At 41.6% G+C, this 72,089-nt stretch overlaps 3 protein-coding genes across 3 annotated transcripts; all 3 read right to left on the reverse strand.

The window, feature by feature from the left end:
* Nucleotides 1-26,503: 26,503 nt before the first annotated feature.
* LOC115661980 (disease resistance protein RPV1-like) lies at nucleotides 26,504-28,455 on the reverse strand. The gene is made up of 2 exons (XM_030584160.2): nucleotides 28,231-28,455; nucleotides 26,504-28,148 (listed from the first exon to the last, which is right to left on the reverse strand). Exons 1-2 carry the CDS (start codon nucleotides 28,432-28,434, stop codon nucleotides 26,535-26,537), a joined length of 1,818 nt encoding a protein of 605 aa, XP_030440020.1. The 5' UTR covers nucleotides 28,435-28,455; the 3' UTR covers nucleotides 26,504-26,534.
* A 1,687-nt stretch (nucleotides 28,456-30,142) lies between these two features.
* On the reverse strand, nucleotides 30,143-32,492 carry LOC115661981 (disease resistance protein L6-like). Its single transcript, XM_030584162.1, has 2 exons — nucleotides 32,035-32,492; nucleotides 30,143-31,322 (listed from the first exon to the last, which is right to left on the reverse strand). The coding sequence occupies exons 1-2, from the start codon at nucleotides 32,490-32,492 to the stop codon at nucleotides 30,143-30,145; spliced, it is 1,638 nt and encodes a 545-aa protein (XP_030440022.1).
* Nucleotides 32,493-39,019: 6,527 nt separating this feature from the next.
* LOC115661982 (disease resistance protein RPV1-like) lies at nucleotides 39,020-42,358 on the reverse strand. Its single transcript, XM_030584163.2, has 5 exons — nucleotides 42,345-42,358; nucleotides 41,779-42,297; nucleotides 40,450-41,578; nucleotides 39,998-40,300; nucleotides 39,020-39,904 (listed from the first exon to the last, which is right to left on the reverse strand). Exons 1-5 carry the CDS (start codon nucleotides 42,356-42,358, stop codon nucleotides 39,020-39,022), a joined length of 2,850 nt encoding a protein of 949 aa, XP_030440023.2.
* Nucleotides 42,359-72,089: the final 29,731 nt, after the last annotated feature.

A 72,089-nucleotide genomic window follows, 5' to 3' on the forward strand; every position in this document is an offset into this window, starting at 1 on the left:
AGAAGAGTACAATTCAAGAGAGGTTTGGCTTCCTCATTATATATTTAATCAATCGTCACATGTCATGTATTTTATGAATTATCTTTTTCCTAGATAATTAGTTTGGTTGGACTCTGAATTTTCACCCCGAGATGCACCTATGACCTAAGTAGGCGGTCGGATTGCGATTTTAATGCAAAACGAAAAGGACAACGACAGACAGCGTGGAATTTGCTAGGAACTATCGCAAGATTTATGACGCCACTTTGGCGGAAGCTTCTCTTGAAATGCTTTTCTTCGTTCTTTATTTTATTGGGGTCTTCCTCCTACGTCAATGTTGCCTTGCACGAGAAGGCTCAAGAAACGCGTCATCGACGTGTGTGTGTCCTGTGTAAGCCATTCATAGGTGTATATAAGCCGTTCACGACCACCCTCGTCTTCTCAACGCTCCAGACCAGTATTCACACATTTCTCTAGTGCTTACGTGCGCGGGCTCCTGTATAACATCCAGCTTCCATTGATTTGATCAGAGCATATCTGAGAAAACATGAAGGTTTGTGTGCTCTGCTTGTGCGCTTATGTTTTGGGTGTCCAGATCTCGTTTCTCTTCTCTTTTTATATCTTTGAGTTTGCTGGTTTGGCGTGTTGACTGTGTCTGTGCGTTGATCCGCAGAAGAAAATCGTGTTGAAGGTTCAGATGAGCTGCCAGAAATGCAGAACCAAGGCACTTCAGATCATCTCCGGATCAGACGGTAATGGCCCTCTACCTCGAATGGACTAGGTTTATACTTAGGTCGATCGACCTCGTTCGCCATCGTTTTCATCGTGCCTGATGTTCAATAATCACTTCTGCTCAACCTCGGTTCCTCCAAAACAAATAAATAATCACTTTCTGCTTAGATTTAGCGTGTCCCTTACACAACGAACGCCCATGACAAGCCATGTTGTCGACATTTGCAGGTGTAAACTCAGTGGCCTTTGAAGGAGAAGACAAGGTGGTCGTGGTTGGGGAAGGAGTTGACGCAGTGCCTCTGGTCAACCGTTTAAGAAAGAAGGTCGGCCCGACTGAAGTTATTAGCCTCGGAGAAGCGAAGTAACACCCATGTAAAGAAAATACTCACATGAAGAAACTGACATGACTCAGATTTTTCTTTTCTGTGCTTTTCCTTTTTCAGAGAGAGAGAGAGAGAGAGAGAGAGAGAGAGAGATTGTCGAGTTCCATTAGGAGGCTGTCGAAATTTTTTTGTATTACTTTTCTTGGCTCTTTTACAATTATGATTCCATATGAATAACGATATCAAAGATTTTAATTTATTTAGTGAGATGTTACATAGGCAGTCATTTTTTTAATGAATCTATTTGTCTAATTCTTTGTTTTTGTCACCGAGTAGATCGAGGGTCTACACATGATCCTAGGAGCAAGTCAATCAAAGTAGATACTTCGTTGTTTATCTTCTTTTTTCCTCCTGTAAATCTATTTGCGACTAAACATTTTACCAAGTCATTCGATGAGAGAGGGGAAGAGACATGGTCATGTAGAAAGGTCATCAAGTCTAAGAATTCTAGCCGAGAAGGCGGACTAGAATTCTAATTACCAACGGACTCTACGGGGAAAGTCGTTTGCTAGGGTCTTGGTCCTCTTTTAATAATCTAAAATAAGGTCTTTGTTCCTTTTGTGAACCGAGAATCCAGCTAATTTGTAGTTGGGTCAAAGCAGAACGAAGATCTCTGCTAACAACTAAAGGTCGTAATGTTTACGCCGTGGTTTCATACTTTAATTAGGGGAGTCGAGATTTTTTACAATCGGATTGACCTTGAATATCTACGACCTTTTCCGTGAAGATTCCCATTAAAGTCATTCTCGATTAGCAAAAGTTGCACAAGGATGACCAAATATCGTTCCAAGTCCCCAACCCCGTGAAATGTTGTTTCTACATACCAGTTTGAAATAGACATCTTGGCAAAGGAATCAGGTTTTGTCATTCTAAGTTAAAACCGAATTTCATTTGACCTTCTAAGTGAATATAAGTGTTAAAATTAAGTTGTTGCAAAAAAGTAGTACCACAAATGAATATACTAATCATATGACAATTTACCATGCCTTACACAGAACTTACATAGATTATCATCTTAAACATTTTCAATTTTCTTCTAATAACTATGATAACACAATGCTATAAGTAAAATATGTAAGTTCGGTCGCTTTGAGAATATTAGTCATTAATACAAATTCTTTGTTTGTTATAATGAATCCAATAACTGTTTGCTTATGTATTTTTATATGAATGCATTATTTTAATCCCGCGTTGATCATTCACTCAATTTTTGTCACGTCCCGAACCCCAACGGGCTCGCGACACCCCTTCGATTGGTCGTATTGAACGCGACATCCAAGGACGCGTCGCCGACCCAAACGAAACACCCACATGTATATGCAAGCATAAGTGAAATATAACAACCCAAACAAAAGACAATGACGAAGGGATAGTAATTGCACAAAACAATAATTTCATAACAATAGAAAGCAGTCACTTACAACATTCGGCCAAACAATCAGACATTAGGCTCCTAGGGTTAAAATCCACCATCATCATCAAAAAGGGACAGGTGGTAGGGTAGACTATCTAGTTACACAAAAAGGGCTCTACCAAAAAGCTTCTATGCCTAGCACCCCAACACTCATACGGTGCCCAATCCGAATCAGACCTTGAAGACTCGGACTCCGCGTCCGAGTTGATCTCGATCGGCTGTTCCTCATTACCCGGCTCCTCTTCGGGCTCGGACTCCATAGGCTCTGGCACAGGCTCAGACTCCTCGAATTCCTCTTCGAGTTCGGGATCCGCAGATTCCGGTACGGGGTCGGGTGTCAAAGGCTCTGGCTCAGGGCTAGAGTTCTCCGGTGGATCTTCGGGGTCCGTCACCTCACCATCGGGAGCATACTTGTCCCATGGCTCCCAATTCACAGCATCCTCACTACCATGCTGTAGTCCCTCAAAATCACGAATTGGCCTAGTAGTCTCCAACCCATCACGGTAGAACCACGCCAGGTAGGTGTGGCGCTGATAATCCTCTAAGCCCTCATCTACCCAGATTGTAGTAAGGTGCCTAATATACGTCTGATGTGGACCTACAGGATACTCGGTCTCTTCATGCACTGTATGCATGGGGACCCCAAAACGCCGAGCTGAGGTATGGTCAAGTGCGGGGATCTGAAATGGTTTGCATTACAGCAATGAGAATAAAATCTCAATAAGTAGACAACCTAAACCCCACATAGGCCAATGCGTACCCAGACAAGTCTCAACATGCATTTTAACGGGTAACGTACAAAATTCACATAAACCCACTTACCTCACCTCAAATCATACGCCAACTCTACATATCAGTCGAATCACAATAATACAACAATAGCTCAAGAACATATCATAAATACTCGAGCGCCATATACACGTATATTCACCCAATTCAACCAAACACATTTCCAATGCGTGTCCAACCAACTATCCACGATCCGCGTTAACACGCCTCAAGTTTAGCCCTCCGATCAATCCGGGTTCAGTCCCACGTAACCACGCCTCGGGACATTTCTCTTGACCCGCTTAACCACACCTCAGGTCATTTCTTGTCTTTCTAGCCACACCCGCATAACCACGCCTTAGGTTGGTAGCCCTTCGATCAATCCGGGCTTAGTCCCACGTAACCATGCCTCAGGACATTTCTCTCGACCCGCGTAACCACGCCTCAGGTTGGCAGCCCTCCGATCAATTCGGGCTCAGTCCCACGTAACCACGCCTCAGGACATTCCTCATGCACAAATGCCACAACACAATTCGCCATTACCAATCTAACACGTCGTACTATTCAAATTCAAGTCATGTTCACCACATTAGCCCACTAACCCGACATTCAAGTCGGCCACATTCAAATATTAATTTCATCCACAAACACCACGACAACTCAGCCATTGAACCCATCTCAATAAATAATTAATTAAGCCACAAAAGCACCACCATTTAGTCTATAAACCAATCACATTCCAATCAACTAATCCATCCCTAATTTAGTCACTAAACCAACACTAATCAACCCCTAAACAAGTCTAATAATACCCAAAGTACTAAGTAGGGATTAGGAGGTCACTTACCTAGGTTTTGGCCCAAGGAAACCGGCAAGGGGGCCAAATGGCCGGTCGGGGCAGCGGCGGGCTTGGCGCAGGCAAGGGCAAAGCGGGCAAGCGGCTCGGCCACGGCTCAGCACAGCCCTCGGCCATGGCCCGGGGCTCTCGGCCATGAGCAGGCTACGGGCTGGGCACTCGGCACGAGCAAGGGTAGAGACTGGGATGGCTCGGGCACGGCCGGGACGGCGGCCAGGCAAGTAGCGACGGGCTCGGCCACAGTAGGGCTCTCGGCCAGGCGAGTGGGCGAGAGGCCGGTGAGCTAGCAAGCACGCGGGCAATGACGGCGGCATCGGGTGAGCGAGCTGGCGACGTGGCCGGGAGAGCTGGGCGACGGCAAGCTGGGCAGGTGGCCGGCGAGTGGCTAGGCGAGCAGCGACGACTACGGGCGAGTGAGCAGGCGCACGGTCGGGCTGGCTGGCAAGCGAGATGGCCGGTGAGCTGAGCGAGCGGCCGAATTGGCTGGCGAGCAAGCTGGCTGGTGAGTTGGGTGACACGGCAACGGCGACAAGCTCAACCGGGCGAGCTACTACTGGGCGGCAACAACGACTGCGATGGGACGAGCGGCTGTTGGACGGCGACGGGATGAGCGTGTAATCGAGCAGCGAGCTGGGCGATAGAAGACTCGGTCAGGCGATGCACACGGTGGCGGCTGGTGGCGGGCTGAGCTGTCCGGAGCTCGGCCGGCACACAGCAGGGGGCGGCGAGACTCGCGGCGGCTGAGGCGTATGGTCGCGGCAGCTGGGCTGGTCTCGGCGAGCTGGCGACGTGACGGACGAGCGGCTGCTGGGCAGCGACGAGCTCGGCCCGGCGAGTTGCGAGCAGGCGGGCGGCGAACTGGGCTCGCGGCAACGAGCTGCTGGGCGAGCGAGTCAACGATGGCGACGGCGTCCGGTGGTTGGGCGGCGGCGATGGTGGAGGTGGTGGCTGGTTGAGCGAGAAGCGGCGCAAGACGGACAGCGAGTGGTGGTCGGCTGGTCGAGCGAGTAGAAGAAGAAGATGCAGAAGCAGCGGCGCGGAAGGAAAAGAAGAAGAAGAAGAAGAAAAAGGAGGAGAGAGAGAGAGAGAGAGAGAGAGAGAGAGAGAGAGAGAGAGAGAGAGAGAGAGAGAGAGAGAGAGAGGAGTTTGCATGGAGAGGCGGGGAAGTGGACATGCGTAGCTTGGGGGAGAGGGGACGCGGGCGTAGCTGGGCACGGTAGAGGAGAGAGAGAGAGAGAGAGAATCAAATTAATCGAGTGCGATCCAACGGCCTACGTTCAAACTCGAAGACTGATCTAACAGCTACCAAAAATCCTAATTATAAACTAAGAAAAGGCCAAAAGACACTAAATAAAATAAACTCAAAGGGAGGTCTACTGGTCAAAATACGCACCCGGTCCAAATTTCACTTTTTTTATAATTCCGGCAATATCGATACTGGCCACAATAATATCGACACCGTCCAATTAAATTCGTCACGAAACTCCGAGAAATTCGACTCCAAAGTTCGGGCTCTAAATAACGGCTAAATTCGATCAAATGCGATTTTAGCGAAATCTCAAATTTAAAAAAAATAACCCGAGAGTGATCAGTTCTGGGCAAGATTTAACTATAACTGCACTAACGAAATACATGTTTTATTAATCGCAAAATAGGTCAAAATTCGGAATGTCACAATTTTTGCAATTGAAAAGAAAAATAACTCACCTACCACTTATTCCTAACTAATGTCAAAGAAGTTGCATCTATTTCTTCCCTTGTTTCAAAACTCCATCCACAGATTTTTCGTCTTATTTGAATTTGTTGCTCATTTTGGTCATCTTCGTGACCCTTGTTCGGAGGGGGATATATAATGTTAGTTAGCCATAACATGCCAATGAGATATTAATTCCTTTCTTTACCGAATTCTTACTCTTCCACATTAGATTAAATATGTTGCCACAAAATCCCATATTTCACTGCCAATCTTTGATTTTTTTTCTTTGTATTGATTATTTTGGTCAATTACAATTTCAAATTTAAATGCGGTCCTTCTTTGAATTTCAAATATTAATCTCAGTTTGACATTTCTTAGGTTATTTAAAAAATTAATTTGAGTTAAACATCGTATAGTGTCAAAGTTTGTTTCTTAGCGCTGTGTTTATAATTTGTTAAGAGCTTTTAATTTTGTTAGTTAGACGTAGTTTAGTTAAAATTATAATATTTGAGTTTGAACTTTGTACCATGTCCTTTTGTCTTAGAATATGAAACTACTTTCAATTGAATCATTTTGGTGGCTAGAAGCCTAGAAAGTTATATTATTCATCTTTTTTCCTACTTAAGAATAGCAATGATGAAGCCTTCTAATGGTAATTTTCTTCTAAAGATTCTTTAAATACTTTTTTTTAGAGTTTGTAGAAAGTAAAAGAGTAAAAAGAATAGTTTGACACGGAGGACGTGTGTCTCAGCATATGTAATACTTTCAATCGAATCATTTTGATAAAAAGTGGCTAGAAAGTTTCATTATTTACCTTTTTCCTGCTTATATAGCAATGATGAAGGTTCTAATGTTATTCTAAAAAGAATTGCTTGAATTTTTTTTGAGTTTATGGAAAAAAGAACGATAGAAGAAAAGTTCAATAGTAAATCGCGTTAACCATGGAGAGGGCCACATGTCAAGTCCTCGTTGACTTCTCCGTAAGGCACCCCAATACATATATTTCATTAGATACTAGCCATGATGCACGGGCTACATTTAGATTCCATTCATTGTTCTTTAAATAGAGTACAAAATCTTCTGAGCTATATATTTCGTGTCTGTATCTGAATTTGTATGGTGGAGAAGAAAGAACAATAAAAGATTGTATTACTTGTATCTGCAATGAATACAATTTTGTTTCACCATCACCACACCAGCGTGGTTGACAGTAACAAATCTCCGAAAGTAGTCAACAATTGGAGTGTAATTAGGAATAGGAGTGCCACGGTGAAACATATCTCTAGGAAGAAAACAGTTCCATGTTAAATGCACTCATACTCGGTTTGGGGGGAAAAGTGCCAAAAAAGTCCTAAACCTTTGTCATTAGTGCCAATTTAGTCCTAAACCTTTTTTTGGTGCCAATTCAGTCCTAAACCTTTTACATTTGTGTCAATTCAGCCCTAAACATCTTACATTTGTGCCAATTCAGTCCTTCCAGACAATTTTGACTGGATTTTGCTGACATGGATGCCGGTCGGCCTGCGGCCACTCACCAGCGTTGATGTGGACAAATTTAATAATATTTTAATATTTTTTTGAATTTTTATTTCTTTTTTCTTTTCTTTTCTTTTTTTTCCCTCTCCCCTCTCTCCTTCCTCCAGCTGGTCGTCGGACCGGCGATTGGCCAGAGGCCAGAGGCCGGCGAGGTCGACCTCGCCGGACACAAGCGAGGTCGACCTCGCCGGCGGCTAGGCGAGGCCCGCCCTCGCCACGGCGGCGAAGGCGAGCCTTGCCATGGCCGGGCGAGGGCGAGCCCGACCTCACGCGAGATTCGGCGAGGTCCAGCCTCGCCCGGCCATGGCGAGGCTCGCCTTCGCCATCGCTGGCGAGGGCGAGCCTCGCCTAGCCGCCGGCGAGGTCGGACCTCGCCCAGCCATGGCGAGGCTCACCCTCGCCCGGCCATGGCGAGGCCTGACCTCGTTGGATCTGGCGAGGTCTAGCCTCACCCAGCCATGGTGAGTCTTGCCTTCGCCGTCGCTGGCGAGGGCGAGCCTCGCCTAGCTGCCGGCAAGGTGGACCTCGCCTGTGTCCGGCGAGGTGGACCTCGCCGGCCTCTGGCCGGTCGCCGGTCCGGCAACCGGCTGGAGGAAGGACAGAGGGGAGGGGGAAAAAAAATAAAAGAAAAAAAGAAAAAAAAATAAAAATTCAAAAAATATTAAAATATTATTAAATTTGTCCACGTTAGCGCCGGTGACCGGCCGGCATCCACGTCAACAAAATCCAGCTAAAATTGACCGGAATGACTGAATTGGCACAAATGCAAAATGTTTAGGATTGAATTGATACAAATGTAAAAGGTTTAGGATTGAATTGGCACCAAAAAAAGGTTTAGGACTAAATTGGCACCAATGCAAAAGGTTTAGGACTGAATTGGCACCAAAAAAAGGTTTAGGATTGAATTGGCGCCAAAAAAAAGGTTTAAAATTAAATTGGCACCAATGACAAAGGTTTAGGACTTTTTTGGCACTTTTCCCTCGGTTTGGGTACAAGGTTCCTGTGTCAAGTATACTTTATTTGAAATGATCTTGAATAATACGAGGACTGTAAGTGTATTAAAAATTTGAAAATTTCTGTTATTGATTGCTTAACAAATGTCCCTATAGCACTCGTTAACATAATACTCAGTATAATATATTTGATTAAACTAGATGATGAAAATATTTAATAGTGCCAATTCATGTTGAAATGGCAACATCAACTTAACTTACTGCAAAGCGAAATTCCATAGCAAGTTCACAATAGTCGGTACATAACATAAAAGAGAAAAGGAGATTAGATCAAGACTATAAAGAGCACAATAGTCAACAACAGTTGGGTATTAATATAGATAAGTTCGCTAATTAATTTGGCTTGATCAAGATACCCAACAGTTGCAGTTTGCATCAATTGATAGTTTAGAGCATAGAACTATTCGATCAGATGTTAAGCAATATTTTCGTTTTTCTAAGTTTCATTTTGTAGCCAACTGGCTATTCCACAATGACAGTACACTCTTTTTTCAATTTGTCCATTATCACTTCATAGTGATAGTAATCTCCGGACCAAATGTTCTTGACCTCAAAAGATAATTCTGTGTGAGAGATAACTATAAAGTTTGTAAAAGATAGTATTTGTAAATATTGAATCCATTCTTCCATTTTGTGAATGTTCTTTTAAATTCGTTATAAAATTGGAAGGATGAGATAACTGTCATGAATTCAAATTTGCAAACTGAAAATTTTTTGGATTGTTTGAAATCAATTTCGATGACCAGCAATTACGACCTCATACATCTCTAAGTATGTACATTCAAATGATTCCATGACATTAAAGATATAGAAAAATAAAAATTAAATAAAGAAATAATGCGGACAAGAAGACGGCTTAACACAAAAACAGTTGAGGAAAATATTGCAAAGATTATCTATTTTAAAAGGATTTTTATCAAGTCCATTGTCAGTGTCAGGAACTTCTTGCACATTAACCATTTGACGAGTGCTGTTAATACTAAGAAATAGTTGTGTAACCAAATTTATCTACATGTCACCCATCCAATGATAAATGTATCAAAGAAATCTACACGGACAATGAATGTGATAATTATTTATTTTAATAAGTAGGTAGTTTCATAGGAGGGAAAAAAATCAAGATATGCATACTTAGAAGGGAAATGCATATCTATTGAGTGCACAAAATTTGACATGGTGAAAGGTTCAATTAGAAAATTAACCACAAATACACAAGTCACTTGTCCAATGACGAATGCACAAAGATTTTTCTACACTAATAATGGACCAAATAATAATCCTTACCACAAACACACAAGTCACTTGACCTAACGTTCCCGTGGGAGGGAATAAATCCCGATGCGTTTGGGACGTTTCCCAGATCGTCCCTAGTTACTCAGGAATGATTATAAAACGTGTTAAGGCTCGTTGAAGATTTGCCCGTGTGGATGTGGGTTTGTGTTCATGTGTGATTGAGAGATAGAAAGAGAGGTGCGAGGTACAAATCGTAAAACAGGAAAAAAAAAGAAAAAGAAAAAGGACGTATGGTTGAGTGCATAAGTACACAAGATTTGTGATTCATTCTAGATAAGAGAAACAACTGTTCCTGCCAAAATTTCATCGATCAATTGCAAGACCATGGAAGAAAGAAGACGCTCAATCGCGTAAAATGTCTGCCAAAATTCCTCTGAAGTTTTCGCAACACATTTATGTTTCAGCTCTCGTGCTTGTGTTGATTATTATGTTCGTAGCTGTAGCTTCGAATATGAATCCCGTTTTCACTTTCAATATCTGAATTCGAGCATTTATTGATTATAATGGGCTTGGCAAGCCATTATGTGTCAGATACGTGTCGATATTGATCCCGTTAGATGAGAGTACCCCTATCTGATAGGATGGGAATGACTAAGGAAGGACACAACTTAGGAGCTGAGTCAAGATGGGTCAACCTGGCTAGAAGTAAGGTTGTCAAAAGAACCCGGTCAAACACGATCCGATCCAAACAGACCCGAACCGATCCGAAAATTTTCATATTTGGTTAGGTTAGGCTTCAGCTTGTTTGGGTAACATTAAAAACAATGGGGTATTGTTTGGATCTATTGGGCTCGGATCAACCAAAACAATGAAACCCTTTCTTCTTTGTTCACACCAGAGCCCAATTGAAACAATGAAACCCTATCTTGCTCATGAGGCGGTTGTTGCTCTCCTCCAAGGAGCCAAATGTCCTTGTCCACGACCACGACCTTGATGGCGGCAGCAGCGGCTCAGGTGCCTCAGCCCCGCCGCATTAGGAGAAGAAAACCAGAATTGGTGCCCCCGTCTCGGGTCGATCCCTCACCAGTTGATTCCGCCACCATGAAGCTCACCGTGAAGACGCTCAAAGGCACCAGCTTTGTCACGCCCCGAACCCCATCGAGCCCGCGACATCCCCTACTCCGGTCGAATAGTTGCGACGTCCCAGGAACGTCGCCGACCCAACCCAAACATCAGAGCCACATGCGGAAGCGGATATAAAAACCCTGGACAAAAAGATGACGACAACGGGGTAGAACACCACAACAATCAAACAACAGCATCTTCATACAGCACCAAACAAACAAACATTATATTACAGACATAATTAACAAACTAGCATCCGAAATCACCGTTATAACAAAAGTTCAGGGTTTGGTTATCTTAACTTCCCTATGGGTCAACCCGATTTACACCACCCCTAAAATACCCTAGGGAACAACCTAAGGGTTGCCTCCTTCCTTCATATTCCCACTTCGCTTGGTTCGATCCTTCGGAAGACCTCTTAGGCATCGCCTGCAATTCCACCGGGCACCAAAAACGGTTCCTCGAACTTCCAAAAAGAAGAGGCGAACTTCCCGGGTTTACGGCTGGGGGTCTGAAATTGTGGATTATACAACTATGAGACGAATCTCAATAAGTGTACAACCCCAAACCCCACGTAGGCACTCACGTACCGCCAGACAGATCACGCATCTCACACAACGATCAATCAATCTAACAATCACACACGAACCTACCTGGAATTCCTCATGCACGTCCCTGCACGTTAGTCAACCACACAGCCAGTATGCCACAAAAATACATCACAGCCGCGCGCGTGCCCCGATTATAGAGCAAAACCCACTTGGGCACGTCCCATACCATGCCTAGCAGTTTTTACCCCATAATCGAGCATCACACCACGCGATACAAACACGCTCGCACACCAACTCACACCACGCGTCACTTTCTCAAACCTCGCACCTCAAGCCAATTCCTGCTCATTCTCAACTTTTCCACCATGTCGCGACCTAAATTTTCTCAGGCTAATGGATTATTAAGACTAAGCCTAACTCGGGCCCTCCCAAGCCCTACCAATTCGCAACTTATGGTTTAAGTTTGTAACATGCAAAAGTTTTCATGCTTGGAGTCGCCACTAATCTATTTGTGATAGGTTGATTAGAAACCTAAATAAAACATAGGGAGATATGTTTTATTCCTACGAACCAAAGATTCTAAGCTTGGGGACTTGATTACGCTAGATCTAGTCTAACGCCCTTTCGGTACCTTTTCTTTTCAAAAAATGTTTATGCATGCAGTCTGGATCCATTTTAACTTAGTTACTAGCATGTAAGGTGATCATGCGGGTGCGCAAATCACCAAAGTAACACCCAATAATCAAAATATTAAATAAATTGTAAGATTGGGAGAATTACTTACCTCGGAGCAACGTAAGCATCTGCATTATTAGCTAGAAAATCACATCAACAATCCTAGTATGATTTCTAATTAACAAGCAGTTCACTCAATATTTTTTTAGGATTTTCACTTATTTAAATGAAAACTAACCTATATGTAATGACGTGCAAAAATTAACATGCGATTAATGCAGCCTAATATGCAAACTATATATCATGCGACGACGCGACCTAATTAATGACGGACAAATGATTTATTTTTGAATGAAATTCGGAATTAAAAAAAATGCCTAAATTAACATGCAATCTATTCTAAAATAATTTAATCTATCCTAAAGTGACTTCTTTTTGGTATTTTTATGAAACGATCAGTCCATGACTCAGTCTAATTGTCCCTTTTTATTCCCATTTTTCATGACATTTTTCATTACTCCATGTACTTGTGAAAATGATGGCAAATTTCTCAGGAAATAATGACCTATGACACATCTAGGAAAATAAAGACATAGATTGAAAATAATTCTCCAAAAGAGCTTTCTTTCTTCTTTTTTTTTGTTTAAAAAAAAGGACTTAATGATTATTACTTTCAAATTTAAAACCCACCTAGACCTATCATGGACCGACCAGAAAAATGCAATAACTAAATAAATTGCAAAAAGGAGAGTTCAGAAGACTTACTTTACTCGGCAGGACCATGGCAACCACATAGACATGCGCATGAAATGTGAGGTTCAATTTCTATCTAGACTCTGGCTTGCAAAGTGGAGACGCGAGGATTACCGAGCTAAACCAGTCATGGTGGTGGTTAGGCTGGGATTCCCCTGACTCCGGTTTAGTCAAGGAGCCGACTCGGGTTGCAAAGGGTGCAACCGTGGTGGGAACTCAATGACACCATAAAAGAACTTTTGGGATCAAGGAGGGCGACCCGTACCACACGGGTGTGGTCGGGGTGTCCACTATCTCAGTACCATCTTAAACTGTGCCGCCCAGGTCCGGCAGCGGGTAGTGTGTGCGGTGTAGTGTAAATGCAAGGCATGCACAGCAAGTTATATCATCTAGCGCTTCGTGCATAAAATAAACCAAACATCCAAACACCTCACTGCAAAACAAGGGTTAACAATCACGCCTCCCCTTATACCTCCCATTCTGCAAAAACATTTAACACCTTAAACGTTAGGGACGTACCTGGGATCCTCGCTGCCAAACAAAAATATTTTTTGAAAAGAAAAACTGGCCTAAGTCCACTAAGAGTTTTAACTTAAATCCCCAGCGGAGTCGCCAAGCTGTCGTGACCTAAATTTTCTCAGGCTAATGGATTATTAAGACTAAGCCCAATTCGGGCCCTCCCAAGCCCTACCAATTCGCAACTTAGGGTTTAAGTTTGTAACATGCAAAAGTTTTCATGCTTGGAGTCGCCACTAATCTATTTGTGATAGGTCGATTAGAAACCTAAATAAAACATAGGGAGATATGTTTTATTCCTACGAACCAAAGATTCTAAGCTCGGGGACTTGATTACGCTAGATCTAGTCTAACGCCCTTTCGGTACCTTTTCTTTTCAAAAAATGTTTATGCATGCAGTCTGGATCCATTTTAACTTAGTTACTAGCATGTAAGGTGATCATGCGGGTGCGCAAATCACCAAAGTAACACCCAATAATCAAAATATTAAATAAATTGTAAGATTGGGAGAATTACTTACCTCGGAGCAACGTAAGCATCTGCATTATTAGCTAGAAAATCACATCAACAATCCTAGTATGATTTCTAATTAACAAGCAGTTCACTCAATATTTTTTTAGGATTTTCACTTATTTAAATGAAAACTAACCTATATGTAATGACGTGCAAAAATTAAAATGCGATTAATGCAGCCTAATATGCAAACTATATATCATGCGACGACGCGACCTAATTAATGACGGACAAATGATTTATTTTTGAATGAAATTCGGAATTAAAAAAAATGCCTAAATTAACATGCAATCTATTCTAAAATAATTTAATATATCCTAAAGTGACTTCTTTTTGGTATTTTTATGAAAATTCGAAATCAAGAATTACCCTAAAATGAATCGTCGAGATCAGGATAATATCTAAATTAAACTAGGAAATAAATTACTCTAATTCCTAATTTAAATTAAAAAGTTATCCTATCGACTTATTCAAAGAAAGTTATTCTAAACTTATCCTAAACATGCATCATTATCTTCTAATAAAATCAATTCAAATCCTAACTAATCTTTTTTGGAATTTTCTTTTTAAAGGAAATAAATCAAACAGATAGATAACCACCACAATCAAAATCAATCCACGCGATCCGCAAGATTTGTTTTATTATCTTTGAATTAGGGAAACGATATAAACCGGCGATCATATCCATGTGGTTATGGATATTGATGGAAGGCTATTCGTTTGAATTTGGGAACAAAATAAAATCTACTATCGTTTCCAAATAGTTATGGACAGGATAAAGATTTTCCGTGCCAACGAGTATCGTGTCTCATGGTTGAGATCGGATAGTCGTCCCGACACGTTGTTAAGTTAGGAATTTCCTAACTTAGTGTATTTTTTGGAATCTTGCGAATATGCCATGAATCATTCAAATATATCTACTAACCAACAAAAGACAATAAAATCGCTCGAATTAGGAATTTAAATATTTGAAACGATATCGGATAAAGTTTCTTACCTAATTTACGGATAACTTCCAAATTCGAGCTTGATGCCGGATCGGGTTCGCGGATCACAGGACGGCCGACTGCGAGTGGCGACAGCGGCGCAGACTCAGCTCGCAGCGGTTTCCGGCTCAATTTGCGGTGGTGCTCGCGAATCACGGGAATTGGCTGACAGTGGTACTCGACGGCGAGGACGGTGGGATGATGAGGCGATGCTCAGCCTTGGCGTGAAGCTTTCTGGTGCTGTGGCTTTGCTTGAGGGACACCTAAAGGAGCAGAACAGCGACAGCTGGATGGAGAAGCTTGTAGGAGTTAGGTCGTTGATCAGAATCTCCACCGAGTATTACTGATATTGGAAGAATGACGTCTGGGAAGCTGCTGGAGTTGACAAGTGGCTGCTTTGACAAGGCTGGGACTTCAATTGCGTCAGGCCGAAGTCCACTGGGATTGTTCGATCAAGCACCAGAGTAGCTGCAAGGATGTAGCACCAAGATGGGAGGCGTAGCATGGGACTGCCATGAAGGAACGTTGCCGGAAAACCAGCAAACACCACTTAAGAAAAACTCCCTGATATTTGATGTTTTAAGTGACCGTGAGCACTGATTCGCCGGTGCAGATGTTCGAGCCCGAGGTGGCTGGCTGTTCGTCAGTAAGGCTCGGCAAGGCTGCTTCGTCGTCGGACGGTGAACAGAAACGTCGTCAAGGTCAGTGTCAAGTACGCAGGGGCAGATCAGAACAACTTGCCGTCATGGAAGGAGCGGCGGTCAGCTGGCAAGGGGTGGCGCCGAAGAAGGAGTCTCGACCAGAAGGTCTTTGGCCGAGATACCTCTTCTCTCTCTAACCTCACGTACGTGTGTCTCGTGTTTCTTGCATGTGATCAGATCCTAAAAGAAAGCCGCCACCACGCATTGCGCTATCGTCTGTTTTATATGCCAAGAAATGGAGCCCACCAAGGAAAGAAAATATACAATGTTTTCCTCTTTCCAACCACATATTGCACAATCTAGCTATGCAATTTCTTTCCTCCTCTCCCCTCTCGCACATATCTCCTTTTATATTTGTTTTGTCTTCTTCCCTCGCCAAATCAGAATATTGTCCGTATTTCAGCCAAGATTACACGCCTAAACTAACAAGATTACGCCTTTTAAGACTCGGAAAAGAATCTCTCTTTGTTTTTTCGAATCTTGATCGAGAATTATACACCAAATATATGGCAAAGATATAATATGCACACAATCAAGAATATAACCTTTTGCACGATTTATATGTCGCTCTTGATCGCATGTCCCTAGATCGTGAACTTACGAAAATTCTTTCTAAGTGTAGGACCCCTCGCGCAAAAATAAATGGGCTAGGCCAAAATCTTTAATCCACGCAGGTTTAGTCCAATTTCCATTGAGTTCACAACCTCTGCACTTGAGTCCATCCGCCGTCAGTCCAATGCAAAAGCAACTATATGAGCCTAAATACAAATGCAAATGCTTCTAATCTATATGCTAATTTTTTGTCTAGGGACTGGGATCGATCCCTAATTTTTATGCAACGGACGACTGACTGGATCGTCAAAATTTAGGTGTCAACACACCACTACCGCGCCCGCGTAAAACGCATCAGGCCAACGGTCTTCTGACCTCGTCAGGCATCGTCACCCCGTCGGGCCGGGCATCGTCACCTCATCAGGGACGGCATCGTCCCGCGTAAACGTACACGCCTCAGGACGGAATCCTACACACACTTTCCTTCTACAGCGCCCGTGTAAAACGTATCAGGCCAACGGTCTTCTGACCACGTCAGGCATCGACACCTCGTCAGGCCGGGCATCGTCACCTCGTCAGGGACGGCATCGTCCCGCGTAACGTACACGCCTCAGGACGGACCTTTCCAACCAAACCACATTTCCATATCCTCGTTCCACTCAAACCACACTTGCACACGACCAGCAACCACATGACCCAACACAATTCCACATTGCACGCACAATTCACAAGTCACATACACTTCGCAAATATACATTCTCACCACGCAAGCACACCACACAATTATACACATATAACACGCGATCCTAAAGCACAATCACACATTCTTGGCACGCGAACATATTGCGCAATCACACTGCCACGCCATCACACCTCACGGCCACACACGTGACATATACGACCACACGTACACAACCCGAAACACAATCCCAAATCAGCCAACTACCACAAATCGCACAATCACGCACAAATTTCCATTCAAGGCACAATCCCAATAATTAATCGCATAAATTAATTCCAATCAAACCTCAACATCACAGCCCTAATCCAAGCTCCCTAAACCTCAAAATTCTTCGCCTAATCAGTCCGCAATCACCAAATAATCAGTCACTCAAATCAGTCCCGAACAGCCCCTAAAACAGTCACAAAATCGCCTAAACCGGGTCCAAACTGAGCAGTTGCGCAGTGACAGAAATCTATTTGAAATAAATAGTAAACCAACTCCAAAAATTCTAAATTTTGGATATGTCATAAAAAACATCTTGATAAACATTTCTTATGAAGAACAAAAAATCCGGTTCAATCTGCAACCATGCCTTTTTGTCCCTCGAAGTCAGACCAAAATCAGTTCGCTCAAACAGACCGTTTTTTCCTCAAAATACATTTATTTCAACATCCAGATCACCTTGAAAAGCTTTGAAATTTTTATATGTTATATCCACAAATTTCCCCAACAACTTTTGTGAAGGAAGTATTTTGAAACTAGGCCTGGAAAAATTTATAAAAATTCGAACAGACCCGAAGGTCGGGTGAACAGTAAATCGGGCAGTTTTATTTCGGTCCAAAGATGGGCTTTCGAATGGCCTCAAATGATTTCTAAAAATTCCCAAATTAAAATATGTTATACGTCAAGATGTTGGGAACAACTTTCATGAAGAACACTTCCTCAAATTCGGGCCACATAAGTCACAGTAAAAATAACAAAAACCAGCGACGCAGCAGCAACCTAACTGGAAATCAGCCAACACACACCACCGAGCAAACCAGCCACTAAATTCACCCTAAACCGAGCCCTAAACAAGCCTAACAATACCCGAGGTCCTAGGCGACATTTGGGGAGGTCACTTACCTAAGAAAGGCGAGATGAACGGGCTGGATTGGAGGCTGAAACGAGCGGAACAGCAGCAGCAGCAGCAGCAACACCGGCGGTGATGGGAGGAAATGAAGATGAAGAGAGTGAGAGAGAGAAAAAAAAAAGCTGATCGTGGGGGTTCTGGCCAGAATGGGGAGGAAGAGAAAGAGAGGAGGGTCAGCTGGTAAAAAATAGTGGCCTAGGGGCGCCACGTGTCACGATCCTACGCGATTTCCCATTTTGCCCTTGATCCGACGGCCCTTATTTGACTCTATCCAATAATTGAAGGGCAAAAATGTCCAAAGTCCAATAATGCAGCTGAAATTCTAATTTAATAATTCCCAATTCTCCAGTCCAAAATTCGGAATACCCAGTACCGGGTCCAGGGGCAAAACAGTAATTTTTCCGCCCCGGGCCGAAATTCCATTTTTCGACCGTACTAACCAAAAATGTGAGTGGCCAACATAATATGGCGTCAGATTCGTGAAAATAGCCTCTTAAGCCCTCGAAAATCGACTGCAAAGTTCCGGGAATAAAATAATATTATTTTTCTAATTTTTGTCGAAATTCCAATTTTTGACCAAAACCACTCTAAATATCCGTGGCCACCCCAAAATGGCATCGGCCTCGAAAAATAACCTCAAACAACCTCAGAATCGACATCAGGGTCCAGAGGGGCAAAATCGTAATTTTTCCGGTCCCGTACCGAAATCCATTTTTTTGCAGAAATGGGTGGCCCCAAGGTTGGGCAAGCCAAAAACGTCATCGGCCGCTCAAAATTGTCACTTTCAAAATTCTCGATTCTCGGGCCCGAATTCCAAGAAATGACTAGAATTGAACAATCACGACTTTAGCTTATCTTTGGCTAACGGGTGGCTCATTGGGATTACACGCTCTCGACCCGTGACCGACACCAAGTCAAATCACGTTTAAGTTTACTCTACCTGGGACGACCTCGGTTGTCATATAATTGCGAGGGTCTGTCACTAGTGCCCTTCGGACACGATCAATCAAATAGACCGGTCTCGGTTGGCTCAAAACATTCCCTCGTCAATCCATATGGTCGAAGATCGAACCCAGGTCGAGTTCTTTGGTCGTGCGAACTCAATCCCGTAATAGCCCTACCCCTAAGGTTAACATCCCGTGAATGCGCATTTCCGGGTGAGATTTCACTACAAGTGCATTGGCCAAAATATTCATTTCATAGATCCCGGGAAAAGGATCGAAAATTCAGACTGTTACAAGCTTTGAAATTGAAGTGCAGCCCACCGACACCGTGAGTTCCCTCCTCCTCCTCTGATCCATTCGTTCGTTTGGGTTTTGTTTGTTTCCGTTGATTTTTGTGGGAAATTGCGAGCTACAAGAAGATTGGAGTCGTTCGTAATCTAGAATTCTACGAGTTTTTACTTACGAGGATGGGAAAGGTAGTGTTTTTTCGCCCTACAGTCGAATTTGCTGGGTTGGGGACAATGGCTCATTGGTGTTTTTGTTAGTATCATATTGATGCACGTGGATTTGCCAGAAGGGTAGTTTTGCCTTGTGAATTATTGTTGTTGTTTGTGTTCTGATTGGGAGTCCTTTCTTTTTTCGGGCTAATGTAGATAATGGCTGTCAAGAAGAACATTGAAGATGTACAGGGAAAGGACAACTACCCGTGTGGGCAGCAGTTGCTGATTCACAATAGGAAGGTGTTGAAGGATGAGACCACATTGGCTGACAACAAGGTCTCCGGAGATGGCTTTCTCGTTGTGGAGATCGAGACCGTTGAGTTCCAAATCCAATTTGAAGGCCACCGACGTGATTGGCCCCGATGGCGCCGCAGTGCAAGGGAGCGGCCATAGCGGCGGGGAAAGCAAGGTGGGGGGCTCTGTACTGTTTCTGAAACAAGAAACTCGACCTGACTCGACCCAAACTGAATCGACCTGACTCGATCGTGCGGCTAAATCTTGTTCGGGTCTTATTTCGGGTCAGGCCAAGTACACATGTTTAGTATTTCGGGTCGAGTCGGGTGTCATGAAAACTCGACCCAACCCAACCCGTTGACACCCCTAGCTAGAAGTATACCGACAAGACCTCTACCTAAAATTATTCTATTAAAGGAGTCAACAACGAAACTGCTATCTAAAAGGCCAAGGGTTCATTGGCCCCATAGATTGGGGGTGATCGGTTCACGGTCCGATCCGGTCTAACCCAAGAACCGGAAACTGGACCAGGAGGACCGGTTCCCAGTTTCTAGGACCGAGGATCGGACCGGCTAGTCTTGGGACCATAGACCGGACCGGACCATCGGTCGGGTCTGGTTCCAATGGAATCAATCACTTATTAGAAAAGGCGAGAGGGAATTGGAGAAATTAGATTAAACTTTCTATTTTTTTCAAAAAATTTAAAAAGTAAATAAATATATATATAAATTAGAAAAATATATATTTATCAGTCCGATTCCCATCCTAGAATCGGGAACCAGACCGCCTGAAAACCGGTTCCACTTTTAGGAACCGGCCGGTTCGGTCCGATCCTGGTTCAGGCGGTCCATCTTGCTCACTCCTACCAAAGATAGTTTTGTGAAGAACTTGAGAAATGAAGAAAGAAGGAAAGGAAGTTTACAGTTGAAGAACTTGAACTACATTCAGAATTTCATCTGAGAGCTTAACCTCTCTTGTATATCTTGCTGCTTATATAACACGTACAGCTCATACACCAGAAATACAACTGTACAACTGAACTAACGAAAGAAACAAATCAGTACAACTGAACTAACAGAATGTCAACTACTCTGTTTTCCCTTAGCTCAAAGAACAGAATTCAGTTACACAGAATATTAATCCATATTTGATGCGTATAGAAGACTTGAGCTTTCTTCAGCTTTCCACTTCTTCTTTCTTTCCTATAGTCTCAACATCCCCCCGCAAACTGTGTGCAGGTTTAAACCCCAAGCCCAGTTTGGTTCTGAGAGTGGAATGATCAAGTCGTGACAATGCCTTGGTGAAAATGTCAGCAAGCTGGCGATGACTAGGAACATACTGGACGCGTAATGATCCCAAGGAAACTTTTTCTCTGACAAAGTGAAAATCAACTTCGATATGTTTGGTTCGAGCATGTAAAATAGGATTAGCAGTAAGTGAAATGACAGACTGATTATCACAAAAAAGAACCGTAGGTGATGTTAAAGGAATGCTAATGTCACGCAGGACAAAGCTGATCCAAGTAAGGTCAGCAGTAGCAGAAGCAAGTGCACGATACTCAGCTTCAGTGGAGGAACGAGAAACAGTGGGTTGTTTCTTGGCTGTCCAGGAGATGAGATTGGAACCAAGAAATGTGCAAAAACCAGTAGTAGAGCGTCTGGTATCAATACATCCTGCCCAGTCAGCATCTGAGAATCCATATAAGTTTAGAGTACTATGCGAGTGAAGCAAGATACCCAGATGAATTGTTCCCTTTACATACCGAAGTACTCGCTTCGGTTTAAGAAAATCAGTAATGGTAGGGTGCTGCATTTTCTGACATAAAAGATTAGTGGCATATGCAAGATCAGGTCTAGTAATAGTGAGATATTGAAGACCTCCTACCAGATTTCTGTATTCAAGGGGATTGTCAAGAGGGATGGCATCATTTGACGTAGGAATAAACCTGACAGATAGAGGAGTGGAGATTGGCTTGCAATCTTGCATGTGAGCTCGTGTAAGAAGGTTAAGGGCATATTTAGTCTGGCAGAGAAAGAGGTCAGCAGAACTACGTGTGGCTGCAATACCCAGAAAGTAATGAAGAGAACCCAGGTCTTTCATGTGAAAAGTAAGACTCAGAGACTTGATTAAGTCAGCAAGGAGTTGAGAGGAGTTGTCAGTCAGTACAATATCATCAACATAAAGAAGCAAGAGAATTGTGTCTGTACCTCTATGGTACACAAAGAGAGAGGGATCTGTGGTGCTGCAAAAGAAGCCTGATTCAAGTAAAAAATTGCTGAATTTCTCAAACCATGCACGCGGAGCCTGTCGAAGTCCATATAAGACTTTTGAAGTAAGCAGACATGATGAGGTAATGTAGGATGGACGAAACCAGGAGGATACTCCATATAAACAGATTCAGTCAATGTGCCATGTAAAAATGCATTTTTTACGTCGAGTTGATGAATAGGCCAATGCTGCACCATAGCTACTGACAAGACAACACGTATGGTTGCTTGTTTTACAACAGGGCTGAAAGTTTCAAGATAGTCTACTCCTTCTTGATGAAACCCTTTAGCCACCAAGCAAGCTTTTAACCTGTCAAGGCTGCCATCAGATGCTAACTTGGTCTTATACACCCATTTACAGCCTATGACATTCATCTGAGCAGTTCGGGGAACTAACACCCAAGTTTGATTTTCATACAAGGCAGCCATTTCTTCTTGCATTGCATGAATCCAGCCTTCATGGGCTAAGGCTGACTTAAGTGATTTTGGTTCAGGAGGGACACTGTATTCAGCTAAGCAGGCATATCTGGGATTTGGTTTCATTATGCCAGACTTAAGTCGAGTTTGCATAGGATGAATAGAGATATCACAGTGTTGAGGAGGGGAGGAAGACTGATGTTCTTGATCAACAACAGGTATGCTAGGTGCCGTAGTATGCGAAGCAGAAGAATCTGATGGTCCAGGAGCAGCAACATCTTGTGAATGTGATGAAGACAGATCTGGGCAATGGTTAGAATTGTATGGTATACGAATTTGGCCTACCTCCAGAACACCACTATCTTGTCGATGGCCAGTGTGACAATTGTTAGTTTGTCTAACTGTATTTGCCCTGGTAGAATCCATAAAAGTTACCTCATCAACCCATTTTCGATACAGAGATGTATAGTGAGGATAATCTGCAGATAATTGCTTGGCAAATGGAAAGAAATCTTCATCAAATGTCACATGTTGACTGATATGTATTCTACCATCAGTAGGTACCAGACATCGATACCCTTTATGTCTCTCACTATACCCCAGGATACACAAGTGAGGGATCGAAGGTCAAATTTGTGTTGAGCATAGGGTCTGAGTCAAGGATAACAAGCACATCCAAAGACCCTGAGATGATCATAGTTGGGCACTTGTTTAAAAAGTTTACTGTGAGGTGAGTCCATCTGCAGCTTTGGAGTTGGAAGCAGATTAATAATATAATTCGTAGTTAAGAATGAATCAACCCAGTAGTATAATGGTGTTCGAGCATGATAGAGCATAGTGAGGCCCAATTCTACCACATGACGATGTTTCCTTTCAGAAATTCCATTTTGTGCAGGAGTATACGGGTAGGAGATATATTGTTTAATACCACAGGTTTCTAAACGAGTCTGAAACCTGGTACTAGTGAATTCACCACCACCATCACATTGGAAGACTTTGATTTTGTGGTCAAACTGAGTCTCTACATATTTCTGAAATAGAAGGAAAATATTATAGAACTCGGATTTGTATTTCATTGGATAAAGCCAACTGTATCGAGAGAAGTTGTCCACAAAAATGACATAAAACTTGAAGCCCTGAACAGAGATTACTGGTGAAGGACCCCAGATATCACAGTGTATCCTTTCGAGAGGAAGTTCAGTTACAGAATGGGATAAAGAAAAAGGTAGATTGGTACTCTTGACAAGTTGACAACTGCCACATACAGAGGAAGCTTTCTTATTATAGCTGATCCACTGTTGTTGTTGAAGATACTTCAAGGTCTTTGTGTTGGTATGAGCAAGTCGTTGATGCCATATTTCCTCTCCAACAGCTTTATGTCTTTGTGTAAACAAAGCTTGTGTTGCCTTCTAATCCACTCGATAAAGTCCCTCAATTTTCAGCCCGAGCTTCACTGTGGAGTTGGTTCGATTGTCCTTAACATAGACACCATTTTTATCAAACACAAAGGAGCAGGGAAAGTCATCAGTTAGTTTTGAAACTGAAAGAAGATTTTTCTTGATTTCAAGTACTAACAACACATCATTGAGAGGTAATGCATCAATTGCAGTAAGTAATAATGCATCACCAGTATGAGTAATAGGAAGACATGATCCCTTTCCTATCATTACAGAATCAGTTCCAGTGTACTTTGAGGAGTTATGAATTATACCCGTATTGGCTGTGATGTGAGCTGTGGCTCCTGTGTCAGGATACCATTCATTGCCCGTAGAATCCTCAAAATGCATTGCTGTTAGAGCTTGTGGAATATATGTACCTTGATAAGAGTTATCAAATCTATACCAGCATCGAAGAGCATCATGCCTTGGACGTTTGCAGATTTGGCAAGTTACTCGAACTCCATCTGTGGCTTTTTCATCCTCAAAGTTCTTGTGAACTGCTAAGTTGGGAGATGGATAGGAGTTAGTATCTTGATACCTCTGTGATGAACTAGCATAAGGTCGAAAACCATGATTTGAACCATAGAAATTATTCCGTGGACTAAAGTGTTGAACCTCCTAATCTTGATTCAGATTAAATGGTTTATAATTCTGGCTTCTTCCTTGATATCCATAACCACAAACTCGATTGTCAAATGGACGACCTCTACCATAGTTACGTCCCCCACGGGTGTTCCCTTTTTGGCCTATAAATGCAAAATTCTATTGATGCAGTTCTCTGTCAAGTACCACCTTCGGTTCTATCTCTAGACTTCTTTCTCCATAATAGGCCATGTTAGGATTATACTGGCTCGAGGAATAGTTTTGCAGTCTTGTTTCAAATCTTTCTAGTTGTGATATTACCTCATCATAATCAGGTTGAGGTTTCAAGCAGTATATAGTTGTTCGAAAATTCTCATACTCTGAGCCTAGGCCCTCCAAAACACCAAAGACTTTAGTTATCTCATCAACAGGCTTCCCAATTGCATCTAACTGATCGCAAATCAGTTTGTATTCCCTAAGATAATCATAAAGTTTTCTATTTCACTTCTGACATGCTTGAAGTTTCCTCCTCAGTTCAAACTCTCTAGCTACTGATTTCTATGTGAAACGATTCAGTAATGTTTGCCATACCTCATAAGATGTTTCCAGGCCAATGATCAGCCCTAGTATATGCTCAGAAACTGCACCACTAATCCATGATGATACCAGTTGATCAGTTTTCACCCAATCATTGTATTCAGGATTCACAGCTTCAATCTCGTTCCCTTCAATATCGAGTTGTAACTTCTGTGGTGGTGAAATTTCTCCACTGACGAAACCAAATAGCTCTTGACTCCGGAGAAATCTGTGAAACTGAATCTGCCAGAGAAGAAAATTGTCTTCTGCAAGTTTGATTGTAACAAAGTTAGAAATGTTTACGTGGATAGGAAAAGGATATCTTGGTATTCTCGCTGCCATTGCTGTGTTCTTCAAGAGAAAAGATCAAGATACACAGCTTTGCTCTCAGAGACAAGCTCTGATACCATGTGAAGAACTTGAGAAATGAAGAAAGAAGAAAAGGAAGTTTACAGTTGAAGAACTTGAACTACATTCAGAATTTCATCTGAGAGCTTAACCTCTCTCTTGTGTATCTTGCTGCTTATATAATACGTACAGCTCATACACCAGAAATACAACTGTACAACTGAACTAACAGAAGAAACAAATCAGTACAACTGAACTAACAGAATGTCAACTACTCTGTTTTCCCTTAGCTCAAAGAACAGAATTCAGTTACACAGAATATTAATCCATATTTGATGCGTATAGAAGACTTGAGCTTTCTTCAGCTTTCCACTTCTTCTTCTTTCTTTCCTATAGTGTCAACAAGTTTGACCGCCACGTGCCAAGGTACATCGTACTTGTCATGATTTATTACCATGTATCGTAATCGACTAACACTTGTCACAATTTGATCACCACCTGTCAACACCAACCCAATGGGCAAAGTAAAAAGACCTATGAATAGGCATTTGGAAGTTGAGAAACAGGTTTGGAGCTCTTGACTCCAACTCTAACTTCAGCATCGGCGAGCAATCCTGGCTATAAGCCCGGATGCCCTAATCTGTGTTGGTTGTGGCAAGTCCAATTCGAGGCAGAAGCCTTAACGGATTCTTGAAGACTAATTATGAATCGACATCTATTATAAGTTATATTCCTTCAATTTTCAATTCACATTACAATTACCGTCACGCCTTGAATGTACAGAAAACTTCTATCTTCTTTGCCCTTTAATATCAAAGCATTTTACTTTTGAATCCCAACCTTTCAAGTCCTATCTTTTATTCTCCCAAATTCGGCAGGCCCTCTAATTTCAATTTCAACTTAAGATTTGCTTGGATTTGATCCCGTCGCGGTAAATGCGAACCAGAGAGTGAGATTCAATTTCTCTGTCCCAATTATCTGAAGTCAGACTAGCGTTGTTGAGAAGTGCTATTTCCTGGTTACCAAACGCATTATCTTCCATGTGGCGAACTCGTCGGGCAGTGAAAAGATTCGAGAGAACTTACATATATTCTCACCGTCAATGTTGTAACAAATTCATTTGTCGTTGAGACAACCTCTTAATAATAGCGTCCTATATTTTTTACCAAGCTTTGGTAATTGGCCCTCATCATGTTTCATTTTACCTAAAACTGTCTAAATTACATTCAACTTCTCTGCTCTTTGATAAATTGAAACACAAGAATGATTATTTTTGCCACTTTCCATCAATAGCATGGTCAGAAATTTATAAAAATAATAAAAATTTGGCGGACAATCTCTTACAATGAAGGCAAAGACCAAACACATTATATGACATGATGTTCACACTTAAGGGGATGCACTCCAACGTCTTCTGATTCTCTCCTGTGCATCTGTTACTCTTGATGATCTTTCAGCCTTACATTCACTCACGCGCAGCTCCTCCAAGGATGTCAAATTCTCGAGGCCTTCGATGTCGTGGATCTTCCGGCATCGATGGATTTCCAGGACTTTTAACATGGTGAGGTTGGATACACTGGGCAAATTGGCGAGGGTTTTGCAGTTCTTGAGAGACAATCTCTTCAATGATATCAAATTGGAGAGGCCATTGAGATGTACCATCTGGCGGCAGCACGACACGACCAGGAGCTCTAGACTTGTTAGCCATCTAAGCCCTTTAATCTCTTTGACAGCCGAGTTCATGAGCTCTAGCTCCAACAAATTATCCAATTTCCGAACTGTCGGCAAACTCTGCAGCGACAAACAAGCTTGGATCAACAAGATGGACAACGATGAGGGAAGCCTCGATACTACTTGAAGATTCCCGCCCATCAGGACAACTTTCTTGAGCTGAGAATTGCATGTAGAGCCGTACTCAAATTCCAAATAGGTGATTTGGGAATGAGACAACTCAAAGCTCTTGAGCTTCGGAAACCTTACGGGCCAAAGACACTGCGGCTCGGTCAAAATGGATGCGGGTTCAAACTCCAAAGGAGGAACTATCAGCTCCTTGGGATTCTCATACCCGAAGATCAAGTCTTCCAATTCAACTAAATTCTGAATATCGGGTATTTTGCTCATCTTCTTTGAACTTATGCGCAGACAAATCAAACTCGAGGGAAGCATTGGCAATGTTTCAAGGTTGTCGCAAGCAAGTAAATCAAGGGTCTGGAGATGGCTTAGCGACTGGATTGACGGTGGTAGGCTAGAAACACAACTATATCCTAGGATCAATATTTTCAGGAATTGTAGTTTTCCAATGTCACCAGGAATGCTCCCCTTTAAACTCCTACAGTGGGAGGCATGGATCTCTTCAAGCTTCCTTAGCTTGCTAATGGCACTAGGAAGTTCTCTCACATGACAACGCTTCATCTTCAGAACTCTCAGTAGCTGCAGGTTTCTCATGGAGGCGGGCAGTTCCGAAATAAGCGTCCCCGATATATCCAACTCCACCAATGAGCATCCTAATTCGCCGATAGATTCTGGAAGTCTCTGTATCTCCCGGCAATCCCTCAACGACAACCGTTTAAGTTTCACCAAACTTCCGATTGAATAGGGGAGTTCGAGGATCTTCACGTTGTCCAGCAAGAGCATCGAAAGAGCTTCTGTATAGCAAATGGATTCGGGCAGCTTAGTTAGTGAGTGGCAATTGGAGGCACTAAGAGTTTCGAGTTTCTTCATACGATGTATGGATTCAGGGATTTCTTGTATAGAAGTCCCATCTATGAGAAACTCTTTCAGCTTTTCCATGTTACCCATTTCCCGTGGCAACACACTAAGACTGCAGCAGGATTTCAAATTCAAGGAAACCAAGCTTCTTAGTAAACTTATTGAAGAGTCTATCCTGACCAATTGAAAACAACTTTCGAGAATTAACATCTCCAACTGCAGGTAACCGGAGAAGTTGGGAGTTATCTGCATTTCATTACACCCTGTGAGGTTCAAAACTTTCAATCGTGGCATCTGCAATCCAAAAGAGAATATATTTCACACAAAGTTAATTCCAGGTGATGAGTCAAATGAAATGAAATATGTTCCATGTCACCTTGATTTGACTCCAACCCTTCCATTTATGAGTGACCTTACTCCATGATAAATCAAGAATCACCAACTTGTCCAGATGCAAGTTCTTGGCTTCAAAGGTCGCGGGGCACCCTCGCCAGTCAAGCCACCTTAAACTGGAAAGTAGATTCGTGAAATCTCCCTTGATACTAGCATTGTCCAATTTGAGGAACCTCAGCTCGTACATGCTTTGAAATTCTTCACGTGTGAAGCAATCGTGTGAACCATTGTCGAACTTGAGACAGAGGGCTTTAACCTTTTTTCTTCCCTATAAATTGAAAGAAGAAAATGTTGAAATAGTTTCTTATCAAGAAAGAATTGATTGTTGGACATGAAAAGAGGTGATTGTTGACATGAAGAGAAGTGATGGTTGATCATGAAAAATGATACGATTGATCATGAAAAGTGGTGATGGTGGGGGATAAGGTACCTATTCCTAGGAAATGTGTTGATTAGTTGTTTGCAAATAGGAAAAAATCATACGTTGTTTATCACAACTATTCATTACGACAATAACTCTCTTTTCTACATAACATTCTCTCTTATTCTCTTTTAACACAAAGTTTGCTAACACATTAAAGGTGAAATTCATTGAGAAAAATTGAATAATGGTTGAACTCGTTTTTCTATGGCTTTGGTGTATATCCTAGAGATATATTTGTTTTAAACCTGGTAGCAAGAATAGTAGGGGCAAATAATATCTTAAGGACAATAATCAACATCATGCAATAAAGCATCAAAGAATTATAAACCACTGTTCTATCTCCATCAGCAATCAAATTTCCCCAATAATCTTAAGATATTGTTATTTTCATGAAGATGGAAACATTAGCTGCATCAAGTGCTTGAAATCTTAACAAATAAGGATCAATGAAACTTTTGTTTTTGTTTATATGCTTGAGTCATCTTTCTTAGGGCATAATAGATTATCTCATGCTGGCTATAATACTTTGAAATTTATGAATAAAAGTGGCCTGATATCATGTGATAATTTGAATAAGAAGGATTGTGCAATATGTTTACAAGCAAAGATGACAAAGAAATCATTCTCTAGGTATAAAAATTTAGAGGTGGAAATCATTATGTTATTACTTTATTTATGATTACTCCAGAAATACTCATGTCTTCATAATGAAATCAAAAGATCAACCTTTTGATGTGTTCAAAATATATATGAGGCTATAGTTGAAAGTCAAGGAGATGCAAAAATCGAAGTTTTGAGAAGTGATCAAGGAGGAGAATACTTCTCATTAGATTTTTCTGCATTTTGTGAAGAAAATGGTATTGTGCATCAAGCAAGTGCACCTTATACACCACAGCAAAATGGATTGATAGGAAGAAAGAATCGAAGTTTGGTAGATATGGTTAATTCCATGATCTTACAAGCAAAATCGTCAATCAATTTGTGGGGAGAAGCACTTTTTGATGCATGTCATGTTCACAACAAAATCTTTTAAAGAAATTTAAGATATCTTCATATGAATTATGGAAAGGAAGCATACCAAATATCAAATACATACCAGTGTGGGGATGCCTAGCGTACTATAGAATTCCCGATCTTAAGTGAATCTTAAGTGAACCAAATTAGGACAATTGTTGATGATTTGATAAAATACATTAGAATTGAGGAAGGTTTTAGAGATCGTATGGCTAATTATATGAAAGAAGTTGCAAACAATGTGCAATTTGAGAATGGCAACATGAGCAGAGACAGAAATTGACTATTTTGATGCATATGCACTTGGTACTCAAATAACATCCATTAAAGTTCTGTCAACTTTGGCATCAATTTATAAATTGCATGCACATCAAATGGATGTTAGAATAGTTTTTCTAAAAGGTAAATTAGAAGATGAGGTGTACATGGATGTTAAGACAGTTTTTCTATGTGAATTCTACTTGTTAGAGTCTGAAAGGAAGCATGGCATAGATACAATTGCAAAACAGAATATTTTTACCTCCCTGCTGCTTAAGATTTTAAGCGCTTCCTCGTGATCCCACAACCTGCTGCGCCTTCCAGGGTTCGTGAGGTCTTCCTTGAGGACAATTGTTCGACCAAATTCTCTTAATAGATCATACACCGAGAGCTCGTTATTCTCTTCGATTTTCACCAGGGATGTGAGAACGAGACTCTCGACACCACTATGAGGATTCAAACCGCAGTCCTCCCACATGTAGAAGGGAATTCTCTTGTCCTTTCCTATAAACAAACAAGCTATATCGAGAAATATATCTTTTGTCTTTTGATCTAGAGCTTCATAGCTCGTCGTCAATACTTTTTGGACAGTATCGCTTGCCTCTTCCTCTTCCTTTAGTTTTTGTAACGTCTCAATCCATATTCGTATGTCTTTTCTGTACAGAAATGAACCTAAAACCTCGATAGCTATAGGAAGCCTTCCAATTGAGGAAACAATGTGCCCGGACAGATTATCATAGTTCTCATCGGGAGAACTTCCCCCAAAAGCATGTAGACAGAAAAGACGAAGGGATTCATCAAAATCTATGGGCTCGACCTCATAAATCTCAACCTCTTTAGGGATATTAAGAAGATCAGCATTTCTGGTCGTTACAATTATCCTGCTTCTCGAACCAAACCAGCTTAGCTTCCCGGCAAATGCTTCGAGATGGTGCTGTTCATTGACATCATCAAGCACGATGAGGACTCTCATATTGAGAAACCTTTTTTTGATGAAGTTAATACCTCCTAAGGAATCAAAGCTTTTGGGATCTTGCTTTAGCAGGTCAGAAATCAGTTGGCTTTGCAGATGCTCCAAGGGCTCGGTTTTCGATATCTCTCCAATGTTTCCCAGATAGCTACAGCCTTCAAACAGAGGATATAGTTGGTTGTAAACGAACTTTGCAAGAGTTGTTTTCCCAATCCCCCCAATGCCATGTATTACGACCATTCGGACCTCATTGTTGGGTATTTCAACCGCTTGTCCATTGCTATAGTCGACGGCAAGCCTCTTCATCATCTCGCGGACTTGATTATCGATACCAATTGGCATGGAAGTACCAACTAGTTCAGCTTTCTTCAGCTGCCGAGTGACATACAAGACGATCTCTGATATAGGCCTGCCATTCCAAAAACAAAAAAAATTTGAGTAAATGAAAACAACGTTTAATCTTGAGAAACTAAATGAAGAAATAACAAGAAAGACGGAAGAATGAAGCGGAATACTCGAGTTATACCCAATTAGTGACCCACGATAACAACGCAATATGAAAAAAGTAATGTAAAACTATGACAAATAGAATCAATGACAATACAGAATTGAGAGTCTGTATAGATTTGTGGAATTAGTGTATGCTCCACATGAGTTCTTAAGCATGATTTGGGTCATCTATTATTATGTCCGACCTGATAACCATACAAGGTTTTTGTCTCTAAAGACTGAGTAGTCATACAAACGGCGTATTCTAATTCAATAAACGACTAGTTCTTCTACCAACTCAGGATTTACATGTACAGAGTGCTTGCCATCTCCTCTCCCAAAAAAAATTGAGGAGTTATCGATGTTCCACTCCCACCTTCGATGTGCAGCGAAGTAGAAAAGTTTTGAAAGAACTCCAAAATCAAATAAAGGGCGCTGTTTTGAATAATCACAATCACGCTTTCTTCTGGAGCCATTTCAAAGCATAGACCTGTGTGTTTTGGCCAGAAAGTAACCGGGTACTCATAAAGTCTCAAATAGTTCATTATTCACCAAGATAATCTATAACAACGTGATAATTCAACATCAATCACTTCACACTGGAATTTATAAGGAAAGTAGAGTAGAGTTACTGCTCTTTGGCGTGGTCAAGATGATATCCCTCCAACTGTCCAATACGATGCAGGGCGGACTTCCAGGAGAGGAGCTTGCCATCGATCCCTCGTTTTTTGTGATCCACGAAGGAGCCAATGTCGGAGGGGTTGAGCTTATAGAAAATGGGAATGATGGCATAGTTCCCGGCGTCCATGAAATCCAACATCTTGTCCAGCACCACGAGGCAGCCCTTGCTGGAAGCGTACTCCGGCGAGATGATCGGTATCGATATCTTCGACTGTCCAATCGCTTCTACCAGCGCAGGGTCAATTTCCTTGTCTGCCCTCGCCATCCTTTTGTCTCTAAACACGCTTATTCCAGCACCGGTCAAGCCAGTGCCAAGTGGATTTGCGAGATGCTCGCGTGTATCTGCTCCTCGAAAGCTCAAGAGCACTTCATATGACGATGATGAATAATTGGTAGCCTCCATCGCCATGAATTAGAGGAAATTGCCTGCAAGATATTTGTTTCACTCTCTCTTTCTTCTTTTTTCCCCCTCTTAACTCGAGTATGGAGGAAAGTTGGAGCAACACTTTCAAGTACCAGAACTAGATAAATGTGCAGCAAAACTCCTCAGTCTTGAATCTTAATAGACCAGTACACAGTAAGGGCCGTTGACTTGCAGTTGGTGCCGGTCGTTTACTGTTTCAAGTTTGATTGGTCTAGGAGTAAAAAGAGTGAGATCCATTTTCTGAGTACCGAAGCGTTTAGCGTTTATTTAGAAACTATTATACATTTGCCATTAATACGTATATTCTCATACCGAAGGGATCACTAATTTTCCAAAGGAAAAAAAAAAGGGGGGTCAACCCAATTTGATTAGTCTATAATATGCCTCGTACGGCAAACTAAATCTCACCAATGATAATGAGGTAATTCCCATAACAACAACCCCCTCCCCGCCAATGTGGATAAAATCCTTTTGCCCTACACGAAACTCTCTTAATCAATCCTTAACGGTGGATACAATGCATCATCGAAAAAAGTACCAATGGTTGAGATATGGCAACACTAACCCATCCATGGAAGTACCGCCTCACGTTCCTTGGATGCGTGCACCTAATTTATTGGTATTGATTATGAAAACTTGGTTGATTTCAACAAAAGGTTATGTTGAAGGGTGGTTAGGAATACTTGTTGAGAAGCAATAAACGCATTCAAACTCCATCAAAGACTGAGTAAATTACAGAATCTGCAAGCATAACAAAAGCAACTGAACACTTGAAAATTACATCTTCCATTTTCTGATGACAAAGGGACATTCTTTAACATTCTTCTTCCAAATATATGAAAAACTCGTAATAACTCCGCTAAGAGACGACAAAAAGATAGGAAAATTGTACCACATGCCCTAAATTTTATGTACGAAGTGCAAATTGAGTCATAGATCTTTTAATTAGTTCAATCAAGTCTAAATATCTACCAAAAAATGTGATTGAGTCCTAAAATCCTTCAATTGATTCAATTAAGCCTCAACCTTTATCGAAAAATGCAATGAAGTCCTAAAATTATGTTGAAAAGTGCAATTTGAGGATGCCACATAAGAACATTTTGAGTGGCACCTAGGCAATTTTCAGGTACAATTCATCCAAAGGATTGATTTTCTCTTTGTGAAGAAGGTTTAGCGAATCAATTAAAAAGTTGATGAGTCAATTGCATTCTGTACGTAAAATTTAGGACTTCTTATGCTATTATCCCAAAAAAAAGATATATTTTATTGTGTGATACATCTTTTAGGCTCCATTTGTTTTGCGAAAAATGTGATATTTCTAGAAAATATTTTTCAAGAAGTCATTTTCCAGGAAAATAATAATATTTTTCCGGTGTTTGACAAAAACCTGAAAATGAACTGGAAAATATTTTACATCATTTGGTTAGGAAAATAAAAAATAGACATCTTATTTAGGCACTAATGACATGCGCATGGGCAGCCAGGAAATTGAGTACGGGCACTAGGGCCCCCGAGTTCGGTCTTGATGGATCTGACCCGGGCACAGGTACTTGGGCCCTGGGCACGAGCACGGGTATTGATCCCGGGTCTGGTCATGATGGACCCGAGCACCGGGGACTGGGGCATGAGCTCCGAGGTCCTGGACTCTACCTCAATGGTACCGAGCACGGGTGTTGGAGACACAGGTACGAGCACCGGAGTCCCAGGCAAGGCCTCGATAGACAGAGGCGCAGGCACCGAGGTCCCGAGGCCTGCCTCGATGGACCTAGGCTTGGGTGCCAAGGTCCCAGACCCAGCCTCCATGGACCTGAGCCTAGGCACCGAGGACCCAGCCAAGGGTACCGAGGTCCCGAGCTTGGCCTCGATGAACAAGGACCCGGACTCAATGCACTCGGTCCCAAGTGTAAGGACACTAGCATGGCCTCAATGGACCTTGGCCTAAGTGTTGCGAACTCGGGCCCGACCTCAATGGACATGAACCCGACCTTGATGAACCCGGTCTTGGGCGTGGGATCTCGAGCCTAGGCGCTATGGACCTGAGCCCAACCTTAATGGACCTGTGCCTAGGTATTAGGGACACTGGCGCAAGCACTGAGATCTCGTGCCCAGCCACCGGCTCTAGTGTTTTGAGCTAAACTCTATGGACCTGGCCCAAGGCATCGGGGTTCCAAACTTGACCTCTTTGGACCCGGGCTTGGCCTCAATAAACCTTGGTGGACCCAAACTCGGACCTGGCCTCTAGACCCAGGTCCAAAGCCAACGGCCCAAAAACAAGCATTGGGGTTCCTATGCCCAAACATAAAGTTTCCGATGCAAGCCTGATATTTAATCATATTTTGAAAAATGATTTCCGATTTTTTAAAAAGGAAATCATTTTCCTGAATTTAAGCATAGATTTTCCATTGACTAAGAAAACACTTTCCGTTGACTCATATTTTCCTAAGTAATTTAAGTGCCGAAAAATAAGATAAAAATTTTTCTGGAAAATATTTTTCGCAAAGCAAACAAGGCTTTAACGGCACATAATTGTCCAAAAGATAATGTCTTTAATGTCTTCACCTAACATTCTAAATAACCATTCGCTAAAAACGAAATTTTCTAGCACAGAATGGAAGATTTATTGAGTTGACTCAAAGTCACCTAAACGGAGTCAAAGCAACATAATTAAGAACTGTTACAACAACTCAGATTAAAAATAAAGATTTTAAAAGTTGTTTCTAATCCCACCTCTAATGCGCATTGTAGACTCATCAAACGGATGAATTGGGTCATAAATAATTCGATCCAAATTGATCCATTTAACTTGTTTCTTATGATTTCTTAAAAAATTGTATTGCTAAAACACTTTCATGCAATACAAATCTAGTGGACAATTTTTATATTTTTTTTAAAAAAATTTGAGGTTCCGTTTGTTTCGTGGAAAATATTATCATTTTCCGATGTTTGACTGAAACCTGAAAATAAACTAGAAAATAATTTCCGCCGTTTAGTATGAAAAATCTTATTTGATTTTCCTCTGTGCACTCCTTTCAATAATTTTCATTTTTATTTTTTCTGTTTCTTTTTCTTTTTATTTTTTTAAATCGTATTTTTAATTATTTTTTTCTTTTTCCTTCTTCTTTTGGCCGATCGCCGACCACAGTGACTATCGGCGACTGGCCACAGGCAAGGGACGAGCTCGCCGATCTGGCAATGCCGAGGCCTCGCTGACCCCTAGCTAGCCTCACTGATCTCACCGGCCTTGGGCGAGCTCGAGCTTGCCGATCTGGCCAGGCCAAGTCTAATGCCAAAGGTCGGCGAGGCCTCACCAGATCGGCAAGCTTGTCCTTCGCCTATGGCCGGTCGCCAACCGTCACTCGGGCCGGCCACCGGCCAAGGAAGAAGAAAAAGAAAAAGAAATAAAATAAAAAAAGGAAAGAAAAAAAAAGAAAAATAAATTAATAAAAAATTATAAAAAATCAGAAAATTAAAAAAAAATAAAAATGACTTGTTTATAGGTAACCCATTTATGACCCATTTAATACCTATTTAAGACCTATTAAGTTAATAGGTAACCTATTTATGACCAATTTAAGCTTATTTTTAAGACTTAAGCCAACCCATTTATGACCCACAATCATTGACTATGAGTTAAAATATGGGTTCTAGACCCATTTTATCACCTCTAGCGCACTGCTACAATAGCATGTATAAAGTAAAGGGTGGACAATTACCAAAAATATATTAAACCTTTTATACCAATGTCAATTTAATCATAAACCTTTTAATTTGACAAATTTAATCCTAAACCTTTTGATAATTTGGCAATTTAGTCATTCCCGGCCAATTTTAGCTGAAAATCGCTAACATGGACACTTGCTATTCTACGTGGTACAGCTGGCGCTGACGTGGATAATTTTTATAATTTTTCTAAATGTTCAAATTTTAATTATTTTTTCTTTTTAATTTTATTTTCTTTTTTTCCCACTGTGCCCCACGAGGGTCACTAGGGCCTTGCCAGCTACAGTGGGAAAAAAAAAGAGAAAAATTATTAAAAATTGTAAAAATTATTCACTTCAGCACCGGCTGTGCCACGTAGGATGGCTAGCATCCGCTTCAGTGGTTTTCAGCCAAAACGACCAAAAGGACTAAATTGTCAAAAGATTGATGGGTAAATTGATCAAATTGAAAGATTTAAGACTGAATTGGTGTTCGTACAATAAATTTTAATTGTTTCTTGGCAATTATCCCAAATGGAAGGATTTGCGTCTAATGTCGGATATGTCCAAAGGGAGGAGTCTATCCAGCTAACACCTTAATAAATAATTTATATTTACGAGGAAATATAACTGCTAGAGGCTCAAGAACCTATGATGTCTCCCAACAAGGTCTTAGTTTATTCCTTGTGTCCCCACAGGTAATAGTGAGATGGGCACCCTCCCTGTCTAGTCTCTCATGGCCTTCACCTGTTGCCCAACTTCAAAATCCTGACCGCACATCTCTACAGTTGAGCTTTCCTCAAAAGCAATTCCGCTAAGTTGTTGAACCCTCTCTACTTTTTCATGTGGACTTCTCCCCACATCACCGACAAATAGGAAGAAATTAACCACATCTTTACACGATATTCTAATGTAGTTAATCGTTGACATGGTGATCCAAACATCGCTAGCCGTCCTAGTGGCACATCACCCAGTCAGTATTTTCCACTATATTGGAATTTTGCTCAAAGATGTAGGACTAAATTGGCAAAATTAGAGAATTTAGGACTAAATTATCATCCGTACAATAGGTTTACAACTAATTAGACGATTTTCCCCACTAAATTACACCAAAAGCAAACTCACAAGTGCTAATCACAATATTCACTAAGAAGATGCACAGAGAAAACCCTAATTTTTTTAATCACTCTAATGTATAACTTTTGAAAATAGGTCAAAACAAAGCTTTAAGGGTCCGTTTGTTTCGCGGAAAATGAATGATTTGGAAAATATTTTTCAAAAAAATATTACTTATATCATTTGAAATAATTAGTTAATGAAAATATTTTTGATATTAACAACAATTTATATCTAGACATTTTCGTGGCTAATGAATATATTTTTCGTTTATTCATTTTTGTAAGCGATATAGGTCATCATTTTTAGAAAAATATTTTCCAAATTATTTATTTTCTGCAAAACAAACAGAGCATAAAATATCGTATTTTCGAGATCCATGTGAAACTCGGCGCCTGCTCGGAATGGGCCAGCCTCCCGCCCAGTACCTAATAACTACAAGCTACTTGGCGCATCTGGCCAGACTCCACACACCCGTAGCAACTCCAAACATGTCTCCAACCTATCTCGATCTCTACTTTGAGCCACAAATTCAACGGTTGGATCTTTAACAGGATCAAATTTTCCAACTATTCGGGCAATGGCTCCGTTAGGGCGTTATCTCACATCTTTTGAATACGGGATTCGAATGGACTTTCTATATAGGTGGTCGCTTTTGACCTAACAACTAAAGCCTTTGAGCCGGGCATTCAAACAATATCAGCGGTTATTGTTTGATATATACTCAGCTAGTGAAAACCTTTTTTGTTAATTTAAGCGGAAAAGAACATGATACATGGAATATGGTAGAGCAAGACCATTAAGACAAAGAAAGATTACATCAAATAATAAATCCTAAATCTATCAAATAACATATGACACTAAAATCTTGATTTTTACTGCATCATTAACCCTTTATTTAATCGGTTTTTAGGATTTTGGAGTTGTAGATAGTTTTCTTACAGATTTGGGTAATTAAGTTCTAGATTAAATGTTAAAAGATTGTTATTTGCTGTAATCTTACTTTATATAATCGGTTTTTAGGATTTTAGACTTTTAAATAGTTGTCTTATAGATTTGGGTGAATAAATTCAAGATTTAATTTACTTTTTTTAATAGCTTTTCAAAATGTTGTTCACGAGCCTCAACAACAAGATATTGAGACTTACGAATTTCCATTTGAAAAGGCAGATGATTTCGAACTTGAACGTTCGTTTCGAGAGCTAGTGAAGATTTTTGCAATAGCGGAGAGATTGAAACCGATCCAAATCATGAAACCAGGTTTCTCGTGATAAAATGGAAGTAGTTGAAGAAGGAAAGCTTGAATTTCTATAGGAAGTTGATTTTGTGATGCCTCAAAATTTTGCAAAATCAATTGACGGATCTATCTCAAAGTTTGGTTGGAATCTTTCTTCAACGCCAAGAACTGTTTTGATTGATTTCGTAGTTGTGATTCCAAATTTCGAAAAGGACTGCAAGAGATTTGCTTTATGATCGGATAATTCGGCGTTTTGAAAACTGACACTGTAAAAACGGGTAGATACGAGTCACAAATTGTGAATACACATGAAGCGGGACAGACAAAAACTACCAATTTCCTATTGATTCGAAGGACAAGATCATTACAAAAGAGAATAATGCGATATAAATAGTCTAAAAATCCTAATGATTCACTAATAAAAGATAATTGAAAAAAAAGTAGACAAATCTCCTAAAATATTATCTAGCATCTAATTGCACGAATCTCTTAAGAAAATTAATCAAATCAGAGGGCCAGTTGAGTGGAAGATTGTCGCATCTGGAGATGTCGAGTTCCCGGAGACAAGAAAGGCGGGAAATACTTGGAGGTAGGTCAGAAATCCGAGTGTGGGATAGTTTCAGGATTGCCAAAGACGACAATCTCGTAATGTCGTCGGGGATTTCCCCCATCAAACTCCGGCATAACGAGAAATCTATCTCTTCCAGCTTCTCTAGATTCAGTATAGCTTGGGGAAACTCCTGTATGAAAGTACCCCTCATCCTCAGTACTTTCATAGCTTTCAAATCCTTGACCGAAGAAGGTAAGTCCTGAATTACAGTGTCGGATAAATCCAGGAGTTGCAGTGACCTGAGCTTCCCTATTCCTTCTGGAAGATTGGATAGACTCCGGCAGTTCTTCAGAGACAGTGTCTTCAGTTTCCCCAGCGACTCGATGGACTCCCGGAGGGTACGGATTTCAGTGCCGTCTAGAGCGAGATACGTGAGAGATTTTAAGTACCTGATTGAATCGGATATTTCAGACAGCTTTTTACAATCGCGAGCACTGAGTATTTTGAGTTTCCTCACGGAACCTTCTTGGAAATCAATCTGACAAATGGAAGTTCCATCGATCACCAGCTCTTTCAAGCCTCTCATGGGATGCAAATCTGGCAATTCAAAGACGGGACTGCACTGCTTCATATTCAAAGAAACCAGCTTCTTCAGATTACGAAATGATGGATGGATAAATGCTAATCTAGAGCAACCTTCCAGAATAAGTCTTTCCAGCTCCATTGGAGCAGGAAATTCTGGAGAGGCATTCAACTGGACACAACCAGTTAGTTTCAAAACTTTCAGTTTATTTGCCTGCCAGATAAAGAGGATATGATAGTAAATGTTTAGTTCCTGAGAAACACGTGTTAAGAAAAGAAGTACGATGATAGTAAATTCATTCCACACCTTCACAAGCAGCAGCTTCCATCCCCTCCAGTCTTCGTCAACCTGACTCCACGACAAATCAAGAATCACCAAGTTTTGCAAATTCAGACTTAGCGCTTGAATGTCAAAAGTCTTTGGGCACCCTTGCCAATCAAGCCACCTTAAGCTTGAAAGACGACCCCCAAAGTTTCCCCGAATATCAGCACGATCCAGCTTGAGGAACCTCAAGTTCTGTAAACCATCAAATCGATCGCATTCAAAACTGAGGTTCCCTTCAGATTTGTCAACAAACTCAAGTCCAAGAGCTTTAACTTTCTTAGTTCCCTGTCAATCAAGCAAAACAAAATCAACTTAAAAGAATAAAAATGTCTTTTAGCATCACACTTGACGAATAATTGAATGAAAAGGATCATTAATGGCATCAATTGGCATCTAAAGAAAAAATGGTGTGGTGCAGTGCTCGCAGAAGTTACCTTCCTTCTTTTTAGTACATGAAGTGCTTCTTCGTGGTCGCACAGCCTGCTGCGCTTGCAAGGTTCATCTCGGTTTTCACTCTTGACAATTTCCCGGCCAAAGTGCTTCAGTATTTCATGCATGCATAATTCTTTATCCTCTCCGATTTCCACCAAAGACCTGGCAAGAAGAGCTAGAATCGATTTAGAAGCAGAATACTTACAGTCATCCCACATGTAATAGGGGATTCTCTTGTCCTTTCCGATGAAGAAGCATGCTATATCAAGAAATATCTGCCGTTCATTCTCGTCGAGTTTGGTATAGCTCTTCTTCAAGGCTGCTTGGACTCTCTCACAAGGTGCTGCTTCCAATGCAGCCAATGTTTCTCTCCATGCTCTCTTATTTTTCACAAGAAACAGAGATGAACCTACCACCATGAGCGCTAAAGGAAGCCTGTCAGTAGCAGCAACGATATCTTCTGACAGAATCTCGAATTTCTTACGGGGAGAATCCGTTCCAAAAGCATGCCTACAGAATAATTTCAGCGCATCTTCTTGTTTCATCAGTTCGAGGACAAAACTTCCCGCATTATTGATGTTAATAAGGACGCGTTGACTTGGGGATGTCAGGATGGCCCTGCTGCCCGGGCCAAGCCAATCAAGCTCCCCGACCAATGCACTGAGCTGTTCATGATCATTCACATCGTCAAGGAGAAGGAGGACCTTCATGTTGCAAAACCTGTTCTGAATATAAATAAGAGCTTTGTCGGGACAATCAAACTCTGGGCCATATCCTTTATGGAGGTCGGCAATTAGTTTGTTTTGCACAGACACGATGCCTTGATCTTTAATTTTGGCTTGGATGTTCCCAAGAAAACTACAGGCATCAAACAGATGATAAAGTTGATTATAAACATATTTCGCCAGGACAGTCTTACCAACCCCCGGGATACCATATATTCCTAACACCATTTCACGTGTGTCCCCAATTTTAACCGCTTGCCCATTGTGGTAGTCAATCTTCAGCTTCGCCATTATGTCTTGCACATGAGGATCGACTCCGACTAAATGTTTCGTCACAATTAGGTCCTCCTTCTTCAGCTTCTGCTGAACTTGGTAGACAATTTGCTTTATGAGCTTACCATGAGACCTGCCAAATGTAAATGAAATGAAAAGGACTGGGAATGGCGGATTTAAACAGGAAGAAAACCTATTTGTGCATTGTGCAGCCATTGTCATGGTTATAATAACGAATATATAATTGGGTATGATTTGCACCTAGTTAATCTTAAAAGTGGGCAAGATACATGAGAAAAGTAATCTGAGACCAGAGCGTGTCATCGAAATTACATTCCGCTGGTTTCGTGGAGATGGTGTCCCTTCAACCGTCCAATCTGATGGAGAGAACGCTTCCAGGAACCAATGACCTCGCCATTGATGTTGCGCTTCTTGTGCTCATGGAAGGACATCTTGATAGAGCCGTTGCATTTGCGTACATTCTTCGGGTCGATGTAGTAGAAGATTGGGATGATGATGTGATCGTTGTCGTTCGTGCACTTCAACATTTGGTCCAATTCCATGAGGCAGGTCTTGCTGGACGCGTAGTCCTGGGAGATGATGGGTATTGATATCTTGGACTGCACGATTGCCTCCATCAGCTGCTCGTTGATTTCTACGCCGTTCTCCAGTTCTTCCTCGTCCCTAAAGACATGAAACCCAGCATCTCTCAACGCGATGTAAAGGTGTTCCGCGAAATTCCTGCGCGTGTCCGGCCCTCTGAAACTCAGGAATACATCGTAGAGTGGCCGTCTAGACATTGATGAGGAATGATTGGTAACGGGACTAATGTCCTTTGTTTGCGAAGCAGATCTTGAGACACGTACGAAGGAGCTCGGTCACTATGAACGTGCACGTACTTTGAGCCGGCCATCCCCACACTTATAGACCAGAGATGGTTTGGTTTTTGGTGAGCAGATCGACTGTTGACTGGTCGGTGGCAGTGGCGCTTGATGATCTTCTCTTTTGGTTGGGCTCTGTTCGGTATCCGGATTAGTTTTCGAACATTTTCTTCGCTCTTCTTATTTCAGTTGTGTTTTTTGTTTTGGTTTTGTTTTTTTCCTTCCAAATGAGGAAACTGTTCATGAAAAAAGGACATTAAAGTTCAAAAACCTAGTAATTCTTATATTTGTGAGTAAAAAGAAGGGCAACACGTATTGATGATCCGATAATAGCGATTACTCTCATGCAGTCTACCATCTTCATTCTTCAAAGGAAGGAGTCCACGACCTAATACTTCAAGAAAGGACTTGTAGTCCACTAATGGAATCCAGCACCATTTGAATCAATAGATTGTCATTCATATGCCAATTGAATTACATAATGTATCCAAGCATGCATCGTAAAAAGTTACTAAGATATGATGCTGAACCAAAAGCTTAAGCAATAACATGATGATGACAGCACAAGTGTCTTATACGTGGAATTAATGAATTTGAGAATCGAGATCACGAGAATCCACACACAAAATGATTTATCACTTGGTTCATAAACGATCCAAGATCCGAATCTCAACCAATTGTAAAAGAATTCGACACAAAAAGCCTAAATTACTATGCTGGAAGAGGCATATTTAGATTGATTCCACTGCTACCTGTATTTATGCAATGTATAGCAGGTGTTTGCACAAAAAGTTAACCAGGTCGTCAATTTGGATAGTCACGTGACTAAAGTTATCGATTTCCTTGTACACCTATGATATTTCCTATCTAGAATCACCGCAGAACCTGTCTCCTCTAATAAAAATCGAAAAAAGACTTTCGGTAAAAGGTATTTCGTCGCGAAAACAAATTCAGGTGAAACATCTTTTTGACACGCCTAGTGGGACCAGTGTTCTGATTTAAGGAAGTACAATGTTAGAACAATGAATCAACTAGATCCTGACAATGCTGGCAATAACAACTCGTCACTGCACCTTGGCAATGACAGGACATAACATTTGTTGCGACCTCCCCACAGCGCAGCCCTCAAGAGCCACGGGTGGGATTAAGAGGCTAATGGATTGCTAAGTCTAAACTTAAGATTTAACTCGGACTCTCCCAAGCCCATACCAACTCACGACTTATTGTTGAAGTTATTAACATGCAAATCAATTTTTATTTAGGAGTCGCCACTAATTAGTTTAGGGTAGGTCAATTAGAAACCCAACCTATGAACCAAAGATTCAAATGAGTTTGGAGACTTGATTATACTAGTTATCTAACCAGTACCCTTTCGGTATCTAACCTTATTCAAACACCACCTAAAGTGATCATGCAGTCTTCCTATCGATTTGTGAATCCTAGAGTTCTAATCCTAACCAGACTAGGGAAACAACAATCAATGCATCGGAAGAGCGTAAGCAACAGTCAAACTTGCCTCTAATCAACCATATGAAAGGTCGAATCAAGCATGGCGTTAATCACACAAAAAGGGCAAGAAAGGACAATTTCGAAGCCCAAATACTATTTTTTTATATTAAAAAAATTAATTTTTATTATATTTTTTAAATATTAAAATAATAATATTATATATAAACAAACCCGGGTTGAATCTCCAGATTTGAATCGGGCCTGGCCCAAAAAAAGGGTCGGGTCAGCCAGAACTCGCGGGCCGAGTTCGACCCAGCTTCGCAAGCCCGACCAACTCGACTCTTACGTGCCTCAGGCACACGAGGCTCGGCCAAGCCTCAACCTGGGCATCTTGCGCCCAAGCTCTGACTGAGGCTTCGCAGGCCACACTCGGCCACTTTTGGCTTCCATTCGGCCTTGCCCAGCCACCCGACGGCTACCATCAGAGCTACAGCACCCCGACCGATCCATTCGTCGAGCAGATGGGGTGCATGACTAGAACAAGGGGTTCCTGACCTCTCTCAGGGCTCAAACCAGCGCCGACGACCACGACACACCCCTTATGGTGATGCTCTGATGTGCTCTCTCTACTCTACACTCTGGTCTGCTTGTTTTTACTTGGTTATCCGCCGGCCACCTCTGTGCTCGGCTGTGGATTGGCCACCGCGACAAGGGAGAGAAGAAGGGAGAAGGAAGGAGAAAGGGAGCCGGGCCTAGCCAGTTCGCGTGAAGGGGGAAGTGGGCTAGGCTTGACTCGTGCAAAGGGAAGGGGGAAGAGAAAAAAAGAAAGGGGTCGGGCCCAGGGGAAGAAAGGAGAGGGCCGGGTCGACCCGGCCCAATCCAAATTTTTGTAATTATTTTTTAATATTTTTTATAATAAAAATATGTTCTAATTAGTGCAATTAATGAAAATATGCCTATTGTCTATATGACATGCGATTAAATGAAAAAATATTTTTATTTTAGGGGTTAAAAAATTAACTCCTAAATTTTGTGCAATTAATTTTAATTGGACAATTAGATTTTCGGTGTCAACAATATTCTGAGTCATCAGTTGCTTAGTGGGTGGTAGAACGAGAGCAAGGTGGAGATGTCGACATTCCAAGGCAACTCACTTATGAGCAGGGAAGGCAGTTGAAGCCAAGTCCTATGTTATTGGCTACAATGAGACTGATGTTTGAAGAGCTACAGAACGAAACAACTAACCACATGATGAAATATCTTATCGATGTGGTCAAACCAATGATTGTCAATACACTTCAGGGGGCTATACCCAAGCCTGGAGCTTCAAGCCAGTCAATTCAGATGCATGTAGATCCTATGTCCATCAGGTATGTTCCATCATCAAATTCTGCTCAAATTACCTTTGGTACAGTAGGACAAATAATTCCACCCCCACCACCGATTAGGATTTTACAAAGGCCCGAGGTCATTGGTGCAATCCAGAACAGTGGAGTTGCACCTATCAAGGGAGTAACTTGCCTAACACTATTCAGGTCAACTTAGGTAGGGATAACAATGGCAATACGGTGAATCAGAATGCCCAGCAAAATATACCATTATCAAATGTGGAAAATATGCAACCTGCTAGGCCAATGCCTCATGTCGATAATGATAGACCACTGTCTTCACCTAGGGTGCAAGATGGTCAAAGGCCCTTAGGAGAAGCAATGGTTCTGCCTAATCTTGGATATATTCCCCAAAGGCCTAATGTGGTAGTTGATAATTGTTGGAAAATTTTCTTATTATGTTTTAAAGATGACAAAATAATCAAAGTCTACTAATTTGTTTAATGGTTAAGTAGACCAGGTGTAAGATGCACAAGCCCTTATATAAAAGGTGTCCTAACAGGACGTCTAAAGGTTATGAGTTTTCTATCAATGGTGAACATACCCAGCTCTAGGTGATATTGTTAGACCACTACCCATGCCTAGGGGGCAACCTGGTCAAGAAGTCCTCGATGGCTGCTTTTCTCTCACTAGAAAATCACGAAAACTTCTCCTAAGATCTTTTACCGATCTAATTTCTTGTTGAATTGAACGTGCTTTTAAGATTCGATCCTTGTTGTAATGGTTTTGTCTTCTAATCGTGTGATAATCGAGCTCTCCATAGAAGGAGCTTCGTAATGCCACCAAAATAGAGAGAGAGAGAGAACTAGAGAGAGAATGAGTTTTAAACATGAAGCGACGTCATATTGTCAAGAAGGGCCAGGTAATTATCCATGCTGGAATTCCTTTTTGTTTTTATATAAGAAAGCTATGTAGACATTAAAATTTTATAAAAAAAAAAGCCACGTGGAACGAATTGCTGGAGTTTGTTGCCAGAAGCACATAAATGATTGTTTTTTCACCAATGTTACACTTACGTGGTCGCTCGAAAAGTTTTGACACTACAGTAAGCGTCGTACGAAAGTTATGATAATTCTAGTGTCGTTTTCCCTAGATATATAATACTATTATTCTCATTTAAAATCATGTGAATTGGCTCACCGTGACTGTTAAATGGTTCACATTTGAGTTCAAAATTTGTAATATTCAATTTTAATTAGTGTAATCTCATTCTGGTCATAATTTTAACGTACAATGCACAAGTAATTGACTAGTCGGCATTACATGAATAAATCAAAGAATTTATATCGTACACAGACAATAAAGTCTATTTTCCCTTTTACAAAAGTAGTCTTTAGATTATGGGAGCAGTAACTTAACATAAGAAATAGTTATGTATCATGATCTCAAAACTTTTTGTAAAGAAAAACTACACTGATGGTGCATTGGTGCTTTTTAAATAAGTCCATTTTAATAAATTTCTAGATTTATATTCTTCGGGAATTCCAGCATAGTCAAACTGTTAGACAAAAAGGTCGGTTCAATGGTCCTAGTTATTGTTTAGCACGTCAAATAACAGAGAAGGATGAGAAGAAAACCATCAAAGAACAAAACTTATGGAAATAAAGAGAAACCGATTTGCTTGGTTTCTAGTTTTCTTCCTGAAAAACTCGTGGCCACAATTGTTCCGTCATTCCTAAAAATGATGGAGCGATCATGCTAGGGAGGTTCATACATACATACATGATTACGTAATAAAAGGACACAAGACAAACTCAACTCTACATTTCCTTTTGAAGGAAACGAAAAAATAATCATGATTATGCACATGATTTCTCCAACTTCAAAGTGTCAATAGTCATAATAATATATTAGAAAAGAGGACAATTTTGCAAAAGAAAGAAAGAGGTTATGGAACAAGATTAATTTTTTTTTTATGATTTTCTTTGAATATAACCATGAAATATCGCTCAGCCATCAGCACCAACATTAACGAGGAGGTCAGTCCTCTAATTGGAGGCTTTGTAACATCCCATTTCACATATCTGATGAGCAAGATCTTGTGTTATCATTCACCCACTCTCAAAATGGTTGCCACGTGAAATGAATCTAGTCATTGCATTACATCGTTTAATCTAAAAGTTTGAGTTCTTGCATTATAAGTTTAAAATATACTTATTTAGAAATTGCAATTTTTAAATGTTGTAGAGGGCGAGGATGCAAAAGGTTATATTTTGAGAGTTTAGCGCGTAAAACTTTGAAATCTCACGGTATAAAAATGTAAGGTTTCTGAATATAGGATATGGAAAAAGTCTATACGTTCATGAAGATTTTTGTTATTATGGTTAAAAACATATTATGGACGTACTTGTGTATGCGTGTGCCGGCTGACGTCTTGTGTTGGATACATTGATTTCGTCATGATGATATCTCTCCATCTTAAAAAGATCGAGTACCCTAAAGCTATGACTCCTTCACTGCAGCTCAAATGTTGATCTTAGAGCATGCGATGCATTAAAAATGATTATCTTAATAATTAATAAACTTTTCACTGGCGTCTGTTGCCGGTGCATATGAAAACATGTAAATGGTTAAATATATATATATATATATATATATATATATATATATATATATATATATATATATGCCATTTAGTTTAAGTTCTCACACATGTTCGCTCTGTTTATTTTCCTTATTTTAAAATTGTTAGTGGGATAACACGGAAACTAACCAATCTTGCAATTCAAGTCTAGTGCGAGATGAAGAAATTACCATAAAATCAACAAGAAACGATAAAATATATTAGAAATTTACATGGTTCGATCCGGTGTCGCTATTTACTCCACGGAGAGAGCTAACAACAAAGAAATCCACTATGAATTGGAGAATTACAAAGTTACAATTATCCTATCTCTCAAGTGTTCCCCAGCCCTAAATTACACTCAAAGCAAAATCATAAATGTTATATCACAATCTCTCATGAAGAACTCATTGAGAAAACTCACAAAGAAAATACCCTAACACTCCTTTTGTTTGCTCTAATGTATAATAACGGCAAAAGGACACTATAAGTGTTATAAGTTGTGTACGGAGATCACTTTGGTGCCATAACTTTTTTTCGGATCACTTTGGTGCCAAGTCGAAGGAAAAGAGATCACTTTAGTGACTCCGACTAAAATTCCGGCAAAAAAAAAGCCACGTCAGATTTCCGGCGAGGCATGTCAGCATCGGAAATTAATAAAAAAAAGAGTCACGTCAGATTTCCGGCGACCATGTCAGCATTGGCACTAAAGTGATTGTTTTTCAAAAAAGTTGGCACCAAAGTGATCCAAAAAAAAGTTATTGCACCAAAGTTGTGGCATCCCGAATTTCGGCCCATTTTTGGGATTTATAAAACGCGTAATTTGTCAGTGTGCTTATAGTAAAATCTCTCCCGGGAACTGATCACTCCCGGTTATCATTTTAAATTAGAGATTTCGCTAGAATCGCACTCGATCAAATTTGACCGTTATTTAGACCCCGAACTTGGCCGTCGATTTTCGGGACGAAATAAATTGGACGGTGTCGATATGGTCGGGGCCAACGTTGAGATTGTTAGGACTAATGGAAAAAAGGGAGTTTTTGACCGGGTGCAAATTTGGACTAGTAGACCTCCCTCGCTATAATTTAATTTAAATAATTTGGCCTTTGTCCCTTTTTATATTCGAGGCTTATTTTAGACCGGCAGATCGTTTTCGATTTTGAGATTGGGCCTTCGGATCGCGATTAATATTTGAATGAAAATTATTTTTTTCTTTTGTTCTCTCTCGCGCCGAAGACACCCCTCCTTGGCCGCGCGTCGTCTACTTCTCTCTCTCTCTTTCTTTTTTTTTTTCTTTCTTTCTCTCTTCTCTCTCTCCTCCGCCCGCACGCACCCCTCTCTCCCCCATCATCACGTCCTGTCCTTTCCTCCTTCTCTCTCTCTCTCTCTTCTCTCCTCTCTGACCGCACGCAACCCCCCATGCAGAAGTCCACTCACGCCCATTCTCCCCCCCTCCTCTGACACCCTCTCTCCTCTCTCTCTTCTTCTTCCTTCTTCTTCTCTTTCTTCTTCCTTTCTTTTTTCTGCTTCGGTCTTCTTCCTCCCCGACGAGCCGCGTCTGGACTCCGCTCCGCCCGACGCCGTCCCGCTCGTCGCCAGCTGCCGCTCGTCGCCACCGCGCGCCGCCCGACCGTTGCCGCCACCCTGTCGCCGCCACCACAGAAGCCCCCACTCTCTCTCCTCCTCCCGGCCGACTGGGTCTGCTTCACCTTTGCCCAGCTAGCCGACCGCCTGGGCTCGCCGGATTACCGCGTGCCGCGTCGTCGCCGACCAGCTCGACCGCCGCGCCGCGCCGTCCGCCAGCTGCCGCCCCGACGTCGCCTTCTCCTACCTTACGCGCGCGCAGCAGCGAGTTCGCCGCTGCTGCCCTTCACGCCGGCCGCCGCTGTCCGCCAGCTTGTCGGCCGGCCCCGCGTCGCCGTCGCCGTCGCCGCCTCCGGTGCCGCCAGTCGCCACCGTGTTCCACCCCAAGCAGCCGGCAAGCCCCCTCTCCTCTCTCTCTCTCTCTCTCTCTCTCTCTCTCTCGGTTTGGCCGTGAGAGGCCTTGAGCCGGAGGAGCTCCGCCGCCGCCGTCCACATTCCGGCCGATCCGTCGCTCGCCCAGCCGACCAGCCGTTCCATTTCTCTCTCTCTCTCTGACCGTGCCTCTCTCTCCCTCTCTAGGTCGTGGATTAGCTTAGACCGTCGCCGCCGCTCGCGCCGTTCGCCGGAGCCGCCACCGCCGTTACTGTTCCGGCGAGGGACTGCCGCTGCCCAGCCCCTTTTCGTCGCGTGTTCGGCCCGTTTCAAGCTTAGGACATCCGGTGAGTTTGACCCTAAGCCCTAATTAGGACAATTTGCATTTCTAGACGGGTTTTAGGGGTTAATTAGGGTAATTAGGGGCTAAATGGTGGAGGGTGATATGGGCTGGTTCTGTGGTGTTTTTGGTGACCAAGGATGATTATTTAGTCGAGGTTTAGCGGCTCGTATAGTGCTGTGATGTGGCGAAGCATGGGTGCCGAGATTTAGACAAAATGGCGAACTTAGTGGATGAAATTGATGGACCGGGTGGTGGCTGTTTTGGTGGCTGTTCTACGGACTTAGTGCAATAAATAAATGGAGGTTTAGTAGCCTGAGAATCGCCGAGTATTGGCTGGACAGATTTGGATCGGATTAGCCCAAGTTTGGGAAGTTTCGGGTTTAAAATGTGGATTCTAGTGCGCACCTTATTTGGCATTATGGTGGCTGATTAAAATGGTGTCTTGGGGAGTCTAGTGGAACATTTTGAGGTCATTAAATGGCCCGGCGCAATTGATTTAGTGGCTGTCCACTTTGGAAATTAGTCGGACGAGGCGCGATTGAATTGAGGTTTGGAGTGTAAGTGCCGGAAATGATGGATTGACCGAACTAGTGGTTGAATTGTCCCTAAATGCGAGTGATTTTGTAGTGCCATGACATGTGCCTAATGCTATCAGGAAGGGAGTAATGTGATGGGCCTCAATTTCTGTGGATTCATGCTGAACTGATTGTGTGATTTATACGCGTGAATTGTGTACCGTGCATGAGTGCTTGAATTGAATTTCATGGTCGTGCTAATATGTGGGTTGGGCATATTGAAATGTTGATTGGACATGATGCACTGTGAACTAATTAATTGGCATTGTACTATTGAATGTCCATTGTGAAATCGTGAATGCCCGAGTGTGAAGTTTATGGCCATGAGTTTGCATCACGAGCATTGGCACGGCATGTGCATTTACAAGTGTGCTCGAGTGACATGTGCATTGTGATCACCTAAAATGCCCTGATGCGTTTAACGCGGGGTTCAGATGAAAATTGGTGCTTGTGAATGTGTGATCACAATAAACCCTGATGCGTTTTACGCGGGGTAGTGAACCCGTCCTGAGGCGTGTTACGCGGGACGATGCCCGGTTTACCGGAAGATGACCAACCTGAGGCGTTTTACGCGGGTAATGTGTCATGAGCCTGATGCGTCTTACGCGGGCCAGAGATCGATCTCGAAGTGATGGACCTGATGCGTTTTACGCGGGTCGGACCTGATGCGTTTAACGCGGGTCGGAGGAGAAATTGATAAATGGCAAGTGTGCTAGAGTGCAAGCGTGCGAAAATGCATTGATGAGGCGTGAGCACGCGTATGAGCACGAGCATAAGCATGATATGCGTTGTGACCAAATGATGTGTACGTGTGCTGCGATTGGGTCCTATGTTTTATGCTTGAACTGTAAGTGCCTAACCTGCAGGGCAAGGTGAGTGTTGGATTTGGGCCCGAGGGCCTAAGTCAATTATGATTTGCTTGGTGTGTTGATTTAGTACTCGTCAGGAGGTGCACTTTAGCCTAATTTAGGTTTAGGGAATTACTCGCTGAGATTTATTCTCACTGTTGTTGAAACTCAATTTTTCAGACCCCCAGCCTTGAGGATGGCAGGCGTATTGAAACGTTTTGGGAGGAGCCCCGGCTAGATATAGTGTTTGATCGCCGAGCCACGTACCCGCTTTTGATTTTTGAGTGTGGGCTGTATATGAATATTTTATATGTTTCCCGATGTCAAAACAAGTGTATATTTATCCGTGCTGGTTGTTGTATGGCTATCCTTGATTAGGTGTATTTTAATGTACGGGTGATTTTAATTACTTCCGCATGTGATTTAAATCTCTGTGTTGGGTGTTGGATCGGCGACGTGTCCTGGGACGTCGCACACGAATCGACCTTTTCGAGGGATGTGGCGTGCCGAGGAGTGCGGGGCGTGACATCCCCGTTTGATTTGGTATCAGAGCAAGGTCAGCTCGATCCATTTCGGTCGAAGCCTGGAGTGATAAGGAGCGAAGACCTTGGGTAGCTAGTAGGGTAACCTCGTGTGCTAAGTGTACCTCCTGACTGTTTGTGTTTGATTGAGTGCTTGTTTTAGTTGACCCGTAAAGTGCAGGTGCGGCAGGACCCGAGGTAAGTACGCGAATCTCTTTGGTTGAGATGTTGTGCTATTGTGTAAATCGCATGCTGGTTGCTTGACTGCTGTTATGTATACCTGCCTAGGACCTTAGACCGATTTAGCTTGGTTTAGGTCTCTAATTCCTGAATGGGATTATAGCAGGTAAGTGAGTGGTGTGACCTTGTGAGTTTGAGTAGTCGAAGTTGAGGTCGAGGTCGAGGTCGAGGTCGCATAGGTCCGCAAGCTGGAGTTGCAGAGGATCCCAGGGTAGATGGAATTATGAGGGCACTCGAAGAAGTTGGAATTTTAAATGGGAATGATGGGAACCAAGGTTAGGAGTAAGTTAATGCAGTCAGACAGATGCAATAGCTAGTTGAGTAATTTTCGAAATTGAAACCTCCGCAGTTTGATGGGAAAAGTGACCCCGAGGCTACGTCACTTTATATATAAGAGTCGGAAAAAGGCCTTGCAGTATTGGGGGATACTTTGGTAGGGGACTTCAATGGGAAGTAATTTTCGGAGAGTGCACAAGAATAGAAAAAGACAGAGTTTCTTCTGCTTCGCAATCGGATGTCAGTCGATCAATGCGAGGTCAAGTTTGTAAGCTATCCAAGTACGCACCAAGGATGGTCAAGGACCATGTGGATAGGACAAAGAGGTTCTGGGATTGATTGAAATCGGAGCTTTGCAATCAGTTATTACTTTTGAGTCTTAAGGGATTACAATGAGCTGTGTGAGAGGGCTCGATGGGTGAAATGGATATGAGTGAAATGGCTGCCGCTTCGGGACCGCGGTACGCGCCGGTTAGGGACAATAGGAACTTGGGAAAAAGGTCTATGACAGAGAATATGAGACTTGTCCCTCCGGTAAGGAAGAACTTGGAGAGCCGAACTACTACTCCGACACCGTATGTAGGTCTTGTGGAAAAAGGCATAGAAATAGCCATTGCCAAGGTATAAGTAGAGCATGTTGTGGATGTGGACAGCAAGGTCACCGAGTGAGAAATTGCTGAACCGATAGATTAGACCACTGATGCAATCACAGCGATCGCAGGTAGGACATTAAGCGAGAGCTGCCCCGAAGATTAATCAGAATCGACTAAGGGTGTAAGGAAAAGTGCATGTTCTGGCTGAGAAGGAAGAGAAAGATGTGCCTTGAAAGTCGGTATGCGTTACGAGGTGATATTGGGTGTAGTAGGAGATGGATTTGAAGTTATCACTTGAGTGGTCATGTAAGACTTATAATCACTTATGGTGAATAGGCGCAATCAGTTTACGGGTTTCTGAATTATTGATGATATTCTTGGACGGGTTGGGAATGATAAGTGTGGTTTGGAAATTTTGGATTTTGTAAAGAACCGGGGTGATTTAATTTGGGAGACTGTTGGACTGAAATTGGATGGATTGAGCATTGTCTTTGAGGTATAGAAAGATAATTATTTTGTGGCTGACTAGTTGGTCGAGGAACCAAGGCTAAAGGACATAGCCGATGTGTGTAATCTTCCCGATGTCTTTCCTCAGGAATTGCCGGGATTGCCACCTGATAGAGAAGTGGAGTTTGTGGTTGAATTAGCCACAGGAACGGAACCGATCTCGAAAGCACCTTATAGGATGTCACTGTCGGAATTGAAGGAATTGAAAGTCCAAATGCAAGAGTTATTAGATAAAGGCTTCATTCGCCTGAGTGCGTCCCCATGGGGAGCACCAGTTTTATTTGTGAGGAGGAAGGACAGATCGTCAAGGTTGTACATTGGCTACAGATAGCTGAATCAGGTAATCATTAAGAATAAGTACCCGTTACTAAGGATTGATGACCTGTCTGATCAGTTACAAGGGGCATTGATGTTTTCTAAGATCGACTTGAGGATTGGTTACCACCAATTGAGGATCAATAAAGAGGACGTGCCGAAGTTGGCATTTAGGACGAGGTATGGGCACTACGAGTTTACAATGATGCCGTCTGGACTGACGAACGCCCCTACAGCCTTTATGGACTTAATGAACTGAGTATCCAAGGAATTCTTAGACCAGTTCGTCATTGTCTTCATCGATGATACCCTAGTGAATTCAAAGAGTCCCGAGGAACATGAGGCACACTTGGAAAAGGTTTTAAGGATGCTAAGAGAGCATGCACTGTATGTTAAGTTTAGCAAGTGCGAATTTTGGCTGAATCGGGTAGTGTTTCTCGGACATATAATTTCCGGAGAAGGAATCTCCGTGGATACGGCAAAGATTGAAGCAGTGATGGATTGGCCGAGATCGACAATAGTTACTGAGGTGCGGAGCTTCCTAGGACTGACAGGGTATTATCGACGATTTGTGGAAGGATTTTCAGCGATAGCCACTCCATTGATGATGTTGCTTAAGAAGGAAAACGAAGTTCCAATGGACGGGAAAAGCGCAAAGAGAGTTTTCAGGAATTGAATATGAGCCAAAGGCGTTGGATGGAGTTGCTAAAGGACTATGATTGTGATATATTGTATCATCCCGGTAAAGCCAACCGGGTAGCGGATGCCTTGAGTCGGAAATCGAGCATCGCGCATTTGTTGGTCAAAGAGTGGATTTTATTGGAGGGAGCGTGGAACTCGGAATTTAAGTTCGAGGTAGGACACCTCTCTAGTCTGATGGCGACATTAACGATTGGACCGGAAGTGCAAGCCAAGATTAAGGCGTTGCAGTCTATGGACCCTGAGATTCAGAAGATTTTGGAGATGGATGGCACTAAGAGGAAACCGGACTTCTAAGTGTCCGAGGACGGAATTCTTAAGTTTCGAGGACGTTATGCGTGCCCGATGATTGGGGACTTAAGGAAGAGATTTTGTCGGAGGCTCACAGGAGCAATTATAGCATTCACCCGAGCAGCACTAAAATGTACCAGAATCTTCGCCAGCACTATTGGTGGAATGGAATGAAAGTGGACGTGGCCAAATGTTTGACGTGCCAACAAGTGAAGGCACAACATTGTAAACCTGGCGGAATGTTGCAACCGTTGGAAATCCCAGAATGGAAATGGAAGTACATTACAATGGATTTTATAACGGGATTGCCAAGAAGCCAGAGGGGACACGACTCTATATGGGTGATAGTAGATAGATTGACCAAGTCAGCGCACTTCCTGGCGGTGCGAAAGGACTTAGAGCTAGAAAGGCTGGCAGAGTTATATGTGCGACAGGTTGTTCGTCTTCATGGAGTACCGGTATCAATCACTTCGGACTGTGATCCCCGGTTTACTGCGAATTTTTGGAAAAGTTTGCAATCGGCCATGGGGATTGGGTTGCAATTCAGTACGGCCTATCATCCGCAGACGGATAGCCAGTCTGAGAGGACTATTCAGACTTCGGAGGAAATGCTGAGAGCGTGTGAGTTAGATTTTCAGGGCAAGTGGGAAGAACAGTTACATTTGGTGGAATTTGCCTACAATAACAGTTTTCAGCAGAGTATTGGGATGGCACCGTTTGAGGCACTATATGGCAGGGCGTGCAGAACACCTTTGTGTTGGAATGAAGTGGGGGAAAGAAGTATAACGGGTCCAGAGTTAGTTCAGCAATCGGTGAAAACAGTAAAAGTTATCTGGGAACATCACGGGACGGAAGGCGCCACATGGGAAAGCGAGGAAGCGATGCGACACCAATACCCCCTCCCCCCAATTGATTGAGTAGTTGAGTTTGGATTGTAAATTTCGAGGACGAAATTTTTGTAAGGGGGGAAGAGTTGCGGCATCCCGAATTTCGGCCCATTTTTGGGATTTATAAAATGCGTAATTTGTCAGTGTGCTTATAGTAAAATCTCGCCCGGGAACTGATCACTCCCGGTTATCATTTTAAATTAGAGATTTCGCTAGAATCGCACTCGATCAAATTTGACTGTTATTTAGACCCCGAACTTGGCCGTCGATTTTCGGGACGAAATAAATTGGACGGTGTCGATATGGTCGGGGCCAACGTTGAGATTGTTAGGAATAATGGAAAAAAGGGAGTTTTTGACCGGGTGCAAATTTGGACTAGTAGACCTCCCTCGCTATAGTTTAATTTAATTAATTTGGCCTTTGTCCCTTTTTATATTCGAGGCTTATTTTAGACCGGCAGATCGTTTTCGATTTTGAGATTGGGCCTTCGGATCGCGATTAATATTTGAATGAAAATTATTTTTTTCTTTTGTTCTCTCTCGCGCCGAAGACACCCCTCCTTGGCCGCGCGTCCGTCCTACTCTCTCTCTCTCTTTCTTTTTTTTTTCTTTCTTTCTCTCTTCTCTCTCTCCTCTGCCCGCACGCACCCCTCTCTCCCCCATCATCACGTCCTGTCCTTTCCTCCTTCTCTCCCTCTCTCTCTTCTCTCCTTTCGACCGCACGCAACCCCCATCGCGAAGTCCACCTCACGCCCATTCTCCCCCCCTCCTCCGACACCTCTCTCCTCTCTCTCTTCTTCTTCCTTCTTCTTCTCTTTCTTCTTCCTTTCTTTTTCTCGCTTCGGTCTTCTTCCTCCCCGACGAGCTGCGCCCGGACTCCGCTCCGCCCGACGCCGTCCCGCTGTCGCCACTGCCGCTCGTCGCCACCGCGCGCCGCCCGACCGCTGCCGCCACCCCGTCGCCGCCACACCACGTAAGCCCCCACTCTCTCCTCCTCCCGCCGACCGGGTCTCCGCTTCACCTTTGCCCAGCTAGCCGACCGCCTGGGCTCGCCGGATTACCGCGTGCCGCGTCGTCGCCGGCCAGCTCGACCGCCGCGCCGCGCCGTCCGCCAGCTGCCGCCCCGACGTCGCCTTCTCCTACCTTATGCGCGCGCAGCAGCGAGTTCGCCGCTGCTGCCCTTCACGCCGGCCGCCGCTGTCCGCCAGCTTGTCGGCCGGCCCCGCGTCGCCGTCGCCGTCGCCGCCTCCGGTGCCGCCAGTCGCCACCGTGTTCCACCCCAAGCAGCCGGCAAGCCCCTCTCCTCCCTCTCTCTCTCTCTCTCTCTCGGTTTGGCCGTGAGAGGCCTTGAGCCGGAGGAGCTCCGCCGCCGCCGTCACTGTTCCGGCGCTGATCCGTCGCCTCGCCCAGCCGACCAGCCGTTCCATTTCTCTCTCTCTCTGACCGTGCCTCTCTCTCCCTCTCTAGGTCGTGGATTAGCTTAGGCCGTCGCCGAAGCTCGCGCCGTTCGCCGGAGCCGCCACCGCCGTTACTGTTCCGGCGAGGGACTGCCGCTGCCCAGCCCCTTTTCGTCGCGTGTTCGGGCCGTTTCAAGCTTAGGACATCCGGTGAGTTTGACCCTAAGCCCTAATTAGGACAATTTGCATTTCTAGACGGGTTTTAGAGGTTAATTAGGGTAATTAGGGGCTAAATGGTGGAGGGTGATATGGGCTGGTTCTGTGGTGTTTTTGGTGACCAAGGATGATTATTTAGTCGAGGTTTAGCGGCTCGTATAGTGCTGTGATGTGGCGAAGCATGGGTGCCGAGATTTAGACAAAATGGCGAACTTAGTGGATGAAATTGATAGACCGGGTGGTGGCTGTTTTGGTGGCTGTTCTACGGACTTAGTGCAATAAATAAATGGAGGTTTAGTAGCCTGAGAATCGCCGAGTATTGGCTGGACAGATTTGGATCGGATTAGCCCAAGTTTGGGAAGTTTCGGGTTTAAAATGTGGATTCTAGTGCGCACCTTATTTGGCATTATGGTGGCTGATTAAAATGGTGTCTTGGGGAGTCTAGTGGAACATTTTGAGGTCATTAAATGGCCCGGCGCAATTGATTTAGTGGCTGTCCACTTTGGAAATTAGTCGGACGAGGCGCGATTGAATTGAGGTTTGGAGTGTAAGTGCCGGAAATGATGGATTGACCGAACTAGTGGTTGAATTGTCCCTAAATGCGAGTGATTTTGTAGTGCCATGACATGTGCCTAATGCTATCAGGAAGGGAGTAATGTGATGGGCCTCAATTTCTGTGGATTCATGCTAAACTGATTGTGTGATTTATACGCGTGAATTGTGTACCGTGCATGAGTGCTTGAATTGAATTTCATGGTCGTGCTAATATGTGGGTTGGGCATATTGAAATGTTGATTGGACATGATGCACTGTGAACTAATTAATTGGCATTGTGCTATTGAATGTCCATTGTGAAATCGTGAATGCCCGAGTGTGAAGTTTATGGCCATGAGTTTGCATCACGAGCATTGGCACGGCATGTGCATTTACAAGTGTGCTCGAGTGACATGTGCATTGTGATCACCTAAAATGCCCTGATGCGTTTAACGCGGGGTTCAGATGAAAATTGGTGCTTGTGAATGTGTGATCACAATAAACCCTGATGCGTTTTACGCGGGGTAGTGAACCCGTCCTGAGGCGTGTTACGCGGGACAATGCCCGGTTTATCGGAAGATGACCAACCTGAGGCGTTTTACGCGGGTAATGTGTCATGAGCCTGATGCGTCTTACGCGGGCCAGAGATCGATCTCGAAGTGATGGACCTGATGCGTTTTACGCGGGTCGAACCTGATGCGTTTAACGCGGGTCGGAGGAGAAATTGATAAATGGCAAGTGTGCTAGAGTGCAAGCGTGCGAAAATGCATTGATGAGGCGTGAGCACGCGTATGAGCACGAGCATAAGCATGATATGCGTTGTGACCAAATGATGTGTACGTGTGCTGCGATTGGGTCCTATGTTTTATGCTTGAACTGTAAGTGCCTAACCTGCAGGGCAAGGTGAGTGTTGGATTTGGGCCCGAAGGCCTAAGTCAATTATGATTTGCTTGGTGTGTTGATTTAGTACTCGTCAGGAGGTGCACTTTAGCCTAATTTAGGTTTAGGGAATTACTCGCTGAGATTTATTCTCACTGTTGTTGAAACCCAATTTTTCAGACCCCCAGCCTTGAGGATGGCAGGCGTATTGAAACGTTTTGGGAGGAGCCCCGGCTAGATATAGTGTTTGATCGCCGAGCCACGTACCCGCTTTTGATTTTTGAGTGTGGGCTGTATATGAATATTGTATATATTTCCCGATGTCAAAACAAGTGTATATTTATCCGTGCTGGTTGTTGTATGGCTATCCTTGATTAGGTGTATTTTAATGTACGGGTGGTTTTAATCACTTCCACATATGCTTTAAATCTCTGTGTTGGGTGTTGGGTCGGCGACGTGTCCTGGGACGTCGCACACGAATCGACCTTTGTGAGGGATGTGGCGCGCCGAGGAGTGCGGGGCGTGACAAAAGTGATCTCCGTACATAACTTATGACACTTATAGTGTCCTTTTGCTGTATAATAACCAAGTAGAATTCCGCCTTTTATATGTTCTTATGTTACTTAGCGACTCAAATTAGGATATCTAGATTTTTTTTTTTCATTTTATCTTTAATCCAAGATTAGATTCCATCAAATTTCGGACTCCACTGAATTTGCTTGGAGATAAAGTCCAAGTTAGAAGATAGTTAAATTTCATATACGAATTTAAACTCGAGACATAAATTATTAAACGTGCTAATTTGTTGGGAGTAGGGAATCGATAACCTGCATAAGGGCAAAATTAGGTGTAAACCAGATTGCACAAACTTAACCTAGACCTCCAACTAAACTCCACATTTGAATAAAATCAAAGTTCTGATTTTATGCTGCAAAGTATTATCGCTATTGTTATTGTTGTGGTAGCAAGCAATTGAACAATAAAATAAACAGAATAAGATAATAAATCAGACACCAAATTTACATGGTTCGGTCATAGTGACCTACGTCTACTGGAAGAGTAGCAACGAATTTCTCTATAGATCAAATGATACCACGGAAATTACAATCACACTCGAGTCACTCAAATACTTTCAGTGTTTCCAGCCTCAATTACACCCAATAACTTACACAATGTTTAGACCACAATTTTTCACAAAATAATTTTTCAATCTCACGAAAGAATTGTACATAAATTCTTACCACAAGAATTTAATTGACTTTAACACTTGAATTTTTGGTTTAATACCATGAACAAAACCAAAGAACCCACTGCCAAGCACTCGGTAAACGGGGCTTCAAGAATTCTTCGTATCCATCAACCACGGCTTGCCCAAAGTGCCCACCACCGAAGATATTTATAGCCAAAAAGAAAACACCTTCAAAACCGACGTCCACATGGATTAGGAAATAATGACATTCGGTCAACAGTCCAACTTGGTGGACTTTCCTCTTCAGATATCCTGTGGCCGTGACTTCCACATGAAATAGGAATAATTATATTCCAATGTGCAGGAAAATCCAATTGACCGAAAGTCCACTTTGCAATCTCAGTGGCCGAAGACCTCAACGCACATTAGGAAAGCTAATATCCGAACTTGATGGTGGATTCCTTTATTATTATATTAAATTCGGAAATTCATATTTTCTTTTTGCTCAATTTCAAACGTCCGCAAAATATCTAATTCGGAATATTCAGACCTTCACAAATAACAATTAATTTTGGATCGGACTTCGTCTATCGGACTCAAACTCGAAACATATTTTAACGGTTATTACCACTACTCTTAAATGTCAACTGATAAATTGATAAAAGAAGGATCCATTTAAGTCGATAGTGGTGGACGTGGAAATCTAACTTTGACAGTAACATGAGGAAAAAAAAAATATTTATAGTACCTAACTTAGTCTTGGAGAGAGCGAAATATTATATGTTTAGACAAAACTTTATAGAAATTATAACATAGTTTTCTATAATACTTGCACAAAGCACTAGGCAGCAGGGACAACAACCCCACCAACCTCCATTTCTATTCGTCGTTGTGCATGCGATCACACGATCACCGTTATAATGGATGCCATAATTATTTGGAGATAAACATCTGATCGTTGCCATAATTATTTGCATGGACTGTACAACCATAATTATTTGGAGATAAATATCTGATCGATACCTTGAGCTGGATTCCACATTCGAATAAGTTCAAAGTTCTGATCTTATGCTGCATCTGATTTTCAAGTACTATCAACATTATTATCAATATATTCCAATAACTTTGTCAAAGAACAATTGATTAGACCAAACATTAACGGCCTGGCCAATAACTTTGAACACACATACATGCGTGACACTAGAGTCTCCTTTGTCTGTCCAAGACGTGAAGACGTCATACAAAGACTTTTATGCTGGCGTAGATTCTGCACGTCATGCAAAAGGCCAACGCAAACAGTTCTTCCAGGTATGAAAATGTCTAAGAATTAATTATGATTGTGCACATGGTTTCTCTAACTCTAAGGGTAAGACCGATTGTTCCTAAACGAATGATAGTTGTTCGTGATTGGATTTTTTTTTTATCTGAACACGTGCATTTGACTCTTAACTATCAATCAATAACGGGCTAATAACTCGATAAGATTGACTGTTCTTGAAAGAACGATCGTTGGTCTAGAATTGGATTTTTTTTTTCTTTCCTTTGGAAGCACACATTTTGCTTTTAAGTGGCAAGTATTAATGGTAAGAATGATAGTTCTTCAAAGAATAATAGTTGTTCCAAGATTAGATTTTGTCTTAATACGAATAGGCGCATTTGATCATTCGTCAAAGCAGAAGGTCCTGAGTTTAAATTTTTTCAGGCCCCGATTTACCTCTCCAATTAAATATGTCCACCCTTAGTATTAGGAAAAAAAAGACCAGACTAAGCGTAAGGAAAGTGATAAAATATTTAAATATTAAACCACGCATTTATATAACAGTTTAAGTTTTCAGAATAGTTGGCAGTGGTCTGACAAAATTTCACACGTAAGACCGACAGTTCCTGAAGGAATGATAGTTGTTCTAAAATTAAATATTTTTTTATTTGGACATGTGCATCAGGAAAGATTGACAGCGAAACAATTGTAGTTGCTCTAGAACTAAATTTTTTATATTTAAAAAAAACATTCCTTCTAAGTACCAATCATTAATGGGCGAATAGCTCGGCACTTCTTGAAAGAATAGTAGTTGTCCTAGAATTAGGCCTTCTTTTTTTTTAATCAAAACACGCTCATTTGACTTTTAAATTTCCAATCATTACTGAGCTGATTGCCCGAAAAGATTGGCAGTTCTTGAAAAAAGTGATAGTTGTGCCAAAATTATTAATAGGCTAATCATTCGGGTAAAGACACGGTTCTTCAAAGGACGATAGTTGCTAAAGCTAGAATATTGTATCTAGAAAGCACCAATCCTTAATGGGCAAATTGCTCGGGTAAGACCACAGAATTTGAAAGAATGGTAGTTATAGAACCAGATTTCTTTTTACCTGGAAATGCACATCTTGACTTCTAAGTACCAAATCATTAAGACAGGAGTCGTAAATGGGCTGCACTTAGCAAAGAGTTTCCGAAGCCCAACTGAATGCTTTCGTATATTCCAAGCAGTAGGAGTCTTCAAAAAATCAAATTGGTGATTTAATTAATGGGCTAAGTTCCAAATAGAATAATAAAATCAAAATAGATAACTATATCATCAACTAGCGCCATTCGGATGTAACCCTTTAGGAGTGATTCATCCAATTGGTTAGATATAAACAAACATGAAGACCCATAATCAAGCCAGACCCAACACTATGACGTCAGTTCATTAAATTATTGTCTTAATTGCCCAAGCCCATGTTCTATGAAAGTGAGAATTTGGGCTGCTTTTACAGTTAAATGCAATCGACAGCGGTGGACGTAGTAATCTCACTTCAGCGGTGAGATAAGAAAAAAATAACTTATTACATTTTTATACAGAATTTCCTGAAAATTATGGCACATTTTTCCATAAAACTTGCACTAACCTTTCCTTCTATTCGTCATTATGCATGGATATGCATGCAAAACCCAATTACCGTCGCAATTCTCTTGTTTTTGTCGGAGAACAATTGGTTGGACCAAATATTACATGGACGAGTAGCACACCAGTTACATGAAAGTTAAACTATACTTCCTAATTAGATAATCTTTTGATTATTACAAATGGCAAAAGGACACTAAAAGTACCAAAAGTTTTGTACGGCGCTCACTTTAGTTTCAAAAGTTATCGCCGGCTCACTTAATTGTTGAATCGGAGGAAAAAATGATCGCTTAAGTGCCTCTGGCGAGAAATTTTGGCCAAAATGATTATGTGGCTCTTATAATTAAAATTTTAATGTGAGTTGGAATATTTTTTAAAAATCCAATTCACGTGGACGTGCAAAATGATGTCACTCAATCCAATGTGGCTACGTAGTGCAAATGACGTCGCTCAGTCCAGTTCACCCATCCGATCCAAAAACGATGTCACATTGGGGTTGTCAAAATAGGGCTCGGAGGTCCACCGTGGTTCAACGCTCGCTCGACTCCCAAACAACTCCCGGTCACTATCGCTCGGTCGTCATCGCTGTCTCTGTCGTTCTCACCAAGTCAAGTTCGTCATCCTCTCTCACTCGCTCAATTGGCTGGAAAAATTAGGACTCGGATGGAAAAATTATGGTTGTTGGTGCAGCCATGGGGACGACGGTGCTAGAGGAGAAATCGCGCAACAATGAAGTTGCGATTGTGGGGACCTCAATTTGTTTAATCAATTCGGTACTAAGTTTGTTACTTTCTATCCACTAAACAACAAACGCTAAGTCATTATTTAATCAATTAGATGCAACCGTGTGGACCTCATGTGACTTTGTCGTCATTTCTGCGTTGTGATTCCAAAAGCTAATTATTCTTTTTATCATCAGTCTGGCCAAGAATCTTGAGCACACAAACATGATATACGGTAAAGTTTTCTTTGTGTGTAATGGCATGAGATTGTTGTCATCTCTCCCATATGTCATATAGAAACTTTTACAGTGGCATGGATGCTGCATGCCATCTAAAGACAAGCAAAATAATCCTTCAAGGAGAAAAGTAAATCTGACTTCAAATCTTACCGAATTTTATCATGGCTGTGCACTTTCTCTAATTCCGAGGTTCCAATGATTATGGGAGAGAAAGTTTTGGTTAAGACTGACACTTCTTGAAAGAATGGTAGATGCGATAGAACTAGATTTTTTTTATCTGAAAACATGCATTTGACGTTTAAGTACCAATCATTGATGGGATGATCACTCGCAGAGACAAGAGACTTAAATGGGCTATAGTTAGCAAAAGACTTTCTGAAGGCCAACTGGATGCTGTTTGGACATTCCAGCAGTCGAGAATTCAGGACATCAAAACGGTGATTGAAGTAATGGGCTAAGTTCAAAATAGAATAATAGAATCAAATTAAATGAGTAGAAATACATGAAGACCCATACTCAAACCAGACCGAACACTACTATAAAGTCTGTTCATTTGAAATTATTGTTTTGGTTTAGGGTCGAGAAGATTTTCTTATCTGCAGCGATGGAGCTACAAATCTTGTCAAAGCCGCGATTAATTAATCTTTTTCTTTTTTATGAAATTGACTGAAACTTTCGGTTGATCTTTTTTACTAAAGGAGTGAACCCAGCACTGCCGTGTAACACATAGAACTGAAATATTGAACAATAAAGATATTAACCAAATTAAGTTATTTGATTTGCTTAATCTGACAAATAATGGAATAAATTTTAACTGAAATGATCTGATTTTTCACATGCTTATAAATTTTTATGAGACAAAAAGATCATAGTATAATATAGTTTAGCTACGATTGCGAAGATTTTTGCGGAATAAACATAATCAATTTGATATATGCAGGAATAGTTTTGTATGTGCTAATATAAGCTGCTAGTATCAAGTGCGGTGCTTCTACCCAACAATTAAAATAATAAGTAGAGAGCTAGAGATAGATGCACACAGATTTATAGTAGTTCAGCTTCGATTAAGCTTACGTCCACTCTCCTAAACTAACAACTACCAATAGGCTAGATTCCATCGGTGATTCTTTGAGTAGATACAAGCATAGCCTACTTCTATTTCTGGGCGAAGTTGGTGGATCACACCACCGATATAAAGTACTAATACAACACTCGTACTATATACAATTAGTATATCACTCTCAATAAATGAAATTCTCGTTGACACAATGTATAAGACTCTTGAAGTTCTTGTAGTTCATGTGTATATTTTCTTCAGCTTGTATTGCTCTCTTATATAGTTGTAGATCTTTGAGATGACCATTGAATGATCTTCAATGTAATCAATTTAGCCATTGTAGATTTGCCATAAAATCACTAAAGATCCGGTCGTCTATACAATCAAATCTTCTAGCAATCTTGTAGCTTACATGAATAGAGTCACTTATATTAGGAAATAATTCTTGTCCATTGGTATAATGAATAATTGATTGGATTATCCTCGCAGCAAATAAATCTGCAACTCTAAACCTGTGATTAGCTATCAAATTCCTTTACATATTTAATAACGATCAAAGGAATATCTGGGTCTTCAATTATTCCAACACCTGACAAGCACTTTTTTTCTCAGATGATATAAGTAACTGCTTCTATTAGCAATCCACGAATCTATCCAAGCTTCGTCGCAGATGGTCAACATACGTATTGCCATCCATTGATTATCCCGAGTACATTAGTGATGAGGCCTTCAAAAAACTGTTCCCCTATTAATTAGTACTTCGAAGTCACCACAAACTTCCCATTCTACTCAACTTGTTCACCCTTTAAGGTTCTTCCAGTCTCTTCAAGTTTTTCACTGAGCACCTGGGATTACTTCCATGATGATAAAGCATTGTTCAATTTGATGTCACCTGAAATGGAAAAACATTTGCATTTATCGAGTCATACATCACAATAGATGATTTTGTCAATAGCAATATATTATAGGAGGTTTTCTCAACACAACCAAAAACTCCAAATCAACTCAGAAACTCTAACTTTAGCTCTGATACTAATTTTTGTAAAAATAACTCGGAAGCTAACAAATCTTGCAATTCAAGAATAACAAAAGAAGAAGAACTTATTAGAGAAATCAATGGGGAACGAAAAAGAAAACTAGAGATTTACGTGGTTTGTTCCTAATGTCGGTACCTACTCTATGGAAAGAGTAAACAACGAATAAATCCACTATGAATTCGTAGGATTACAGAAAACAAGTGTTTCCTAGTCCTAAATTATACCAAAGGCACATGCACAATTATTATATCACAATCTCTCACCAAGAACTAGTTTAGAAAACTTCGAGAGAAAACTCTAACATCGTTTTGTTTGTCATAATATGTAATAACTGAGTAGAATTCCGTTTTCATATCTTCTTATGTGACTTACCAACTCAAATTAGGAAATATTAATTTTCTTCTTGTTATCTTTAATAGGGCAAAAACCATTAAAACCTTAAACTATACACACCGTGACACATTTACCCTAATTTTTTTTCCGTGACACCAAGAATCTCAAACTTGTACTTGTGTGACACATATACCCTCCGTCAAAGTTCTGTCAATGAGAACCATTAAAAATCTTCCTACAAAGACGTCGGAAAGCAAACAATATTGACATGGCACCCACATGGCTTAAGTGAAATAAAAACGATATTGTTTTGACTGAAAAATCATCTAACGGAATTTTGATGGAGGGTAAATGTGTCACATATGTACAAGTATGGGATTTTTTATGTCACAAGAAAAAGTTTAAGCTAAATTTGCCACATTAGGCATAGTTTAGGAGTCATGGTAAAAGTGTCACAGTGGGCATGATTTGGAGTTTTTTGTGACTTTTTTCCTCTTTATAATATATGATCACATTCCAGCAAATTTTGAACTCCACTTAATTTTCTTGGAGATAAAGTCCAAGTTAGAAGACATCCAAAGTACGGGCTAGACTTCTATCAGGATAGGATTTGTATACAGATTAAAACTTGAGGCATAAATTAACAAATTATTGGTTATGCATGATTTAACAAGATAAAACCTTCTGATTCCTTGGGAGTAGGGAGTTGACAATGTCTATAATGGAAAAATTAGGTGAAAAGAAGACTGCATGGACTTCACAGCCATATGTGAGGACCGTAATTCTCTCATACTCTCGTACTCTTGTGAGTAATGCTCGAGGTTATCAGGTGAAAAGTGAGGATACAGAAGGGATGAACACAACTGGGTCGTGGGCGTGATGTCAGGACTGTTGGTGCTAGGAGTTTTAGGATGGAAATAATATACCCTTAAGAGCTCTGAAGGCGGGGTTGGCCTCTTGTGCACAAACTGGTCGAGAGTTGATGCCGCTCTCTTGATGAGGCCATGGCAGGCCGAAATAAGTTGTCGTACCTAAATAGATATGTGTGTCTCACTCGATGGACTAGACGCCCGAGCTATGCTAAGAGTGGTACGATCTAATACGAGGAAGATATTCGCCGTATTTTTCTGTAGAACAACTACAGAACAAGGGCTGACCTGGTGTGAACGATCCACCAGGCGTCGCACGAGCTATTCCGCAGCCAAGGATCTGCCGGCCCGTGATAGATGGTATCAAAGCAGGATCCCTCCAGTAAGTAAGTGAATAGAAGAAAACCTATGGTCTACCAGGTCCTGCAAGGGCAGAGAGTGAATCGCCGGAGTCAAAAGATGCTCGAATAAAGTGTGGCTCTTGACCAGCTTCTAGGATGACAATGGGGGCATAGGAAACTGATTCCTCATCGAATAGAGAAAACGTTCCTAGATCAATTTAGTGAATCTCAAGATGGGTCTATTGCTACGTTATTAACAAAGGGAACAAAACCTCCATCGGTCTGCTAAGATCATCAGAAACTGAAGTAGGCAGATAATGGTGCTGCCAAAATGGTGTAGTTGGCAAAAAATGCCACACTTTTCCAAGGAAAGCACAAGTGACCGAAGATGTTGAACGCCTTTGATCGAGAAAAGCAACTAGTGAAGGGAAGTTGTTATGTTGGGCGATCATTCACCACTCATGTAGGTCCCGAAAAAGTGGCATTGATGGTGAGAATTGACGTAGGGAAGCGATAGAACAGCCTGCAATTAGGACGTTGCGAAATTGAGTGGGGGAGAATGTCACGGACCGTGATTCTCTCATATTGTTGTACCCTTGTGAGTGATGCTCGGGGTTATTGGGTGAAGAGTGACGATGCAGAAGGGATGAATATAACTCGGTTTTGAGAGTGATGTCACGATGGTTTGTGCTAGGAGTTTTAGGATGGAAAGAATATACCCTTAGGAGCTTTGAAGGCGGGGTTGGCCTCCCGTGCACAAACTGGTCAGGAGCTGATGCCACTCTCCTGATGAGGCAATGGCAGGCCGAAACTAGTTGTCGTACCTAAATAGATCTATGTGTCTTGCTCGATGGACTAGACGCACGAGCTATGCTGTGCGTGATACGATCCAATACGATGAAGATATTCTCCGTATTGTTCTCTAGAACAACCACAGAACAAGGGCTAGTCTGGTGTGAATGATCCGCCAGACGCCGCATGGGCTATTCCGCGGCCAAAGAACTGCCAGTCCGTGACACATAGCCATTAAAAGATAAATAGTTAACTAAGACCTTGAACTGGACTTATCATTTAAATAAAATCAAAGTTTTGATCTTACGCTATATTTGATTTTGAGTATTATTGTTATTACTATCATTACTACCCTTATGTGTTAACTGATAAAAGAAGGAGCCATTTAAGTCGACAGTGGTGGACGTAGGAATCTCACTTCAGCGATAAGGTAAGAAAAAATAACTAATTACATTTTCATACAGAATTTGATGAAAATTATGGCACATCTTTCCATAAAACTCGCACTAACCTCCCCTTCTATTCGTCATTATGCATGGATATGCATGCAAAACGCAATTACCGTCACAATTCTCTTGTGTTTGTCCGAGAACAATTGGTTGGACCAAATATTACATGGACGAGCAGCGCACCAGTTACATGAAAGTTAAACTATACTTCCTATTAGATAATCTTTTGATTATTACAAATGGCGGATCCGACACTAAGGCTCCGTTCGTTTGGTGGAAAATATTCTCCTTTTGGAAAATATTTTCCCGGAAGTCATTTTCCTGGAAAATGTTTTCCTGGAACATAATTTTCCGGTGTTCGGCGATCAATATGAAAAAGTTTCGGAAAATATTTTTCGCCGGCGACCGGTGACCGGCGGCGGCGGCCGGCGGCGGCCAGTGACCGGCGGCGGTGACCGAGATCCGGGGGGGCAGCGGCGGCAACCGGAGGGGGGAAGGAGGAGTTTGGCGGAAAATGATTTCCGCTTTTCAGAAGCGGAAATCATTTTCCGCCAATTTGGTCATGTTTTCCGTCATTGAGGGGAAAATATTTTCCAGGGGAAAATGTTTTCCGCCCCTGAACACCGGAAAACCCGGAAAATGTTTTCCTGGAAAACATTTTCCGCCAAACAAACACAGCCTAAAAGTACCAAAATTTTTGTACGGTGCTCATTTTAGTATTAAAAGTTTTCAACGGCTTACTTAATTGTCAAATTGGAGAAAAAAACAATCGCTTAAGTACCTTCGGCAAGAAATTCTGGCCAAAATGATCACGTGGCTCTTATAATTAAAATTTTAGTGTGAGTTGGCATATTTTTTAAAAATCCAATCCACGTGGACGTGTAAAATGATGTCACTCAATCCACCATGGCTGGGTAGTGCAAAACGACGTTGCTCAATCCAATCCACCCATCTTATCCAAAAACGACGTTACACTGGGTTTGTCAAAATAGGGCTCGGAGGTCCACTTTGGTTTAACGCTCGCTCGACTCCCAAACGACTCCCGATCACTATCGCTTGCTTATCATCGCCGTCTCTATCGCCCTCACTAAGTCAAGTTCATCATCCTCTCTCACTTGCTCAATTAGCTAGAAAAATTAGGACTTGGATGGAAAATTATGGCTATTGGTGCAACCGTGGGGACGACGATGCTAGAGGAGAAATCGCGCAACAATGAAATTGCGATTGTTGAGATCTCAATTTGTTTAATCAATTCAGTACTGAGTTTTGTTGGGAAAACCTCTTAATAGATTTGAAGTTGACAAAACTGTCCATGAGTGTTTTGTAAGTTTGATAAATGCTTTGAAGTATTTTGATTCAGGAAGTTACAACTCCCAAGGACCCAAGCAAATTTGGGTATCAAAGAATAGATGAGATTATTTTTCTTGCTGGGAATAGGAAAATAGTAAGAAAAATGGGTAAGTAAAGGTATGTTGTTATATTTTTAATTTGTTTTGGATATATACTTTAAATATCTATGAATTCTCTTTGTACTTAACATTTTATATATTCGTGTTATGCTCTGCTTGATTAAGACTTGAAATGACATGTTCTATAATTGCGTTGGAAATGTCTTTTTGAAATAAAAAAGACATGTTCTACAATTTTATTTTGATGGATCTTGAGATGAAATTTTATAAAAAAGATTGATTGATATCTTATTTCATTTTAGGAAAGAAATAATTCGGATTTATGGACTCATTACGTGCTCTCCAATCTTGTCATGCCTTACAAAGAAAGAATTTTTTTTGGAGATATTGTTTTTATCAATGCATGATATATATATTTCCCTTAAATACTCTATTGAAACGAGTTGGGAAAGTATCCTTGGGTTTCTACGAAGTTTTCCTATTTTGCATCTAACAAAAGGAAAGGATTCAAATATATGGATACCAAAAAAGAAATGAGTTTATTGCAGACAATTATACAAAAGAAGCTTGATTGCAAACCTACACAAATCATGATGCAATCAAAGAAGGATCTCAAGTGATGAATTCTTTCTAAAGAGGAAAGGTATATTCTGAACATGCATATTGGGATACAAATTGGTAATATTTGTTGCCATGTGTGCTTATATCATCTACGTTCCTTTGACGAAATTCGTTAATGTTATTTTATCTTTATGCTTTTGAGATTTATTCTTCAAGAAAATCCCTTTAATCTTTAAAAGTATTATTGCATACTTTTATGTACTTGGATACACTTGCTATATTCTTGGAAGCACTATTATAATTGGCAAGTTTGATCCGCAAATCAGAGGAAGGTATGTACGTAATATACTCCTTATTTTTGCAAAGATTATTGTCTCTTCTAAAAGAATTTGCAGGTCGTAAAGGAATCTTTTCATATGAAGTTTGGAAAGCTTGATCCCAAAATCGTGGAGGTTTTGCATTATTTTCAAAGTATCGAAAATTTCCTCTTTGTGGATAACTTTCACAAATTCTCGAAGGCATTCCAAAATATGTTGAGCAAGCCCTCATGTGTTGGATAAAAGGTTGAGCAATTTCGGTTGAAATATATGACATTCTTAAATGCTACTCAATTTATTCGGAAAAAAAAAACATATGAAATATTACGTGAGATATTATATCTTTAACATCAAATTTGTGCAAAAAGTTTGTTGAGTTTATGCAAATTGAATTCGAGACAAGTTTGATAAAAAAACTCTTTCTCAAAATTCAAAAAGCCTACGAATGTTGCTGATGTTGCTGCTACAAAGAAAATAAAGGAAATATTATGTTCAACATGCACAAGCCGCAATGAAAGCTATTTGCAAAAGCTATCTTGATGACAGGGGGAGAAAAACAAAAAAGGTATGAACAGCAAAAAGTAGGAAATGAAAAAGAAATGGAGAGAATCATCTCAAAGAAGCAACAAATTGAGGAGCATTCATCAAGTATGGGAAAATACTGATAAGGTTGATTTAATTTATGCCCGTTCTTGATTACTATGGAAGAAAAGGTAATGTATGTTAGAACTTGCTATGTTCTACATAATCTGGGTTAGTATTTCTTATATTTCCGGTACTTTTTGTCATTAACAAATCTCATATTTATATCATCGTTTTATATGACAAAAAGGTGGTGAAATTTTCATAATACATATGTGCTCCGTGATGGACATTTACTGATGTATTTGATATTTGATTCTACTGAACATGAGTTACATTGAATATATATATTGTTTTTTTTTTTGGTAAAGTTGAATATATATATTGTTCGCTGATGTTTCGTGAAAGATTATTGTCGCGACCGAACTCCCGAGCCCTTTTTTATCGAACATGCAAAAAAGGGGGCTCGCCTGGTACGTGCTAAGTCTAGGTTCAGGACTTAACTCGG

Source organism: Syzygium oleosum, unplaced genomic scaffold, assembly GCF_021117445.2.
Source record: "Syzygium oleosum isolate NSW1041296 unplaced genomic scaffold, Sole_v2.1 Sole_v2.11, whole genome shotgun sequence".
Taxonomy (NCBI): domain Eukaryota; kingdom Viridiplantae; phylum Streptophyta; class Magnoliopsida; order Myrtales; family Myrtaceae; genus Syzygium; species Syzygium oleosum.

Bases quoted from the DNA above. Each gene is read 5' to 3' on its own strand.
- LOC115661982 (XM_030584163.2), bottom strand. The intron at 40,301-40,449 runs GTAACTTCTGCG...CTTGATTGACAG, and splicing joins ATGTACTAAAAAGAAGGAAG to GGAACTAAGAAAGTTAAAGC. The intron at 39,905-39,997 runs GTGTGGAATGAA...TTTATCTGGCAG, and splicing joins GGAAGCTGCTGCTTGTGAAG to GCAAATAAACTGAAAGTTTT.
- LOC115661980 (XM_030584160.2), bottom strand. From the start codon at position 28,434: ATGTACGAGCTGAGGTTCCTCAAATTGGACAATGCTAGTATCAAGGGA. The intron at 28,149-28,230 runs GTGACATGGAAC...TTTGGATTGCAG, and splicing joins AGGGTTGGAGTCAAATCAAG to ATGCCACGATTGAAAGTTTT.
- LOC115661981 (XM_030584162.1), bottom strand. From the start codon at position 32,492: ATGGCGATGGAGGCTACCAATTATTCATCATCGTCATATGAAGTGCTC. The intron at 31,323-32,034 runs GTAACTCTACTC...TTGGAATGGCAG, and splicing joins CTTGACCACGCCAAAGAGCA to GCCTATATCAGAGATCGTCT.